At 44.3% G+C, this 54606-nt stretch overlaps 1 protein-coding gene across 1 annotated transcript; it reads left to right on the top strand.

Annotated features, from left to right (window-relative positions):
• The first annotated feature begins 13521 nt into the window (after positions 1 to 13521).
• RBBP6 (RB binding protein 6, ubiquitin ligase) lies at positions 13522 to 45478 on the top strand. Its single transcript, XM_050906004.1, is given in 18 exon segments — positions 13522 to 13857; positions 13860 to 13995; positions 21639 to 21738; positions 24418 to 24454; positions 29280 to 29324; positions 31709 to 31797; positions 31916 to 32012; positions 32854 to 32993; positions 33897 to 34069; positions 34837 to 34940; positions 35389 to 35747; positions 36846 to 36942; positions 37023 to 37101; positions 37192 to 37249; positions 38414 to 38779; positions 39137 to 39238; positions 40677 to 42425; positions 43487 to 45478. Coding segments are annotated over 18 exon segments (5331 nt in total). The 5' UTR covers positions 13522 to 13827; the 3' UTR covers positions 45057 to 45478.
• Positions 45479 to 54606: the final 9128 nt, after the last annotated feature.

Raw genomic sequence — 54606 nt, 5'->3', positions numbered from 1 at the left:
CTCTGATTTAAAATGTATAATGAAGCTAAGAGTTAGGAGGAAAGCTGGGGTTGCTTTGATGTGCGTGGGTGGATGTGGCCAAGAGGCTGCAGAGAGGGCAGAGATTAGGGGAGGCAGGAAAGGTTTGAGGCGAGGACCTGGGAGCAGAAGGGGCTGATGAGCACCGATGGGACAGACCCGTTGGTGCTGCCACTGGAGAGCCCGGGAGGAGCGTGGTGGCACTGGGGAACGGTGCAGAAGCTGCCAAATTCCCGGTCGGTTGTGGCCCGGCAGCGTTTGCTCTCTGTGCAGAGGGCTCTGATGCTGCAGCAAAGCCACGGCTGCTCCGTGCCGACAGGACTCTCACGTTCTCTGCGCTCGCTTGAACGAGGGCACTGGGAAAGGCCACGTGCGTGGGGCTGCGTTGTGCATAAACCGTTATTGATTTTGCTACTAGATGTGATTTTGTGTGTTGCCAAGGGGATGTTCCCTGCCCTTCCTAATGGAAACAACCACCCCTAACAGGCATCAGCACTTTTCTCAGCAGTAATCGCTACGGCGGCAGCTCGCAGGGATGGCCGGTGGCTGCAGGCCCACCGCCCTTGGGCCCCGCGCTTGCTGCCATCAGAGGAGTTCGCTGAAGGACACGGGTCTCCAGCAAACAGAAATCCCCGTGGGTCACCCAGGAGCAAACTCCCACCCGGAGGCTGGGGGCTTCTGCAGCTGGAAACAGCGCTTTGCTGGATCCTGAGCCTCTGAGCCCCTGTGCCCCTGAACCCCTGTGCCCCTGAGCCCCTGCGCCCCTGAGCCCCTGCGCCCCTGAACCCCTGCGCCCCTGAACCCCTGCGCCCCTGAGCCCCTGCGCCCCTGAGCCCCTGTGCCCCTGAGCCCCTGAGCCCCTGAACCCCTGAGCCCCTGAGCCCCTGAACCCCTGAGCCCTGAACCCCTGAGCCCCTGCGGTGGGGACCGGCCCCGCAGGGCACCGGGGCTGCCGCCCGCCGCCGCCGCTGCCGCCGAGCCCCGCCGCCGCCGCCGGTCCCTATCCCGGTGCTGAAATGACCTCTAGTGGCAGGCGGGGACCGGGGCCGGCCCGCGGCGAGCTGGCCCCGGAGAGGGGGAGGCTGGGGCGGGGGCGGCGGGGGAGGAAGGTCCGTTTTATTTAAAAAAAAAAACCAAAACAAAAACCAACCAAAAAAAAAAAAAAAGGCAGCGAAGTGTGAGCCCCCTCTCCGTTGCTTTCCGGGTGCCGTAGAAATTCTCCCGCTGCCCAGGTTTGGGAGCCTACAGAAACACCAGCTCCATGAACCATGGCTCCTCTTCATTTGCCCCAGTGCCATGGTGACTCTGGAGCCTACTGATGGTGCTGTCAGCAGTGGGGCTGGCTCTCGGTTGCTTTGCTGAGGAGCATTTTGGCGTACATTTGTCTGCTCGAGTAGCATCAGCCTGTTCTGGGTAAGACTGCCCGGCTCCCCTCCTGCCAGCCAGGCCTCTGGCAGGCACGGCGGCAGGAGGAGGAGGTGGACAGGCACCATCTCCTCCAGGGCCTGCCTGGCACTCCCCAAACTTGGCTTTGGGCAGCTGCAAAAGTCCTTGCCCAGGACTGCTGCAATGCCAGTGAAAATGAGGTGATGGGAAGAGCTGCCACATGTCCCAGCGCAGGCACGAGAACCACAAGAGCTGGTACTGCCCAGCAGCGTGGTGGGAGGCACGGCTCCGTCCTTCCTCCGGTGCCTTCATCTTCATCCTCAGCTGGGTGCAGAAGTGACCCTGTCCACGCAGGAGGCAGGCAAGAGCCCTGCTCGAGAGTGCAGACTCTGAACTGAGGGGTAACATATAGTTTGCATTACTTCATGATTGCTGTTGAAGTGCCAGCGCCTTTGCCTGTCCCTCTTCCCAGCATCACAGCAGCCTGGAGTCTCAGACCGAAATGGAGAGCTCGGAGTCGCCACCATGGCTACGGGGCTGAACATGGCAGGTCTGGCCAGCACAGGCTGAGGACACTCTGGGTGGCTACCTCCATCTTCTGAACATCGCATTGAATTGGTCCTTCACGGGAGAAGCCCAGGAACCTGTACTCTGGACCTTTCGGCTCCTCCACGCCTCGGAGGGGCCTTCATTAGCACACCGCCTTCCACCCGCTGGGGCTTCCCCCATCAGGGCCATGGCAAAGCTCTGCATGCAGGTGAAGAGGCAGAGGTCCTGCCCCAGGGCACAGAGGACATAGGTAGGCAAAACCCTTAAGTGAGAGGTAAATGCAAAACCCAGCCCATGGAGGGTCCAGAGACATTTCCCCCCCCCTGCTGCTGACAGCGTTTGGAGCAGGGGCAGACCCAAAGTGAAGGTGCTCTCCTCCCGGCCGTGGGCCACCATCCTCTGGGCTCAGCGGGGCTGCAAGCCCCTAGAGCCATTTCGTGCTGCCGCCATTGCTGAAAGGCGTCAGGCTCCTTCTTTCATGAGTTGGCAATGGCGAATTAGTTTTGTCTTTTCTTCCGCTGAGCGGAATAATTAGTGACTCGAGATTCATTAAGCAGCAAGGTCACCCCTGGCGTTCTCCATGCTGAGAGCGGGGATGAGATTCAGAGGTGGTGCTGAGCCGTGTCAGTGACGGCGAGATAACGAGCCGGTGTCTCCCCAGAGCCAGTGGATTCCCCGGAGGAAGGCGAAACGTCCCCGCCAGCAGCGTGGTCCCTCTCTGCACCCGCGATTCCGGGCGCAGCGAGCTGGCGGGAGGGCTGAACTCTGCCGGCCTCAGAAGAAACGCTGGTGTGCTTGCTTTCGGACTGAGTCCTCTGCTCCGCTGCTTGTCTGGTGGTCAGGTCACAGAGGTCTGTGCTGCAACAGCAGACCCGGAGGCAGGCTCATCTCATGGCATCATTTCGGGATAGGAGCAAAGGAAAAACCTCTGCAGAGGAGATCTTGCTTTAAGTTGGGATCGCAACCCAGGGAGAGCACCGTCCCCGAGAGGACAGGCTCCGTTGTGGGGTGCACAGTGCCGGAACTGTGAGTCTTGCACGCTTTCAGGCGTGAGCAGCAGTGGTCCCAGGGCAGGCTTGTTAGGGGAAGCTTACTGATGAAGTTCTTTATATGACTTTTATGACTTCTTGGATAAATTAGCTCTGATTATTACAGAAAAAGTTACTTTTACTCCAGAATACTGTTCACGCAGGGAGGAATTGTTTGTCCTGCTATACCTCCCCTGATTCATTTTGTGATGATGGCAAACCCCCGCCGAGGAATGAGCTCTCATCTTCTTTCTGACTAGTTGATAGGGTCAATTTTCTTCTCCTTAGTACAAAGAGTAATAAATTCAGACATCCATGTAAATTCATGACAAAGGATGCCCAGATTGAAAATTGCTGGCCCTTGCACCAGAGAGACGCACCAGAGAGAAGTTTTACTTCTATCTGTCATGGCTCGCATCTAGGGCTTTTATTGCTTTTATATTCCTGTGAACACACCGGCTTGGTCCCCCCAGGGTTCGCGTGGGCTCAGGCAGGCCTGGCCCAGAACTGGCCGGGTGCTGGGGAGCCGGGCTGCGCTGGTACCCGGGACTGAGCGATGGCATCGTACCACCGCTCCTCCCGGCTGCAGCAGGACTGCCCAGTGTTGAGATCCACTGCAAACTGGGTCAACGCAACTCCACTGGTCTTCTACACGGGTGTGTAGGGTTTGTGGCATGTTGGAGGGTGTAAGCAGAGCTGTGGAGGAAGCAGCTCCCAGGACTGCTTACTCTCTTGGTAATTACAGGCTGGGGTTTTGCCTGTTTCCTTCCTTGTTTGTTTCCCATGACATAAAAGCAGGTTTCTGGATTTGTTTTCTGTATTTTGGCACAACTTTTGCAGTTTCCCTCAACTCTAAGTCCCTCAAGCCTAAGGGCACTGGCAAACATCAGAAACTTGAAGTGGATTGCAAATTGTGAGAGGACTTTGGAAAATGACTGAGAAAACAAAGCGGATGGGCTGTGCCAGCGCTTGCAGACTTGTGCTGAAAGAATTTCCCAGTTCTCCAGGACACTAACACCCAGACGTGCTCTGCCCAAAGGGACGGCTGTCAGCTGTTGTTTCTGTGTTTCCATATATTTCTAGGATTTTTCCTCAAGACACTGGGCCTCCCTTCTTCCCTGCCTGGTTGTGGGAGGGCAATGGGGCTGGCAGTGGGCGGCAGCCTTGGTTTTCTCCCCGAACTTCGGTTATTTGGGGTTCAAACACCTGCGGTGCCGACAGGCAGGAATGATGCATAAACCATGGGCTTTATTAAGTTGCCAAAGTTTTATGAACAGAACTAGGAAAAAAAGGCAGCCTGGCTGCGTGAGCCCTGGGCCGGGTATGGCGGGGCGGCTGGGCTGGGCGATGCCCTCCCTGCTCAGGGGCTGTCGGTGTGTGCTGCTGGCTCGGCACCGCGGCAGGACCTCACTCCATCTTGATCTCACGTTTGGATTGCTGAGAGGCTCCCTGCCTCTTCCGCCTCCTAACCCTCTGGTATTTAGGTGACGTTTTTGCAAGGAGATGTAATACATGCCTGTCTCTGCCACAATGACATGGTCTAATGTTAAATTATTATTATGTGACAAAATACCTTTTTTTTTTTTTTTTAATTAAAAAAAATCAAACCCTTTGCACAGTGCTACCCTGAGAGCACCCTGCGGGGCAGTGAGCTCTGGTCTCGCCTGTGGGCTGGTTGAGGGGGTCTGTGGGAGCCCGGGTCTCAGCTGGCCACGGGGCTCCTGGACCACGGGTGGGAATGTGCCACATGGTGACGGGAGGCTCTCCATGCCCATGAGAAGCTCCTGACTCCATAGAGACCGCCACAGGGTGACGCAGTGCCACCAAGGTGTCCGAGTCCGTCTCCCACCCCCTGGATCTCTTGCAAGCAAGGCAGGGAGAGCCCACGAGCATCTTCAGTCAGGGCAGGACACTAACCACGGTAAAGGACACTATCTTAAGAAAATCCAAAGTACTGTTTTCTGAGCAGGGCACCTGGGAGGGGGCAGCTGTCCCCAAAAGGTTGTGGGAGCAATCGGCTCTGAGGTGTGGGCACACCATCACCGCGATGGTCCCCGGCGGGTGGCCGGGCTGCCCCTCCAGCCAAGGCACCAGCGCTTCCCAGGGCTCGGAGGTTTCCCAGCCACTGGACGGCAACTTGTGCCCAGCTGGGGATGGAGACTGGGCCACTTGCTCACTGAATCCTCCAGCTGAGGAGGCCGAGACAAAAACGTGGGTTTCCTTGCAGCCGGCAAAGCTGCCTGGGTGAAAGGAGCCGGGGCTGGGAAGGGAGAGGCTGCAGAGGCATTTGCTGGGGAAGCCAAGCAGGAGCAGCGGGGGGATGAAAGGTGCCATTTTCTCTGCATCCAGGGGCTGTTTGGCACAGGTATAAAGGACTGGTGCCACGCAGGGTGGCAGGGAATTGCGAGCCCCAATTTACAGGCTGAGGGAGGCACGATCCAGAGCCTGGGAACCCTCTGAAGCTGTCTGGCACTGCCATCTTACAGCTGTGCCTCTCAGCAGGTCTGGAGTTACAGACTTCCCTGCCTTCTACTGTACTTCAAGACTTAATTAATGCTTGAGAAGCAATTTACAGATGAAAAGCACAAACATGTAACAATCCCAATAAACAGGTTGGTCAGGAAGAGGCGTGACCCATAATGATGCTTCGCTAGATGTTTTCTGATGGCACTCGTGCGTTAGAGTACAAGTTGCTGTTGCACTGGGGTCTCGAGCAGGGACAGAGGCTGCCTGCCTGCAGCAGGGACGGGGTCTGCCTGTGCAAACACAGCTGGGCCGAAATGAGTGGCTGCTGCCATCCAGCTCCTGTGTGCCTCTGCGCAGCAGCAGGACAAAACCCACAGGAAATTTCCTTCCCCGCTGCCTGGGACGCCGGATTTCAGCAGAGGCATTGTATTTTTGTTCACGTGCTACATTGCAAAGGAGCTGTAGGGAGAAGTGATCCCAAAACATCTGAGCATTTCTGGTGATCTGCGAGAGCAGTACCAAATCTGTGGGGAGAGTTAAGTCCCTCATTAATCTTGGGAAATCCATGTGGCATTGCCAAAAAGACCAAAGACGGTCCTGTGAAATCAAACTTCTATTCAGTGTCTTAGGATCTTTAGGTCCTTCTCCTTTGCCTGTTAACTATTTCTTCTCTCTTTCACTTCATAAACTGCAGAACAGTTCCTCACAGATATCCGTAATATTTATTAGCATTTAAAATAATAAATAACACCTTACTTGGGCCCCTGGGCCCATTCATCCTGGCCAGTGCCACCCCAGAAGCCATACATCAGCAGAGCAATGGTAGTGTGATGATGTACGATGCCGATACATCATCCAAGCACTGGCACCCTGATGCAGTGCTCCGTGCAGGGCTATCGCTCCGGTTACAGATGGCTGGCTGGTGGTGCAGCCCTGACCGTTACCAACTTGTCAGATGGATCCTCATCTTTAATGGATTGTCCTGGAACTGTAATGGATTTTTTCGTGAAAAAGTAACTGGACAGTTTGTGGGAGGGCAGGCAGATACTGGTGGGTGAGAAGGCTCCAAGAAGCTTTAACAAAACCAGCTTCCACATCTGGGTAACTAGTTTGAACTCAGACAAGTAGATAATGGCCAAGCTGGGCAATCCACTGGGCAGCCGTGGGGTAAAAGGAGCTTGCAGTCTCTCTCCAGTTCCCAGGCGTGGGTACAAATGTCATAGCCAAGCTGCTTCTTCACTCTCCCAGCAGAAAGGCCAATGATTCAACTAGGGATGTTGGCAGGGCACAAAATAAGAGAATTCTACTTCTTCATCCTGTAACTATTCTGTATTATTCTGAGAATAACTGGAGGATTCACAGCTCCCCAGCAGGGCTATCAGGCCAGCACATTTCACGTGTATGTACCAGGCAGTGCCCAAAACACCATTTTTCAGTCTTGAATCAGAACAATGGCACAGGATATTTATTAAAAACAAGAGGATGTGTTCTGATTAGCTTTAGTCTGTTTCTGACAAAGTTTCTTCTAGTTACAGTGGCAGAGATAAGGAAAAGTCTGGATTTCTTTCTCCGCTGATACTATTGTCTTAGGAAAGAAATCTGGAGGGGTGGGTAGCGTTGGGGTGCTCTCACAAGGCGTGCGCCTCCCCTCCTGCATGCTGCACTGGCATTTGGGATTCTCCCTCTGCCCTTGCAAAGGCATTTATCTCTTGGGAAGCTTTGGGAATCGTGAAGCCAGAAGTTAAAAAGCTTCAGCGACTCCTCCTGGAAAATATCTCAGGGGTTAAAAAATGCCCATTGGGAATCCCAGCCTGCTTTCTAAGCCAGGCAGGTGCCCGAATGAAGTGCAAGCAGGTGATCAGGGCTCTGCAGTGCTCAGAGCAAGTGGGGTCTTTACTCGCTCTGCAAATAGATTATCATTCCTCCTGTTCTCATCAGCAGAGTGTGACCCAATGTTAATTGTCCTTTGGTTTTTTATTTGACAAAATCCCCTCCCCTTTCTCCCTTCAGAAAAATAGTTGTTAAAAGTCCTAAACAAAACCAGAAAGATCCGACTCTGTCTGCTTTTACGCTTTGTGGCTGGAAAGGTGTGCTGCACAGGCAGCTGGGGAGTCCCACTGCGTGAGGGAGATCCTGGCTGCATGAGGCCAGCTTAGACCCAGGATGATCAGAGGTTTAAGCTTGAGGGTGAGAGGAAAAATCAACAGAATAGCACAGAAATCAAATCCCACAGCTACAATAGGGAACTGGAACCAGCAAAGGGTGGACCCAGCTCAAGCGAGGACCTCCTCGCAGAAGACCACAACACCGTATCTGTGCGCTAGCTTTGGTTTCAGAAAAGAGTAGCACCAAAACCTTTTGGAGTCTTTGAAGTATCCTCATCATGCCCAAGGGACCAGACTTAGAGGTGGAGGAATAGGGTCAAGATCATGCGTGATTCATCCACTGCTCTGGGTTTTAGTGCAGTATGCAGAGGATTATACTGAATTATGACAATTTGCTGCTTGTTCTTAAAGTCTGTGAGCATTTGAGTGAAGACAGGCAGAGTTCAAGCAGCTGTGGGTGTGCCACACTTGGGGAGTACATTGGTTTATGGCAATAAACATAAATGGTTTGTGGATACAAAGACTAAGATGGAAATTTGGTGCATGCGATGCGTTGCCATCCCTAATGTGCTTACTGGCTGTGTACAGATGTTGGCGTGCTGGTTCCAAGATCTGCTTTCTTCCTTTATTCAGCAATGCAAAAGTGCAGACATTTGCATGATGTTCCTCTTGTCTGATTAGATGCCTTCGTTTACCACCCTCTAGGCTCCAAGTTTTGATCATTGTGCTTAAAATGTAATGATTTATCAATGGTAACAAGTTGGTGTGATGTGGTGGTGAGACACGGTTTGGTGTGCCTGTGGTGTGTGCACACAGAGCGTAGAGGAGCTAAGTACAAGAGAGCAGGAGCAGATAAGAATCAGAGTTCTGGTTTTTGTTTTGGTTTGGTTTTTTAAGTGTATTAATGACATTGTCATTCTTAATTAAAGCTTAGCTTTAACCAGTGCTTGCCCACAGCAGCTGTGCTACCTCAGAAGCCGGACTGAGGACGCCGAGCTGCAGAACTGTGACTTACAGAGCAATGTGGATATTCCAGCAAAACTGGCCACGTGGGCCCTTGGCTCTGCAGGCGATGATCTGGGCTCTGGGATTGCTCAAGCCCCGAGTGCTCGTGGCAATGCAAGGTCCTCTTCTCTTGCACAGAACTCACAGCTAAAGTGAAAAAAAAAAAACAAGTAGAGAGACAAAACAAACTGAAGAAGGAAATGCAAATACATACCTTCCCACTGTGCCAGCCTGCTTATTTGCATGTCCTTTTCCAACAGACTTGCTTGTGCGGCTCGGAAGCTATCAGAAATAATTTGTCCTTCCTGGTTTTGAGGGGGTTTTTTGGTATCGTTCAGTTGTACAACAGGTACTTCGCACACACTCAGGAACAATTCTGTCCCAGCCCTCAGTCCAAGCACTGGTGTATTTCAGATTTAAAGCAGCACGGACAACTGCGCTCAGCAAAAGGTGCTCAGCACAGCGCAGCAGAACTGTGCACAGATAAGCTGCTTCTAAATCAATAAAGTGGTAAATGAGATGAAGTTCCCTACACACCTCCCAATAATCTGTAATGGTAAAACACTGAAACTACCTTTTAAAGTAAATAGCTTCTCTTTCTTGCTCTTTTTTAACTAATGTGTGAGTATGTCCTAAAAATGTGACAACAAAACTTGGGGAACTTACATTTTAGGTTGTTTTGCAGAACTTAGAGAACAATTTACTGCTGAATGCATTTGAAAGCAAAAGAGTTAAAAGTTACAGAACTAACTTAAAGCTACAAAAATAGTCTTGATGCCGACAGGTGCACAGAGAACACAAGCCTTAGTGCTGCTCTCGTTCTTGAATGACTTTCAGAACGTAACCCAGCTCCCTCTGAAAGCCACAGGGTATTTCCTTGCCTCCCTGGGAGGTTCCCAATTTGTTTTTTAAAGTTATAAATGTGGGTAACTGAGAATACTTTCTTACGTGCTGCAACAGCAAGCTAATTGTTAGTTATGACATGAGCATTTCTGTTGAGTGTGGTAAATATCATTTAACAGGCATGTCAAACCTTTTGTGTAAGATGAATTTGTCTAAGTAAAGTGTCCTGCTTTTGGCTGGGATAGAGTTAATTTTCTTCTTAGTAGCTGGTACAGCGCTATGTTTTGGATTTAGTGTGAGACTAATGTTGATAACACACTGATGTTTTAGTTGTTGCTAAGTAGCGCTTATCTTAAGCCAAGGACTTTTCAGTTTCCCATGCTCTGCCAGCAAGCAGGTGTGCAAGGAGCCGGGAGGGAGCACGGCCGGGGCAGCTGACCCCAACTAGCCAAAGGGGTATTCCATACCATGGAATGTCATGCCCAGTATATAAACGGGGGGGATTTGGCCAGGAGGGGGAATCGCTGCTGCGGCATCGGTCAGCGGGTGGGGAGCAACTGCATTGTGCATCACTTGTCTTTTCTTGGGTCTTATTTCTCTCTTTGTTACATTCCTTTTCATTACAATTATTATTATATTTATTATTATTATATTATATTATATTTTAGTTATTAAACCATTCTTATCTCAACCCACGAGTTTTACTTTTTTCCCCCCGATCCTCCTCCCCATCCCACTGGGAGCGGGGAGGAGTGAGCGAGCGGCTGCGTGGTGCTCAGTTGCTGGCTGGGGTTAAACCACGACAGTAAAGATACGGCAGCATTCCAGGCAGTCAGGATCTGGTCACACATCCTCCTCTGGGTGCAGCTGGGTGGCTGCTGCCTGGATTGCCATCTTTAACTGCTCTCACCACCCTCCTGCCAGAGGTTACTGCTCCGATCTCACAGCTCGGACGCTCGTGGGAGCATCCCTTATCCTGCTTCGGTCCAAATGAGCAGCGTTAGCTCCAACGGCCCGAGCTGCAGATCATCACCAGAGCTGCAGATCATCACCAGGTCAGGCCGTTTTGGCTGAAATGCTTGAGGGAGCAGCCAAGCAGGTTCTGCTGGACTCTGGAGGGGGATTAACCTTGGGCAGGGCAGGGCTGGGCAGCGCTGTGGAGAGCTGGGAGGTGTAAAGCCCATCATGTGAGCCGACCCTAAGGCCAGGCTTCACCAGCCATTGCATTCATTTTAGGACACCTAACACCAGATCAAAAGGGCTGGGACTACACGATGCAATGTGCTGACCTGGCACAAACTCTGCTGATACAGATTTGTTCTGAAGTTTATTGAAGAGGTAAGTAAGTTTGCGCCAGCAGACCTTATCCAGATCAGGTACCATCTGCCATCCAGGTGCCGGCAAAAGCCAAAGGGCAGCATAAACGCAGTGTGGTGTGTGCTGTCTGAATCAACACGGTATGGCTGTGTCCCCATCTGATTCGGAACAAACTGATGCGGCAGGTGATCCACAGTACACAGATCCGGTACTTAGGTGGAAGCTGGTTTAAAAAACGGTAATCTGGGTACGCTGACATTCTCTAATTATTGAAAACTAAACCAAAGACAATCTACTCTCTAATGGAGACAAATTGTTTTACACAGACCCTATGTAATTTGGAGACCCTATATACGTGACAGTCCCCTTGTTCATGCAGATCCTTTTTCCCCTGGAGTGGATGAAATCCCTAAACGTTACCTGTAGGGTTCAGGTATCAGAAGTCTCCTAGACTAAAATTTCAGATGAGAAGTGTTTTTTCCAAGCCTTCACTATTTTTAATTTAAAAATGTACTTGTCTTCGGATTGACTTGTTTGAGATAGCGCTGCGCCAGCTGATGTTCAAAGGGTTTTCTCTGTAAAGACTGGCGGCCAGAGGATTAGAAAGTAAGTATTTTTAAAGTGAAAGACTGTACTTTGTAAGTTTGAATAAGTGGGTTGGACGTGCAACCAGTACATAACTTTAAACAGTTGGGGCATTAATAAAAATATGAAATCCACAAGAAGGTGACTAATACTAATTGTATAATTTAATTTTCTGCAGTATATTAGTGGGCAAATAACTGGTAAAGGAAAAATGAGGATTCATACAGAAACGTGCACGGTATAAATCACTTGATCTTGTAAAAAGCTTAGATGCCTGGAAAGAAAGTAAAGTGTGCATCATAGATTTGTGGAAATAACAAATAGTTCCTTTACTAAAAAGCAATAATCTGCATAATAAAACATTAATAGATATTTTAAGTTGCAGTCATTGCCTGCATGATGAAAACTATAAGACGATAATGATTTTTCTGTCCTCATGCAGCTTATTTTGCTGTTTACAAACAGCATTTAATTTCCTTATTCTTGCTCCTCAAGTTCTGTTCCTTGTTCTAATTAATTTCTTTCTCATTTCTAGTCCAGACTAACCACTCTTCCCTTTGAAAAAGAGAACATATCTAGTCCGTTTGAAATCTGCTCTTACTTGTTTTATCAATCACCCCGTCAGACACCTCTTTGATATCGGGGTGATGCTCGGCTGCGTGTCAGTAGCATAACCGCTTTGTAAATTCAGTCGTTTATGTTTTCATGGGACATTTTGAGACGCAGACACAAAGAGGTAATGGCATTATTTTCTTCTGGCATATTTGCCGTCTGTGCCCCGTTCACACATGCCAACACACTCCCAAGATCTGCCCTGCGCCGCTGGGTCCTTCTCCCGCCCCGGGTGCTGTTAGCTCTGCGGGACGGCGGCGTGTGCGGCGCGGGGGGGTCACCGCTCCGCTCGGGTGGCTGGCATGGGGGGCTGTTACCAAACCGCTGCTTTGGTGTGGCCCCTTCTCAGCAGAAACGGAAACCTAATGACCTCCTGTGTCATTTGTTCGCTTCGTGTAGGAAACAAGGGAAACGCTGTTGTTGTTTGCCACCGAGAAGGCGGGAGGTCGAAGCCCCCCGAGGCTCGTGCGGTGCCAGGAGGGATGTCCCCTCCCTTCGCTGGCCCTGTGGCGCGGGCAGCCGCCATGCGATAAAGCCCGCCGCATCTCCCCCAGGCTGACTTGCCCTGGCTGGCTGCTGAGAGGAGGGGACAGCGGGTGGTGACAGCCCGGGGGGTGACAGGAGGGGACGGCGGGTGGTGACAGCCTGGGGGGTGACAGGAGGGGACGGCGGGTGGTGACAGCCTGGGGGGTGACGTGAGGGACAGCGGCTGGTGACAGCCTGGGGGATGACAGGACATCGGGCGGTGATGGGCCCAGGGCTGTTGGGAGAGCCACCACAGGCCCAGGGGCTGACGGGAGGTGACGCTGGGTGGTGAAGGGCAGTGGGGTGACAGGAGGGACAGCACAGGCCCGGGGGGTGGCACGGCACCGGGCAGTGACAGGAGGGACAGCACAGGCCCGGGGGGTGACAGGAGGGACAGCACAGGCCCGGGGGTGGCAGGGCACCGGGCGGTGACAGGAGGGACAGCACAGGCCCGGGGGGTGGCAGGACACCAGGCGGTGACAGGCCCAGGAGGTGACAAGGCACCGGGCAGTGACAGGAGGGACAGCACAGCCCTGGGGGGTGGCAGGGCACCGGGCGGTGACAGGCCCGGGGGGTGACAGGAGGGACAGCACAGGCTTGGGAGGTGACAGGAGGGACAGCACAGGCCCGGGGGTGGCAGAGCACCGGGCGGTGACAGCCCGGGGGGACAGCAGGGACGCCAGCGGCCCCGGGCGGTGACGCCGCCCGGTAACGGCTTTCCCCTAGGGGGCGCTCGGCGTTAGGGCGGAGAGGGCGGGGCCGCCGCGCCCACGTGACGCGGGCCTTTTGTCATAATGCGCTGGGTCACGTGGGGCGCGCGGGGGGTGGGGTGGGTGGGTGCGGTGTGCCGTTGCGCCTGCGCGGTGACGCGCTCGCGGCGGCCCGTGCGGTTGGCGGCCGGGAAACCCCTCGGCGGAACGCTGAGGCAGGGGCGCCCGAGTCGCCATAGCCAGCGGTCGGGCCTGGGCGCGCTGCCTGCGGGAGAAGGCGCGGAGGCCGAGCCGGGGCCGCGGGGGCCTCTCCCCGTCGTCCGCCCGGGCTGCGAGGAGGTAGCCGGGCGGCCGCCGCCGCCGCGGCCCAGTTCGATCGCTGAGGGCCGCGGGTCGGAGTCGTTGCGGGGGCGGGGGCCGGGGCCTCGCAGCGCCGCCGCGATGGAGTCCTGAGGCCTCCGCCAGCCCAGTCTGCCCGAGGCCGCGGGGCCTGGCGATGGCGGAGCGCCGCGGCCTCTGAGCGCCGCCGGCCCGCCCGAGCTCAACCCGCGCTGCTTGCCCCGGCCCCCTCGGTGGGCCCTTCCCCGCGCCGCCGCGGGCCCTAACCCGGCGCGGAGGCCGCGACGCCGTCTGCCGCGGTAGGCGCCGTCGCGGAGCAGGCACCGCCTGGCCCCGACCATGTCGTGCGTCCACTACAAGTTCTCCTCGGCAAGCTGAACTATGATACGGTCACCTTCGACGGCCTCCACATCTCCCTGTGCGACCTCAAGCGCCAGATCATGGGCCGCGAGAAGCTGAAGGCGGCCGACTGCGACCTGCAGATCACCAACGCCCAGACCAAAGAAGGTGCGTGGGGGTGGTGGGCGCGGGGACCGCCCGGCTGCCGGCGGCGCAGACCGCCCCGCCGCGGCCTGCTCTTTGTGGCTCGTCCCCACGTAGCGTGAGTCAGCCTGGGGCCCATCCCGCCGGCCTGCGGGGGGGGGGACCGGGAGGGCAAGCGGCGCCGGGGGTTAAGCGGGGTGGGAAGCCATAATGCGATTCGGCCGCGATCGGTAGCTGTGAGTTGTGCCGGGGGCCTCATAGAGCTGTTCTTTTGTAGCTGCTGTTCTGACAACTGCCTTCGGATCTGTGTTTTAGACGCGGAGCTAGGCGTAGAAGAAAACGTGGTTGATGTGCGACACGTAGTGCTTGCAAAAGTTTTGGTTTCCTGGAGTTCTTCTAGGTAAAATGATAAGGAAATGTGGGAGCATATCTTACAACAACAAAATTGCCAGATTTCTTTGAAATCTGGTGGAGAAGGCTGAAAGTGATGGAAGTAGAACAGATGGCTAATTTGAAGAAAAAAAGTGGGTTTGGTAATTTAATTTTGTCTTCAGCTTCTTTTACCCCACTTCATTGGAAAACTGGTTTTGGGCCCGTTGCAGAAACTGCTCACTAGCAACATTTTGCATCAAGAGTGTATCTGTGAGTTATGATTTATGCAGACCCTTTAAAGCCATCTTGCACATGAGTGTTCTCTGTATCTAAATTATACTTCGGAATTTCTTGTTAATACAACTTCTTTTCTACACCAAAAACATTGTCATTCAGATGCTATTGAGTGTCACTTCATCATTCATTTCTAACCTTTTTTTTTTTTCCCCTGGTACTACGTGTTAACTGTATCAGGGCAGTACTGAAGTTTTATGGCAGAACATTTATGGTGAATATACGTCAGAAATGTTCTTAGAGAAGTCATAAATTCTTCCAAATCTCATAAATGGTGCTTGATTCTCAGAGGTGATAATGTTTTCGTATTACTCAGTACGATATTTCAATTTGGTAATCTGCCATCTTGATAAGTTTGAATGCGATTAAAGACTTTGGGATGTGGCTTTTTGGAAATAAAAAGAATTGTAAAGTGTTTTCATTCTTTAAACATTAAGTTTGTCTTTTTTTTCCTGTGGTTCTGGTACACTCTTACAACAGTCTTTTCTTTAAAATGTGTGCTAGTGTGTGTTTTCTCGTTTCATGTATTAAAACTTAAACAGAATGATATGTATGCTGTGGTAAGTTACTTCAGCCCTAGCCTTTAAAGTGGTTGGACCCAAAGCTCGCTGTTTATCTACAGGTATTTAAAGTGTTTTTAGGAGGATGTCTGTGAAGAGGCTGAACAGCACAAGGTTAGGTAGGGGTCTTAGGAATGCCATTGGATTGCATGAGAAACATAGGTGGAGATACATTTCAGAAGTCTTGAATTTTTCTAGTAGTATTGAATAAAATTGTCAAAAGCTTTTGAAAAATGTATAATTTGTTTTAAGGGCTTTGCTGCAGAAGAGTGTCTCAATTTTGTCTTCAGTTGCTAGTGTACTTTCAGCTTCACAAATGCTAGCAGGCCGAATGGCCAGCTGGCTGACGTCACTCCTGTAATAGTTGGGTCTGTGTAAAACAGAGCCTTAAAATCAGAATGTTGGAGGGTAATAAACTGTGATGGAGCCCAGTTATTATCACCAGAAGAAAAAATGCTTTGAATAGGCCAAACACGTGGATTCTGTTATAGCAGGTGAGGAACAGAAAGCAAAGTTTCAGGAAAAAAAAAAATCTACGCTCAGAAATAAGTTACCCCATCAAGTGTTACTCTAATAGACATAATACCAGTTTTATGAAGTGTGTTGCTTTGTTTTCATACATAATCAGAATCCAGTGACAAAAAAGTATCTGCTTCACTAGGTTCTGTTAAATGTGCAGTTGCCTAAAGGTGAAGTTAAAGAAGCAATATCTTTCATACTTTAAAGAGCATCACTCTTGTTTAATGGAGACAAGGTCCTCCTCTGGGTAGGTTGTGTTGCACTTTGACCTTTGTAAAACGAGTATAAAACTTTAAATTGTGTATTAGTGACACAGATGCTTACTGAAGTTTTTGTAAGGTGGTTTTCCATGTGAAAACGCAAAAATCCCCCAGTGGTTTTCAGAGCAAAGCTGGAGAGTACATTTCGTGCAATATATACGCCTAATTTTTGGTTTATATGCATAACCGTGAATTTCAGTTTTTATTAATCTGATGTAGATGCTTAAACTCACCTTCAGAAGATAAAGGAAGAAACTAGACCAGGATATTCTGCCTAAATGGGATGTTTGGAATTCTTACATGTGGACATAAAGTATTGGTTTTTTCTAACTTTGTCTGTGCAGGAGTCCTGACTAAATGTTGAAATGGTCTTGGAAAGAACGAAGTGAACCTTGAGTGAAGATGGCCTACTTGTTCAGCTTTTTCTGAGTACTCTAACCTTTCACAGCTCAGTAACTTATTTTTCATAATGGAAATCTAGTAATAGAAGCAATGCTAATATAAGCTAAAAGTAAACAGGATTTTAAATATCAGTGGGGAAAAAATTATATGGTGGACTCTTTTCAAGATGCTGGGAAGGCAAAATTGATGGTTGGGACCTGTTTTAAAAAAGGGGGGGGGGGGGGGGTGTCCTTTCCACGCTTACTGTAGAGGCATGTTCTATAAAGGCAGAATTCCTGTCAAAAAGCCTATACTCAAGAATGATGCATTTAAACTTGCCTCCTTATAATTTGATCTGAATTTCTTGACCTGTCTTTTAGAATAGATGTTCTCACAATATTGTGGAAGAACTGCAAACTCCAGAACTTGGGTTTCTTGAGTACTCTTTCCTGCCCAGTAACATTCTGACTCAAAACACTTGCAGAACGTGCTATTCTGCTTATCAGGCAAAATACAAAACCAAAAATGTGGCTCTGACCTGGTCTTAGATTAATAGTTTTAAGGAAGAATATTGCTCTTATAAGACTGTCTCTTGAACTCAGAACTTGCTTGAGTTCAGTGTTGCAGCATGTACTTGACAGTTCTAGTAATGTCACGATGCGATGCCTTCAAAACAAACTCATGCTAACTCTGAATGAAGTCATTTGGCCTCACAGCTGATGTCTGTCTACTGGAATGTCTTCAGCACTGTGCAAACGTAGCATTTTAGAGAAGACATTTAAGCAACTTTTAAACCTTGCCCTTCACTGTGCCATTTTGTGTTGCAGTGCTAGTATGGGGAATTACTTTGGTTACACCTTGGAGTGCAATTAATTCTTGGGCTGCCATGCAGTATTATTATGTAGAGCTTTCAGAAAGGATATGAAGTTCCCTGTTTCCCTGGTTGAGTAGAGGGTAAGTCATGTACCCATTCAAAACCCGTGATGTTACAGTGGAGCTCGTGCACTGCCTGTCTGGGAGTCAGCTGCTCTGACTCTGTCACCAGCGGGTTTGGGACCTCTCGGGGGTGTGCTCTCAGCTAGGTTAATGTCCCTTGGCCAGGTGCTCAGGGCAGGCTCAGTTTGGTTCATTACCACGTTATCTCCAGCATTGCTTTTGCTTTCCCAGTCACACGCTGAAACGGCGAGCAGTGCCAATGAGACATTAAGGCATCGGGCGGTCTGTATAATCAGATTAATGATTGAAAGCGTGTTAGATTTTATTGACTCGTCCTTTCAAAGCAATATAGGTGCTCTTTTGGAGCACAGTACTGTATAATAATAATGCAGATGAAAGTTCCATGAACTGTTTGGCCTACTGAACTAGCTAATTCAAGAAGTGATGGTATACCAGTTGTAGATGAGATCATTGATACCTATTTTGGTGGAAGCTGAAAATCCAGAAATAGTAGTCCAGTCTGTTAATGAGGATCTTTTGAGGCAGTGCTTTCAGTGCCAGCTACATAGATGATTTGTTTGTTGCAAAGTGTGCAAGTGAAGTTGATTAGAACAGAGTGAAAAATCACATAATGAGAAAGCATATTTTTAAGCGCTAGGGAGAAATTGTGTTCTTTGGAGTTACCTTGTTTTCTGGGAGAGACAGTCTGGCATGTTAGTAGTCGTTTTCATCTCTTACTCTGCAAATCCTTCCCCCAGTAGCATAATAGCTGGCTAGCAAGGCATCTAAGCCTACTAAAGGCTTTCCTTTGTAGTTTCACATATAGGCTTGCCTTCTGATGACTTCTGTTTTGATGAGCTTCTGTACTTTTATCTGGGTGAAAATACTTCTCCAGATAGTGCTCAGAGAGATGCTTTTGCAATGCTGTCAGACTCAAAATGGTGGATTAAAGCAGGCCATAAAATAAAGTAGGAACTGTTTTCAGTAACTTGATTATCGCATACATATGACACAAATTATTAAAACTAGCAGATTTTCAGAATTACAGATGAATTTAAAAGTGGGATTTTTAAATTGTGCATTAAATGTAAAGCAGGATAAACTTCAGAGCATAACCTGAGCTGTTTGTACTTTTTTGCAGGAAGAAGGTTGCGAATGCTAATGCAATTGTGGATTTAAGATTTCTAAGTCAGTATGAGGCAGCAGTCAAAGTAGCTATTGTTTAACTTCTGTGCGTCCATTCGTTCCTTGAAATACTTCTTTCCCATGACTCTTTCAAGCATACTATTTTCTTGTAGAATAGATAGCAAGTTTTAGACTGCTCTTGACTTTAATATAACATCCAAATCTTCCTTTGCTTTTGCAAACTTTCTGAGTTAATTGAATCCTTATTTTTAATCACTTTGACAGAAGCCCAGTAGCCACTTACTGGCCATCACTGGCAGTAAAACAAGTTTTGTGCTGTAAGGGAGTAGGAATGAACAATGTTGTTACCTTCAGCTTTGTTGAACACTTCTATTGGAGCTCTGCTGGGACAAGTGTGAAAAGTAGCCTTGTTGAGCATGATGTCACTGCTCGCTTCGCAGATGTGGAGTCATGTGGTGAGGCCGAGCGACACTGCTTTGCAGGTCCTAGCAGTTGCCAAGTCTCTGCTAGGGGACGTTGCTGCCCGCGGGGAACAAGTTCCTGCTGAGAGATGCCAGTTTAGTCTGAGAGCTGTTAGACTAAGTTGGCATCTGTTAAATTCAAATCGAGTAAACAAGAATTTCCGGGGACTTCAGGAATAGCGCTCCAGCTTTAGTCCCTTCCTATTTTAAAAAAAAAGTTAACTTTTTAGTCTACATTGTTTGACTTCACCTTTAATAAAATTTCATCACCAAGATGAATTCAATTAATTGAGGCAAAGGAAAAATAAATGTATTAAAGCCAACGGGTATCAGGTCCCTTCTCAGAACTATCTTGGCAGTGTCCTCTGCTGTATGTAAACACTCTTCCACAGATTCTCTGACACGATGACCAAGCTAGTGGGATAGTTCAAGTCCCAAATACAAATATGTGATAAGTGTCCTATACAAATAAAGGCTGTACTTCACCAAGCTATTGTCACTCTTCAGTTGATCCATTTAAATATGTACTGATTGACTTTTAAGGTGAATTAATTTTTATATCAGTCTGTTGCTCAAAGGCTGGAGCTCTCTTCACTATGCACTTAACAAGTGGACTGAAAACAATTGTATATCTATATACGTATACATGCAAGGAGAGGCTATTCAGAAGGCGGATGTCAATGCTTCTCTTCTAATGGTCAATGAATTGTCACAAAATACTAAAAGAGGACTTATTCCTCTTTTTGCATCATGCACCTGTTGTGCATGTTCAAATTGACTTCTGCAGGCTTGCATAATTTGTGAATAAATGTGTTGGTTGCTGTCCTCATAGATACAGTCTATGTCTAGGAGAGGTGCTGCCACTTGTAATCTTCTGCAGAACTACCGCAATCCTCAGTTTGGCACAGGCGTAGCAAACTCCTGCTTTTTTGTGGAGCTGCTGTTGCTTATCCCGTATCTCTGAAATCTTAATCCAGTGGTTTGTGATTTGGACCAGAGAGAGTACTCTGTATGACTCCATTCAGCAGGTAGAAACAGCTGCTTTGGCTTCTAGAACTGCAGCTGGCATGATCTGCCAGTTGTTTGGGTCTCGGTGCTGTTTGAGCTGCTTCTCCATCAAAAAGTCTCCGTGCAGGCCTTTCTTGCCAGGTAGCTGTGTAATGGTTAGGTTTTCCTTTTGAGAAGAGCTCTAGGGGTTGGTTTCAGGACATATGACTTCTGTAAAATGTTCTGTTTTCATCATTAGTAGTCCTTTCTCCTACAGTTTTAAACTACTGTGAAGTCCAGAGGAAGCTTGCTGTTCAGTTCCCTAGGGGAAGATCAGGAATTGGTTTCAGCTAAATGATTTCTCAGTTTCTGAAGAAGCATTCTGTCATTTGGAAATAGAAGTAAAATTCTCAGTTCATTGTTGAAATAATGTCTTCTGGAAGGTATGTTTTGGTCTAAGAGAGGTTCCTGCCCATAGGAGTAATATACTGAAAAATGGAGCATAAATTGTGAAATACTTGTATTTTGTGTGTGATCACTGGGCAAAACCACCCTGACAGAGCTTGGCTAGATATACAGCATCTTTGGTTTTCAGACCATCGTTCTGATTTGGTCTGCAAGGGTAAGGGCTTTTAACGTTTAAAACTGTAGGCAGATTACAGGGAATGGCTGCTGATAGTGCTTTAAAATACTTAGTAATATCCAGCTTGTTCAAATACAATATAAAAACCATTCTCATGGAGAGATCTTCACATTTTAAGCTTACTCAGTCAAGCGTCTCAGGTAGTTGTTTTTTTGGGGGGGGCCTTATGTAAAAGGTCAGAAGGCTTTCCTCCTCTTCAAAAGACTAACATGGTGTAAGCCAAGGCAAAGCATGGATAGCTTCAGGCACACGCTGTTTTCGAAAGGCTTTTCAAGACTGTTTTCATAAGTAATTTTGTTTGAGTCTCTCTGCTCTGCAAAAAGTGAATCAAAAGAATTCACGTCCCTTTGGTTAATTCAAACTAGATGATTAGCTTAAGAGGGGAGATACCACTTTAGTTGGAGCCAATTCTGCCCTACTTGTGAAAGCAAGCTCAAAAAACCCCCAGAATTTCTGTGATCCAAATTCTAGCACTGCCAGTTTCATTTCCATTTAAATGTAAAGCACTGCGCAGCTGAGAAGTGTGGTTGTTGAGAGATTAACCTCCAAGAAATAGACAGAGATGGCAGGCTCTGTTCTCCTGTCAGTCTTGAGCAGTAGCAGCATAGGTGAAGCGGTTTTAGTTAACAGGTATGAAAGCAATGGCGCAGAGTTGTCATGCTTTACCCAAGTGTCTGTTTTGTTGCAGGGCAAGCTTGTCAGACTTCAGAATCTGGTTTATGCAGGTGATGCTTTGCTGTGGTTTGTTTTTCTCCAAAGATCTATTGGTTTTGTAGCCTAACAGAAGCAAAAGCAACTTAAGCTAGATCAGGAAAGAACCTCGTGCCTTAGCAGACTCTCCTTCACCGACCTTTGAGACCCTTTTGCTGTTGGCATTCAAACTATTTAAAAAAAATGAAAAAGATTTTGCTGCTTGTGTTTGATTATCAAACCTGAAGTTTTCTTGAAATGTACTGTTAGTGTGTTGAGACAATATAAGCGCCATGTTAGATATAAAATTTTGCATTTAGATCCGTAAAGGGATTCTCTGAAGTGCTATGTAATTACATACTAATATACGTTCTTACGAATTGGCTAATGTTTTTTTCTGTATTTATGTTGTTTTCAGAATACACCGATGATAATGCCCTGATTCCTAAGAACTCATCAGTAATTGTTAGAAGAATCCCTATTGGAGGAGTTAAAGCTACCAGCAAAACATATGTTATGTAAGTATCCATAAAGCATTGTATTCTTTGTGAGGGGTTTCAGTGTGTTAACTTTTTTAATTGATATTAGTTTACAGAGGCATTCAGATTGTATCTTTCTTGTTTAAGCTGCTGTTAAGTTTTGTTGTAATGGGGTAGATTTTAATGTACCTGTCCCAAAGTAGACTTACATTTTTATGCCTGCTGGGACATGGGCTTCAAACTCCAGCAATGGTAACTTTTAAGATGATTCTGTTGAGTTTGTTCTTGGGATTGATTTTTCTGAGATTCAAGTTGTAGATCCTGTTTCTTCTCCATGGAGAGGTTCCTTATTATATGCGTTTGCTTTTTTTGCTTTTATAGTACAGACAGATATGCATTGTAGTGTATATCTATAATTTGTTCCCATCTCAGAAGAGTCTGATTCTCAGTGTTTGACTATTTCTTGCACGGGGGGTGGGGGTGGGGTGGGTTTGGCAGGTATTCTTACGCCCCAAATCTGGGTTTTTTTGCATACTAGCTACAGAGGAAAGACCAAGGGTTGCCAGTTGGCGAACCATGCAAACAAGAAGTTCCATTCATAAGTGATTCCTATTAGTTTCCTAAAGACAATGTCCGTTTCAGGCAAGAGAAAAAGAACAATATCCTGAAGTGTATTGCCTTTTGTGTGAGTACAATGAAGGAATAGTTAATCCTTTCGAAACTTGAAACTTAGTAAGCAGTTTGGCACGTTACCAAATGTTACGAGCTATCTTTCTAAGTGTTTTTACCCTAAGGTGATATCTGTGCTCCAGTTATTAATTCTGTATTCCTAAGATTTATGGAGGACAGAGAATCGGATGTATTGATTAAAATTACAGATATTCAAATGCAATCCTGACTACAGGATTATTGCTGTCATTTATGTATTCATACAGTCCAGTTCTATATCAGCTACATTAGCATTGTTTGAATGGTCATGTTTTCCAGCCCTCTTAAAGATATGCCTCTCCAGCACAATTAGTATATATTATTAGCTTGTGGTTTTGTCGTGTCTTTCTCATGTTGGTTCTCAATAAATAAAAGTATACTGATGAGTTAGTGTGTCTCGAACAAACAGTACAGCAGCATCCTGGTACCCATGAAGCATTTGCAAGCAAAAAACCCTGAATTTATGTGGCTCTGCATATAAACTTTGGGCATATCACTGCTGTAGTTGTTGCAGTGCTTTCAGGCACTACCTAGTAATTCTGGACACCACAGTGTTGTGCTTATAAACATGGCCTTGTTTTGGGGCTTAATTTAAATATGTCTGCTTAGTGCAGTCTTGTGAATGCATCCTCCGTTTCTGGTTGGATGGCACCCTCTCCTGGTATTGTAATGCTGCCCTAAAATGAGAGGATAGATGCTGCTAGCATCAAAGATCAAATAAATACCTGTATGTGGGGATAAGGAAAGAATGGCACTGCTGTTCTAATGTTGAAAATTAACCAGGCAGATTAGCTTTGTATTCCTTCAGTGGGTAGCATTGAAGAAACAACTGGTAGAGTGGTTAAAGTTTGGGAATGATGAATGTACGCTGTAATGGTGGAGAGGCCTTCAAAAATGTGTTACTCGCCTTGTAGTATGTTCTTCAAGGTAAATGGACGAAGAAACCATTGTGTGGTAATCTAAAGTATTTCCTTGTACTCCTTGTCTTCAGGAGTTACGTGGCTGTACTCGTGAGCCTGGTGGTGTTCTAGCAGTGGCAGGAAGCTTGAGCCTTTTTATTTGCACATAAATTCCACAGCAGCCTTTGAATTGCCTCTGCTCATGGGACACTTGGGATGATGTATGAATTGTTTGTTAACTAGATCAATGGTTGCATGTCCGATTCACGATGAGTAGCATGCAGATACAGATCAATGAGTATGTGGAATCTCAGCAAGTTTTCAAATGTAATAAATATTTCCTAAAATATTGTAGCATTTTCAAGTTTATCTTAAAGCAAATTCTGGCAATTAAGACCTTTTTTTTTGTCACAGGACTCCTAAATCGCACAAAATCCTAGAAACTGCTTTCAGGTGACATTTCTACTACTATTTTTAGTCAATATAGCATATGTAACACGTTTAGTATTTTGGCACTTTCATGGCTAATTATAGTAGATATCTGAACACAGTGCTTGGGCTTCCACAAAGAAACACTGTTCTAAAGACGATGCTGCTGACATTTTTATGTTATTCCTTTGTCAGATGACTGATTTTTTTCACTCAAGTAAACTTTCACTTCGAAGTGCTAGACTATCGCTGTTCTTTCTTAGAAATTAAAGTACTGTATCTGGTACCTATTTGTAATACCAGGGATATACAGATGGGCTAAAGCTACCTTCATATTTTGGTGGTTGATTATTTAAGAACACAAAACTGTAGTACAGACTTCATATTTTTGATACTTACGTAGCAGAGACAAAAAGTCCGAGGACTTCCTCTTGCACTGTTGTGTTCTATATCTGTAAGTCTTAGAGTAATTTGTGACAAAGTAGAAATGTGGTTTTTGGGGTTTTTTTCAGTTGCACTGAATATACCAAGAGAGAACACTTTATACAAATAAATTTCCACATTCACTAGACTATCGGAACATAATGTTTTGATGTTCAGGTTTTATAATCTGTTTTCACTGCTTTATGTTGGGTACAAGTGCTTTATTTTAAATTCTGATCACCTTTATTTCTTCTTTTAGAAGTCGAACTGAGCCAGTGAGTGGAACATCAAAAGCAGTATGTAAAAACACAATCTCACACTTTTTTCTACACACTGCACTTAATTCTAAACAATGTAGCCTTTTATTAATTTTCCAAACATTAACTTAATATATTTTCCAGTAAAACATAGTATATGTTGTAAATATAATGTATTTGATTCAGCATAGTAAAAACTGAGTAATGCCATCGTTTGCACAGTTCTAATGTGAATATTGGTATTTGTGCCTAGTAATGCATTGTATTTCATATTGAATATGCTAGAATATTTCCTGTATGACTTTGTGTTGTACAGATAATGTATGGTCGTTTTAGATCATGTAGGTTCAAGGTTTGCACAGTTGAACATGGTGCCATGTTCTACATCTGTCTGTCTATAGCTAGTAATATGTATGTTTGTATAGGTTGTTGTGTGCTTTTTGTTTCTTGCAATAAAAATTGTTTGGAGTGTATTTTTTGCCATTTTCACATTGTATCACTTAGCTTTTGTTTTTAAATACTTTTTTTTGCCTAATGGTTTTTGAAAATGTTATCAAAAACCACTGAGAAACCATTATTGTTAAACTTGGTACTGTTTCTTACTTCTGACTTGGGGGTTCAAACAAATACCAAAACCAACATATCCCATACGTTTTGAGGACAGTTCTGTCAGCTAAATGATTCCTTTTCGTGTCCTTAAATACTTGGGTATTTGTTCCTACAACTGTATAATTGAAGTGATATTGTTTGGGCCCCTCTGAGTACATAAATGTCTTTAATAGATTGCCGTGAATTTAAATAGCGTTGCTACACAAAGTGGTATTCTAAAGTTCTGCATTTGATCTTTCCACTTTATCTGATGAAGCAGTTTAGTTTAATAGTTTGTCTGCAAATAAAAATATCTAATACAAATTTTGGCACAAGGTTAGAGCCTGGTGCAGGTAAAATCCCTGTTATTTTTCTTAACTTTTGCCTGTAGTACGTTTTTGGATCTGGGTGACTTCAGGGTTGGATGTTGCTTTAATTTCTCAAAGGTTAAGCCTTTCTTTAGTATACCACCACTTTGAATTTACATTTGGAAAAGGGGCAGCATTTTTCTTCAGGTTTGAAAACACTGTCATTCTGCTGCTAAAATATAAAATAAGTAACACACGGAAGTACTTGACTGGTAATGGTCTAGATCTTGATTGCCACTTGGGTCAAATACTATGTGTAACTACGCATTTCAAAATAGTCCTTATAGTATAAAAATTACTATGTGGTGTTTTTTATTTTTCATCTTTATTTTAAGTATAACTGCTTTTTCTTCACTAGAATGGTGTGAGGCATTACACTAACCCTGGATCATTGGATCTGATCACTTGATAAGCTGTGAGGGTAACTTAATCTAGAAATTAATGAACTCTGGGTCTGTGTTCTGTGAAGAATGCAGCCTCTGATTCTTGTGGAACGGTATACAATCAACTTAAAATTGAAAACTTTTTGTGTGTAGGTCTAAAAACACTAAGTCTAAATCTGCATCCGTAATTCTGTTGCTGATTGATTCAAATTCCTTTTTGGACATGAATGCGTCTCATTGTGAGTTAGTTTAACTGGCCCAGTGACCCTAGTAGTTAATGTAATGCATTTATGTAAACCACGTTTATAGTATTTGATCTAATTCAGATGGGTTTTTATTTCTTGAAAAGTTATTTTTCTTTTTGTTTACTAGCATGTGTATAAACACAAATCACATGTTCATAAATAAAGTTAACATTCTTTTAGCCTCGTGTGTTCCCTGGCATGTCTGTATTACGTTTCTAAGTAGCATCTTACCATAAGCTAACATAGATGTCTCAAAAAAGGAAAAAAAGAACAAAAAAAAAAAAAGGAAAAATCCTGGAGTGGGAGGGAAGACTTAGTGTTAGTTAGAACTAATGAAAGTAAATGAAAGGCAAAGCAAAAAGATTCCCTTCTTGTTTGCTCTGACTGTACCTGATTTGGGTTGTGGGTAGCCATAGGGAGGGTGGAAGCCTTGCATCTCGTTACAAGTTCTCTCTCACTGTAAAAGCACTGCAGCCTCAGGTGCTTCTAGTGTTGGAGACAATTAGCTTCATTCTTAAAGCTAACTCAGGTCTTGGTCTAAAGTGTGGGGGTTTTGTTTGTTGTTGTTTTTTTTTTTTTAAATACACGTATTTCTGTATGTATTTCAAAGCAGAACCTGGATCTTAGTGTAGTAGCACTAAATCGCTGGAAAGTTTGCCAATTATTGTTGAACAGTGAAGCAGCAAAATTAGTTAAGATTTTTTTAAAAAGGGTGCACAAAAGGTTATACTTTGAATATTTCTTCATTGTCTTGCTCTTACAGTAGCTGTCATTCTACACTTGCATATTTGTGCTGCTGTTACTACAGCCAAAGCAAGAAAGTGGATCCTGTTTGTTTTAGTGTTACTATTTCAGTAACTGCAAGGATCTCTAGTTGGCATTGTCCTTACAGGCTGCAGAAATGCAGAGAGTCATGCCCATTGTTTTAGTGCCATCAAACACGACAGCAATCCTTCCTGGCTGAATTTTTGGTTTAGCCAGGCTATCGGGTTTTAGGAAACCACTGTAATTTAAATGTAGCACTCCAGCAGTGAGAATAGCCTTTTTCTCCTATTTTCTGTCCCCTTTCCCACTTGCTTTATGTTAGTTTCTGTTTAGTCTTCTGCATGAAATGGGAGTTAATACATTGACTGTTGATTCTGTTTTTTGGTTTTTTTTGTTTTGGTGGGTTTTTTGAACTCTTCTGCAGTATTTATTATCTTAGGGTTGTATACAAGTTTCATGGAGGTGTTGTTTCTACTTGACTGATTTGAGGAACTGGCAGAAAATACTTCAGTAGAAATTTAAAGGAAAAAAAAACCCACAAGAATGTAGGATCATTGGAAGATGGCCGCTGGGCAAACGTACTAAATAGTACATTAATTATCTATTTGCTTTTAATAACTGTTTAGTACAAAGGAGTGCTATCACTTCCTTTAAGAAATTAGACTGTTGCCTGCAGGCCATGTAACAACTGCTTCCTAAAAAAATACAAGAGCTAATTAATAGTTTATTAACTGTTATGTTTCAGTTACTGGTCAATACTAGACTGTTTAATGCTAGACTCCAATAGAGAGCTTTCCTAATTTCTTGTTTGCTTCTGAAAAACCACAAAATGATAGGGGTTGTGCCTGCCATGAGAGAACATAGGCCTGTTTTTCCACATGTGAAAGAGTGGCATATGGAGCATGAAGCTTCAAAATACTTGATCAGACTTCCTTTTTAACAGAATTAGGTACAAAATGTTCTGAAAAGAAGGAAAGTTGAATCTTCTGGTAAGACTTGCAGTGGAAAGAAGGTTTCTTTTTCCAGATCTGGGTTTCTTTTTCCAGATCCTCTCCAAAGACACATTTTCAAGAACTTTTTAGTTAATAATACAGTAATGTTGTATGTGCTTTCCTAAACATATAGAGAAGGAACGATTAACTGGAGTGAGGAATCATCTTCTGCATGTAGATATTTTTTCCCCAGAGTCTGCTAAAACTACTCCCTTGAATTCTTCCACTGCATTAGGTAATAAAGGACAAGAGCTTTTTCCAAGGAAGGGTTTGAATCTCTCTTCTGATCAATTTTGTGAGCTCTTGAGGAGAGCTGTTCTGTTTACATTGTGAAATTTTATTCTACATTTTTGAGCAACTTACAAGTTAATAAGCAGTGATTCGAGTGTCTTTCTGATAATGTTTTGCTAGTGTAAGCTTCACTGCTGCTTGTGGTATAACATAATTCAATATACTGGAAAAGGCACAAGATAAGAGTTACCCTTTTTACTTGTGGAAAAACTGCGCTTCAGTATTAGTTCTCAGTAAATGCTGCAGTCCATTACTAACTAGTGGCCTGAGGACTTCATTCCTGCAAGCTGTTCCAGTAGGCAGCTGGGAGGGAGGAATGTGGTTGCAATGGAGAAAAAAATGACAAGATAGTGCTCTGAATCCATGTTTTCATCATCAAGAGTATTCTTTACACTTTCTTTCTTTTGTTTATTTAGTAGTGGGCTGCTATTAAAAATTGACTTTGGTCTGATAGCAAGGAAAATACTAAATTCTCACACTTCCCAAACTAATTTGGATAGTATGGCCTGTGGTCTAATAAAATACAAGAAATCAGTTTTCTCAGTTTTTATAGGCTACTCTGTCATGATAAACACCTTTATTTAATTTAAGCAGTTGGGTTTTTTCTAGACAAAATGGTGGGTTACTTTTATGGCTGATGTTTTAGATTGGTGTTTTTATTTGGGTTTTGTGGGGTATGGTGAGTTTGGCATTTTTAAACTTACTGATGGGAGGGGCAGAGTTTGTTTCAGGGCTGATATGCCTGTGCTTTATTCTGACAGGCAGCTACTGTGTTCATAAAAGCATAACCGTGTGCATTTATAAATGATGAGACATTAACTGATTAATTTACAAATTACACTGAAAATAAGTTTCCTGTAGCGATCCTTCCTTCTCAAATAAATGTGTTTTTAAAATTCTTTTTAGCTGAAAATTGACAGCTTCCTTAGCCCTTCAACTTTTAAGCAGTTGTGAGCATTTGACAAGGGTCCCTCTCTGAGATATTCTGGAGCAATAAGTTGATCTCGAGCGGGTTTGGTTATTTTAGTTTCTTCTCATTAACCACATAGGCACTCTTAAGCTGTCATAGGTTTGGACTTTGTTTTGAGTAAATACAAGTTACACTAGGTTGGAAATGCCTCTTTCAGTGACACTCAGAGGGTATAATGCAGACTTTCAGACTACAGTAGAGGTTAACTATTGCTATGTTTTGATTGTAGAACTTGAATATGTGTTTAATTTTTTGTGAACAGATTGATGACTCTTCTGCATCTATTTCTCTGGCCCAGCTTACTAAGGTATATATATATTCTTGTCAAATACTTAAAAAAAAGTGTTTGCTTCCTATTTTTAAATTTATACTGTGATCTATAGCTGGATAACTGTTGTAATTTGAACAAAACTTTAATTTAATTTTTAATAATTTAAAGTATTTATTTTAACTTTGAAATGTGTGTATATTTTGATACTATCCTGTAAAGAGTAGTTCCCAGTTTGGGAAGATAGAAGGGGAGTACCTTATCAGCCTCAACATAATGTTGCAGTATTACTCATCTTCAAGACACAAAGAAGAAGCACTTCAGAAGCTGTTTACCGTTTTTCATACGTTTCGTTAATTTTGCGTTGGAAACTAACACAATTTTTACAGAAGAATTTAATTGGCTGTAAGTTATGGACATTCCAGGGGGGTTTGCAACAGCCAAAATAGAAGCGTTTCTGTAACATGGACAATTGCATGGCTATTTTTGAATTTCTAGTCATTATAGTTACAGATCCATTCTTTGAATGCTGCACAATTTCATAAATTGTAGTGGGCAACACAATCTAATTTGTTTGAACGCAGACTGTGTAAATTGTGTAAATGTACCTAATTGTTTATAGGAATATACCAATGTGTATGTGTGGCATATTAGCAGATGTGACCTTTTGAAACTGTTGTAATGCCATGTTTTGCTATGGAACTGCTTGCATTTTTTGCTCAACAATGTGTAACTTTGTCTGGGAAAGCACTAGTGATTGCACTTTGTGAAAAGGTGTAGTGCTAGCCAATTAAATTACCAGTCTTTAAAGTTACAATGATTAGAGGAGGCAGGGCCTAATGCAGAGTAGCTAGTTCTTTCTTCTGAAAATGAAGGCTGGAGTTCATTTCCAAGAAAGAGAAATCTCTTCCCGCTGGTAATTTCTTCCCTCTCTCACTGCAGAAATTAAATTGTGTACATTTGGCAAAAAAAAAAAAAAAATACATTTTGGAAGGTAGCCACCAAAAGAAATTGGTCTCCATTAGTGCTGTCCCTAAACGTGTCCTTGGTTCTGTAAACTCATGTGGTTTTACTCTAAAATGTGAAAAACTGTCCGAGTGGTGTACACATTTAAGCTTTCGAGAAAATTTAAGTATTTCAGAAAAATACAGGAACATAACATAAAGCAGCTCAAAACTGTTACTTACTCTAACCTCTTTAGTGCAGACTGGCTTAGCGTGGAGGCAATGTGTTAACAGTTTTCTGTTTTATTATTACTATGTATTAAATGCCATATTTGAATTTTGGTCTATTCCTACTAATGTTTTGTGGGTTTTGGATGTGTTTTGTAAACCGTTTGGGTTCAAACAAATTAGTCAAGTATCTGTAAAGTTTTCTGTAAATGTTAATGGAAATGATTTCATAGCTGTCGATCTGGATTATGTTACTGTTGAGAAAAAACTGTGTATATGAAATGACCATTTAATAAAATGTTGAAACTAGTTGGTTGCTTTTGTGAATGAATGCATATAAAAACAAAAACATGAGTGGTTGATCTGAGTGATAGGTGCTTGAAGGTCCAAATCATTTACAGTCACTCCCTTAGACCCTGCTTGTATCTGGACTAGTGTGTAATAAAAATATTTTAACAAATACTACTTTAAAAAATCAGCTGGCTTCAATAATTTGAAGATCTAGTTCTGCATAAGGTTTATATTACAATTTGTGTGTTAAAAGGACACAGTCAACTGGAAAAAAAACTGCAGGTTTTGCTTACTGTAGTTAAATCACTTAATATGAAGAAGTTACTGGGGGGGGAACATGCAGTTTGGACTGCCTGCAGCACACGATGGTCAAATTTCTACTGAAAAGAATCTTTTGTCTTGCTGAGGGATTATAAAAAGCTTGATTCCTTTTAATGCTGCTGTGTCTGAAGCTGAATTTCAGCAAGCAAAAACAACTTCCCTGACTCTTAAGTTGTGTGTCCTTTTAATGCTGCAAAATGTAAATAATGATACTTGCATACATATTTGTCAATTAAATGTACAGTGGATATCTTCTCCTTCAAATAGTCTGGAGCTTAAAAATCAGTTTAAATGTACTGGATAGTGTATTTTTTTTTCTACACATAGCTTCAGTCCGCTTTGAAGAAAATTTGATGGGTTACACAAGTCTTTATGTAAGGTACAAACAGAGCCTAAGGTTTTGAGTGCCCAAGAATGCTCTTTTCAAGTAGGTTAACAGGCACATAAACATCATGTAATGGCGTAAGGACTCCCCAGAACATCTTCAGGACAAATATATTTTATATAAGCAGCTGTTTTCATGCAACCTCAGCTAGCATTGTGCTGCTCTTTACAGGATTGGATGAGTGGTGTTGTCTTTGGCTGTGTGGGCTTAAATGTGTTTCTAATGTGTGTGTCAAATAATTACCTGTTAAACAGACTGCCAATCTGGCTGAAGCCAATGCTTCCGAAGAAGATAAAATAAAAGCTATGATGACACAGTCTGGCCATGAATATGATCCAATCAAGTAAGTGTTGATAATGTCAAATCTGTTCTTTGAAGATTATGAAAAAATTGTAGAGATGTTTGTTTTAACAAGAGACACACATGCATACCTTTTTCTTTTTTTCCCAAAAAACTTTTAGTTATATGAAGAAACCCTTGGGTCCACCTCCACCATCGTATACTTGCTTTCGTTGTGGAAAACCTGGCCACTATATAAAGAACTGCCCAACAAATGGGGTAAGATTGTGGGGAACTTGTGGTGTTGCTTAGTTTTTAATTTTTTTACGTGGGCAGTTACTTAACAAATACATGAATATTCGTATTAAGAATTGTTTCTCTTGGGGTGAAATACCGAGGTTGTATGGCAGTGTTGCAAACCCCTTCAAATTCAAGGGAAACCTGGAACTATAAATGGAAAATTTTCTTTTTTCTAGATCATAGGTATTAAATATGTCTGTAGATCTTTCTCTGTGAACTTTCATGTATATTTTGATATATTTCAGTATTATGGGAAACTTTTCTCTGTTTTTTACTTTTTTTTATGACAGTTCACAATTTTTAGTGTTTCGTATAAAAAGATGATGTTTGTGTTGACCCCATCTACTGAATATTTGCATGTTTTAATTACACAAGTCTCTGGTTGAGTATTTATGCTATTTAACATTAGTCACTGAATGTATATGCATGAGGTATGAATTCAGTTTTCATATATAGATGGTGAATATAAGCTTGTCCAGTGACTGACTCAGAACCCTGAATTGAGCTCTCGCTCTGAATTGCACTTTGGAGGAGGAGCGGGTTTGTGCCTCTTCTCTCAGTGGATGGTGAGCCAAGGGATATTTCACCCTTAAGGAACCTGAAGTTAAGCCAAAGAATGTCGATTGAGTTCAAAACATTGCTCAAGCCTTTGGAACATCCTGGCTCTATTCATTCAGGAAAATAAGTATTTTAGTCGAGCAACCCTTATGCTAGGTAAAAGGAGGGGATTAAAGGCTTTTGCTGCTTAAAATAATCATTGAAATGTCATTTTAAGTGTGGGTCTTCATATGAGATATAGCTGCATTTCTTTTCTTAACAGGACAAAAATTTTGAGTCTGTTCCCAGAATTAAAAAGAGCACAGGAATTCCAAGGAGTTTCATGATGGAGGTGAAAGATCCCAATACAAAGGGTGCTATGCTGACAAACACTGGAAAATATGCAATACCAACTATTGATGCGTAAGTATGTAATTAATCAGACTGACCAAAAAGCGAATAAGAGAAAACATGCGTAAATGCCTGAGTGGCAGCGCAACCAAGTTGGCCAGCATCTGTAATTACAGGAGAGGAATCATTGTCGTTGTATCTCAACCTTAAAATCTGTGATGCTTTCTAATATGAAAATAGGGTGGTCCTATTGTTCATACCCCTGTCAGTTGGTTAAGCGTGTGGTATGCTATTTCTGCAAAACATTTCAGTACTGTTTACAGTGGAGTTGTTCTCTTTGAAAGCTCGTTTTGCTTCTGGTTTATGTTTCAAAGGCGTCTTGCAAAATTTAACAAATAGCTGTTGGACTGAGATTTCCTCCCCCTCTGACTTCTATCAAATCCCATGTGTGAAACAGACTGGAGTTTTCCTGTTGCTATAAACTAAGAAAATACTACTGTGTGCTGAGAACAGTGGTGGTTTTGAAATGCACTTGGTAGCACTTCTGGTTTTCTGTCATGGATATCCTTTTGTAGAAGCTGTAACATAGACTTATTACATTTTTAAAATGTAATTACTCAGAGAGACTGGCTTTATCCTGAGCCTGCAATTTACATTTACCCTCTGGCAAAGGAGAGATGGGATTCATTTCATCTGATTTCTAGCTGTTAAAAAAATATTTTTCTAATCTGAGCTAATTTCTTAGTTGATCCAATGAATGGGAGAGTTCTGCAGAAGGAAAGTTGTTCCCCCCTCCCTCTTCTAGTGTTGTGGCTACAGGAAAGTAGTTTAAACTAAATGTCTGTGTTTTAGAAGGCTAATGTGGAGTGAGAAGAATTCTGTCTATTTTCTTCCTTTGATAAAATCCAAAGCTTGGAAAAGTTTCCCTTTACCCATCTTTAACTTTTTTCTTTTTCTTTCCCCACCCCCTTCCAGGGAAGCTTACGCTATAGGAAAGAAGGAGAAGCCTCCCTTTTTACCAGAGGAGCCGTCCTCCTCCTCGGAAGAAGATGATCCTATTCCAGATGAGTTGTTATGTCTCATTTGTAAAGATATAATGACTGATGCAGTTGTTATTCCCTGCTGTGGAAACAGTTATTGTGACGAATGTAAGTGCTACTCCCATGTTTGTTAATTCAAACCATCAAATCTGATCTTTTGAAAGCAGAAATAGGAGATAATGAAATTACTTTGTTACCAGTTCTATTTAATACTTTAGTCCTTTCCTATTCAGGGTATACTTTTCGGGGGGGGGGGGGGGGGGGGGGGGGGGGGGGGGGGGGCGGAAAGCTTTTTTCCCCTTCTTAAATATCTAGTTAAATCCCCTTTGCATATGGAAGGATGAGTATGAGAAGAGTGAATAATTGTGCAGGTGATTACAGTATTAGATATTGAATGCGTTTAGTTTGTCCACAGCCCTTTCTCTCATACAAAATTACATATCCAACACTGGTGACTTACTGTGGTCTGCAACAAACTGATAGTTAGGCATTTAATCCACATTCTTCTTCACAGGAGAGTTGGTTAAAACCTTCAGAACTCAAACCTGCTTATGGTTTTTTGAAATGTGTTTTATTCATTAACCTTGAGGTTGTTGACTTCTCACTGTACTAGATAGTGGAAAAAAGACTAGTCGAAACATCAAGACACAGCCTACTCTACATCTTCAAATGTTACAATAGTGAAATATCAAAACTGTGTAGTTATTTGCTGCATACTAGAAATTTTTTACACTATTGAACGTTCGTAGCTTCATGCTCTCAATTCAAGACCATATTCACCCATTAATCATATACATGTTTTTATAATTGATTAGAACCCCCAAAATTTCCTTAGTTTGGCTAAAAACTATTTTGATGATTCTACTTATTCACAGGTATTAGAACAGCATTACTGGAATCCGAGGAACATACATGCCCAACGTGTCATCAGACGGATGTTTCTCCTGATGCTTTAATTGCCAACAAGTTCCTACGCCAGGTAATACGATTACTTTTATGTAAACTGTTTGTAAGAAAAGTCTATTTGTAAAAAGCTGAAAGGGAAGAAAATACTAATTTACGTCTCCTTAAGCAAAGCTAAATTGAATAAGACTAAATTTACTTTTCAAATACATTATCTGTTGTTACAGAAGCTTACAACTCTTTAGAGACAATCTGGCAAATTCAGGTCACACTTTTGTTTAAAGTGATTGCCTCACTTTCAGATTCAGTGGTAACACCAAAGTACTTTAAATACAGATACTCTTGAGTTAGCAATCATTAATATCAGTGTTTAATGTGATGTGTTCATATATCTGTATGTTGATTTGTTTTAGGATTAATAGCATTTACAGGAATACACAAGTAATTTTTCTCTGTGGAGGCTTTTGTTCGTATATCTACTGAAGTTTCATAGTACCTTTTTGTAAATGTTTTTCTGCCTCTAGGCTGTGAACAACTTCAAAAATGAAACTGGCTACACAAAAAGGCTCCGTAAGCAGATTCAGCAGCAACAACAGCAGCAGCCGCCGCCGCCACCACCACCTCCACCACCCCTAATGAGACAAACAATAACACGCAACCTGCAGCCTCTACTCCGGCCAACAATTTCCAGACAGCAGGATCCACTAATGATTCCGTTAGCTTCTCTGGCTTCTCGTTCTGCTGCTGCTTTGTCATCGTTGGCCCCTGGTCAGTCATCTGTGGCAGCTGGGCTGCCAGTAAATCCATCTTCTGTTGTTGTCTCTGATCTCCCTCCAGCAGTGTCCCTATCTCTCCGTGGTGAAAAGCCAGATGGACCTTTTCGGTAAGTAAATCTGTAGATCATCATGAATATAAAAGACACCAAAATGCTTACATTAGATTCTTCTTCTTGAGCTTCTCAGCTAGCGATTTATGTATCGTTAGTGACAGTTCCAGATAATTGTGGAAGTTCTGGTTTTTGTTTTTACTTTGAACGAGGACACTTTGATAAGTTGGAAGTGTACCTCATGCAAGAATTTTCTCAGAAGTATTTCTTGTTTGGTTCCCTTATCAGTCATTCAGTACAGGTTTACCCTGAAAGAGGAACTTTTTTCCCCCAGGAGCCCTTTGATTTTAAGTGGCTAGCAATTCCTAGAGTAACCGTTTAGTTACATCAAACCTTCTTGAGTGCGTTAATTTCTCATTAGTACTGAGGAAATATTTTCATGAAAAGCATAAAAGCACGATTATAGTTAAAATTGACCAGGTGTTTTCACATTACTTTTTTCTACAGTATTTCTGTCATCAACATTATGATAAGTCAGAGTCATCCTCAGTAATACACAGTGTAGTCAGTGATGCGTAATAAACATTGAAACACTGTAAATTTGAAGTATTTACAAACATGAAAGTCTAAGTTTGCAACCCAGTGAAGTCATATGAAAATACATTAAAAAGCTGTACTCTTGCTTAGGGCTTATATCCTTTCAACTTTATGCCTTGAATGCAAATAGCCACTTGGTCCAGAAGACTGTCGGGCTCAGCTGTACCATTGAATACAAAGGATCACAATTCAGAAGAACCTCTAAGGCAGCCTCTGAACTAGCATATAAACATTTCCTAATAGAATTTCAGTTCTTGCGTCTTCCAAAACTGAGATTCAGTGTGTGGGTTATACGTGCTCTAATCCTTTCATGTGCAGCTAGCTTAATAAAATATTTTTCCAGTGAGCTTCCTCTTTAAATGCCAGTAGTCCAAATTGACTTCTGTTCAGCGCTTCATTTGGAATCGGCCAACTTCACATTTGTAAATCTGGTGAAGATTACTTTTTAATTTTTTTTTTCCATTTACAGTAGTCAGCCTTTTCTCACCTTGGACTTTATATTTCAACTAGCACTTCAAAACAATGTTAGAATAATAAAAAATTGGTTTTTTGTTGTAGCGATGCCGATACTGTTATACCTCCTGCTGCTCTGGTGACGGCTGCTGAACTTTCTAAATCTTCCCCTCTGTCAATCAGCAGTTTGTTGGAAGAGAAGGTAAATTTTATTTCAACATATGGAGTGATTCTTGTATTTTTGTAGAGCTTGTTTTCTAACTGTTTGCATTTATTCACAAGGGCTATCAGGTTCCTGTACTAAGACAACCAGCATTACCAAGTCTTCTGGGCCCTCAAGGACAATCAATACCCACAACTGGTAAGTAATTATAACTTTAGAATCTCTTCTAAAAAATTATCTTCAGATAAACTGAATGTTTTTTTCTTTTTCCTCTCCCCACTCCAAAAGGTCATCCCATGAGAGCCAGTACAATTCGCTCAGCAGGTGGCAGACCAGGCTGGGAACTGTAAGTATTCTACAGAAATTCAATATATTACTACTTGTAACCTGTTAAATTAGGCCGTAACACGTAACTTATACAACAGCTGATTTATAATGAAATAAGTATGCACAGATAGTTGTGGAGAATACAAGTGGTAATTAATTTTTAAATGGCTTAATTTGAATTAGCTTTAACAAAGGGGATCTATGCTTGCAGTAAGATTATTTAAAATAAAACTGCAGTACATAATTGAAAAGAGGACTCTGAAAAATGAACACTTTTTGAGGAAACCATAATTACATATAAAAATTAAATATAATTAAAAGATCAGACAGAAAGCTACCCTTTTGATTACTGGCTGAATAGGGCTGAAGAAATTGATTTCCCAATAGAAATCAGCCTCCAACATTCTTTCTTTAACAACTTAGTTGATACTGATTGAGCAGATTATTGGAAAAGTCAATGCTGTTATTTTATGACAGTTTTTAATTTCTTCAATTTACTCATCTCAAACAGCCAAGCTGCTTTCTCTCAGTTGGAGAGAGGGGAGTCCGTTTTATCTATTATTGCAGTGTCAAGTTAGTCCTTCCTTTCGGTATATATTTGTTACAGGTAGATGGTAAGGGTTCATTGTGTTTATAAAATCTTAAAGATAAATCAAAACAAAAACCAGGATCCGTCCCACAAATTGTCTAAAATCTCAAATTCAATAAGCAAGAAAATAACAACTCAGGGACAAGAACAGGCCAAATACGTCATCATGAGGCAACAACATAGGAAGCATATGTGGGAGGAGTTAAAAGAAGTTCGAGAGAAGATTAGTTAATATCTGTGCAGTACTTTGAAGATCAGAAGTGTGAAGTAGTAAGTGTATCAAGGAGTGGCAGAGGAGCAGTGGGCACTTTGCACATGGGAGATGGGAGTCTCATTTAAGGATGGGCAGCCTCCATCCACAGTCGCAAAGCTGAGTATAAGACAAGAAGACTGAGGGAACTGTTGGGGGTGAGGATGTGGAAGGCGAGTATGAGGATCAAGAAATGAGTGGTCTCAAATGAACAGAAAGCAGGGAGAAAAATGCTTAAGTTGAGATCAAGAAGTGCTTGCCACCATGCTCCCGCTTCATTCGCTTTCCACTTTAAAATCAGGGCAGAGTGTAACGAAGTGACACATGTTTTTGGGTTTCTTTAGAAGTTCAAATCGAGGACGCCCGCACAGTGAACGTACCCAAAGGACTCAGGCCCCAACACTACCAGCATCGACACCAGTCTTTGTGCCTGTGCCTCCACCTCCCTTGTATCCTCCACCGCCCCATGCACTGCCTCTTCCACCCGGGGTACCACCACCACAGTTTCCTCCTCAGTTTCCACCTGGTCAGCCTCCATCTGCTGGGTACACTGTCCCCCCTCCAGGATATCCCCCAGCTCCTGCAAACATGTCATCAGCTTGGGTACCAACAGCAGTACCAACGGCTCATTCAAATGCCATCCCAACGACACAAGCACCCCCTTTATCTAGGGAGGAGTTTTACAGAGAGCAACGGAGACTTAAAGAGGAGTAAGTATTTGGCTCAATGAAGTTGCATTGTTTTTCATTTTTGTATTTCGATAGCATATCGGACTGCAGTTACACTAAAGTGCATCTGACATAAGCAAAAATGACGTAGTGTTTCTTCCAGTATACTTTTTCGTTGCAGATGGTAAACATGCAAAACTAAAACAAGACAAATGTAATTCTAAAACTTTCCCTAAAACTTGTAGGAATTCTAAACTGTTTTTGCTTAAATAGGATGTTCACCTTTTGCATTTGCATGCAGTATACATTTTCTCATATTGGCCATGTTTTGTTTCTTGATGTCTTTTTGTAATAAAGGTCAAACTATAATTGTAATAAAGGTCAAACTTATTTTAACAGGGAAAAGAAAAAGTCCAAACTTGATGAGTTTACAAATGATTTTGCTAAGGAATTGATGGAATATAAAAAGATTCAAAAGGAGCGTAGGCGTTCGTTTTCCAGGTAACTGCTTTACATGTCCGTAATGGAGAAGCAGATTGTCTAGAAGAATCAGGAGGAGTTCCACTCCACCTCTCTATCATTAGATGGATTGGATGATTCAAGGGATTTGCAGTGATAGGAGTTTCATATGTAGGTTACTAGCTTAAATATGGCAGAGATTACAGTTGACTGTTAGTTATAATTGGGCAGCAGTTGTTAAGGAGCAGGTGTCTCTTTTACTAAAGCTTCTCTGCAATGACTTCCTTCACCTCCCGACAGCCGTGAGGAGGCTAGAGTCTGAGCAGGTGTAGTTGCTGGATTTTCTGTGTCTCCCTATTCTGATTGTAACCATTACCTCAAAGCACTTTGGAGGAGATCTGTGAGAGAAATTGTCTTCAGTTCCTCTTTTGTTTATCTCATGTGGATACATGGAGAGATTTTAACCTGGACTGCAAACTGGTGGCTTTCGCTAGTATCTTGTTGACATTGTTAAATTTTTCTTAGGAATTAAAAGATCAGACTTGTTTTTAAGGAAATCTTAAATTGGTGAAGGACTTCGAGAGGAGGAATGATGCTAATGAACATATGCAGAATAATGTGACATGGTTCTTTAAAAAATAGAAAAGAAAAACTTGTGAAGAAAAAACTCAGGGTAGCTGATGTTTTCTATCGCCAAAAATCACATGGGCAGGAGTCTGAATAGCTCTCTATTACTAATGCTGTCAGTATCTTTCCTAGAGTAATGGCATTGAGTCATATTACTAGAGGCTGAGTTTAGAAGTTTTTAGATACGATTTTTCTTGAAATGCGGTCACTAGCCTTGGTTAGAGCTAGAGGTATGTGCAAAATTTTGCTAGGACATCTGGCTAGAAGTGTTGATTAAATAGTCCTGTATGTAAGATTGCAGTACAAGTATTGTGTATCCTATACAAATTACCAAATAAGTAGTGAAGTTAAATAGACTAAGCTGGCATTTTAAAATTGAGCTTTACTGTCGTGAGGCTAAATTGTGTTTTCTTGATGTTTGATACTGCACTGTAGCCATTAAGACGTGCTCTTTTACTGCAACAAAAATGATTTTGCACTGCATGTAGTTGCCGAGTAGTGAAAAATGTGTGTGTTCATGTACCAGTAGAGGCCAGTATACACCACCTTAAATCAATCAATAGTTATGGTAGTTCATGTGATAGAAGTGAGTGGAAATAGACTTACCCTTCCTGTATGTTTTTACACTAACAAAGCAGCAGCTGTTCTGTCTTGTAAGCAGAAACTTTTACATGTTATCAAGTTCTTCAATTTGCAGTAGCATTATGTCAGCAGCTGAAAGAAGCTTTGACATAAGCATATGGAGAGGAAAAAAAAAACCAAACCAAATTTGGGAGGAAAAAAATTGGGGAGAGTGACTGTTTTGAATTAACTTCATTTATTTTTTTTTGTGTTGTGTTTTTTTTTTTTTAAGGTCCAAGTCTCCCTATAGTGCTTCATCTTACTCTAGAAGTTCGTATACCTACTCCAAGTCAAGATCAGGTTCTTCCCGCTCTCGCTCCTACTCTCGATCATTTAGTCGTTCCCATTCTCGTTCCTACTCGCGATCGCCGCCATATCCAAGAAGAGGCAAAGGGAAGAGTCGTAACTATCGTTCTAGGTCAAGGTCACATGGCTATCACCGGTCAAGGTCAAGGTCACCCCCATACAGAAGATACCATTCACGGTCAAGGTCTCCAGTATTTAGAGGCCAGTCTCCCACTAAACGGACTGTACCTCAAGGGGAAGGAGAAAGGGAGTATTTTAACAGATACAGAGAAGTTCCACCATATGATATGAAAGCTTACTATGGCAGATCTGTTGACTTTAGAGATCCGTTTGAAAAGGAAAGATACAGAGAATGGGAAAGGAACTATAGAGAATGGTATGAAAAGTTTTACAAGGGCTATGCTGTTGGCGCGCAACCTCGACCTCCAGTAAACAGAGAGAACTTTTCTCCAGATAGGTTTGGTCCACCTGGGACCAGACGAGAGAATTCGCCATATGCTCGGGGACGTAGGGAGGATTATCCTGGTGGGCAGAGCCATCGAAATCGTAATATAGCTGGAAATTACCCTGAAAAACCTTCTGGGAGAGAGAGCCATGGCATCAAAGATCCTACAAAATCAAAAGAGAAGGAGGTGGAAAATCCACTGGGAGATAGCAAAGGAAATAAACATAAAAAACACCGGAAGAGAAGAAAAGGGGATGAGAACGAAGGGTTTCCCAATGCTGAGTTGTTAGAAGGTGCGAGAAAACCAAGAGAGCCAGTTACAGCAGAAGACGTTAAAACGGAGTCTCTGTTCATGCTCCCCAGCAGAGATGATGCCACCCCTGTGAGAGATGAGCCTATGGAAGCAGATTCTATTGCTTTCAAACCGGTGTCTGAAAAGGAGAAAAAAGAGAAGGATAAGCCAAAAGCAAAAATTGACAAGACAAAGCGGAAAGTGGAAGTGGCTGTTCCTCCTAAGAAAGACAATACAATAAAACCAGCTAAAGCTTCCCAAGAAAAGGTGGACACCGATCGTGAAAAATCTCCTCGGACGGAACCTCCTGTGAAAAAAGTGAAGGAGGAGTTGCCAAAGACAGACAGTGTTAAAACATCTTCCTCTCAAAAGGATGAGAAGGCTCTTGGTACCCCGCGGAAGGTTCACCCCAAAGTGACAAAAGATCACCCAGAAACCAGACCAGCCAAGGAGGAAAAGGCAAAGAAAGACCATCCAAAAGAAACCAAGTCGGAAAAGCCCTCCAACAAAGAGGACAAGTCAAAAAAACCTGCTGAAAAAAGCAAACCGCCTGATGCAAAACCTGAAAAAAGAAAAAGAAAAGCAGATGAAAAGGTTGATAAAGAACACGAAGCCGCTTCCATAAAGGCCTCTAAACCAGAAACTGCTGAATCGAAAGCATCGCCGAAGGGGAAGACTGAGCCTGATGGTGAAAAAGGAGAGCGAACTCCAGAAAAGGATAAATCTGCTTTTCTTAACAACCCTGCAAAAAAGATTAAACTTAACCGAGAAACTGGCAAAAAGATTGTGAGTGGAGAAAATGTACCACCTGCAAAAGAACCTGTTGAGAAACCTGAGCCAAGCAGCAGCAAAGTTAAACAAGAAAAAGCGAAGGGAAAAGTGAGGAGAAAAGTAACAGCAGCTGATGGATCTAGTTCAACTCTTGTAGATTACACCAGGTACCTCATCATTTCTTTTCATATTTTTTCTTTCCTCCCCTCCCCCCCAAAAAATGTAAAATTCTTTATGGTGACTAATGAAAGGAACAGCTAAATCTGTGCTAGATGAGTGGATAATCTGTGATCTCTCCTGTTAAACTGTACTTGGGTCAAAATCAAATTTTGTTAAACAAGCAGTCTGTACTGCACATAAAGCTAATAAGGTTAATTCAGTGGTGACGTGTTTGACCCTTACTTCTGGGACTTTTTTCCCCCCTTTTCTTATTCGTTATATGTTGACTCTCTGAGGTGTCCCCTCTATGTCTTCCTTCAAATCCAGCTTACTGCTAAAGGCAAGGATAACAGACATGTCTATACCATGCAATATTTTGCATTTTAAAAATTGCAAGGTAATGTAATGATCTACTTTTGTCAGTATGACATGAAATTATACCTTGCAGAAATAGCAGCTTGGTTGCCCATGTATTGTACTGATTTTAGATTTCAGCACAGTGCCGTGTTGACACAGCTACACTGCCAACTTTTTTTGGCACTTACCTTGGAGATCTCTCGTCTGTATTCCATTGTGTGACGTCTTGGGGGGGGGGGGAGTGATGTAGTGTGGAGCTGTTACTGCTTACATTTCAGCGTCTAAAGAAGCAGGACTGAGCAAACTCAAAACATTTAAGACGTTACAACTCTGGGACATGAGGATAAAACTTTGGTTGTATATACCTCTTCATAATTGCTTGCTTACATGTTGAGACAAGAATGTGTATCTAATTTATCTGCCATTGGTAGAAATAGGACATGAAGGAATTACCAGATCAGACAGTCCCCAATCGGATAATCTTGTGTCTTTGTTAATTAAATGTGTACGACTAGCAAGATACTAAATTAATGGATTGCTCATAATCTGAGCTAGTAGACTCATCCTTTCTCTTGTCTGTTCCCTTAATTGAACATCTTTTGAAAAAATGCTGAAGATTTAGAATTGAGACAAAAGCTATTTTATGAAATGTTACAAAAGATGGCGATGCGTGTATCTCACCTGTTATTAATGTACGCTTTTTTCCTGTTAGCACTAGTTCTACTGGAGGAAGCCCTGTTAGAAAGACTGAAGAAAAGCCAGATACAAAACGAACTGTCATTAAGACCATGGAGGAGTATAATAATGATATAACAGCCCCTGCTGAAGATGTCATTATTATGATCCAGGTCCCTCAGTCAAAGTGGGATAAAGATGACTTTGAGTCTGAAGAGGAAGACATTAAATCTACCCAGGTGCCTGCAAACGTAGGAAAACCTGCGAGTGTTATAAAAAATGTGAGTGCTAAGCCACCAAATCCCGTAAAACACAATGAAAAAGAGACGGAGCCTTTGGAGAAGATACAGAAAACTACAAAAGAGGCGAGTTATGAAAGCTCCCAGCATGATGCAAAAAGTTCAAAAAGTTCTATGTCAAATGAAAAAGGAAAAACCAAAGACCGGGATCATTCTTTGTCAGACAAGGACACTTCTGAGAAGAGAAAGAGCAGTGTTCAGCCAGAAAAAGACCACTCGGAACGTGCAACTGAACAAGGAAATGGGAAAAATACTTCTCAATCTTCCAAAGACAGCAGATCTGCAGAGAAACATGATACTGGCCGTGGACCCACTGCTAAAGACTTTACTCCAAACCGAGACAAAAAATCTGACCATGATGGCAACAGAGATCATTCTAGTTCCAAGCGTAGAGACGAAAAAAGTGAATTAGCAAGGAGAAAAGACTCCCCTTCTCGAAACAGAGAATCTACATCAGTACAGAAAAGTAAGCCGAGAGACGAACGAGCAGAGCCGTCCAAAAAGGGCGCTGGAGATGCCAAAAGGAGCAGCTACAGTCCTCCGCGTGAGAGGAAGCAGTCTGATCACAAAGCTGCTCACGATTCCAAGCGTACATCGGAGGAACACAAACCTCTAGATAAAAATGCAGGAAAAGAGAAAGAGAAGCATGTACCAGAAGTAAAGAGCAATAAAGAGAAAGAGCCAGGTGGTAATAAACCACCTTTGAGACAAGAATCACCAGATGTAAAAAATGAGAAAGAGAACGTGACTGGACAAAACGATAAAAGTGTTGTCAAGCCCAAGCCTCAGGTAAGCAGCTCCTCACGGCTCTCCTCTGATCTAACTCGAGAGACTGATGAGGCTGCATTTGTACCAGACTACAATGAAAGTGACAGTGAGAGTAATGTGTCTGCAAAAGATGAGGAAGCTGCAGGAAAAAATCCGAAAGAACCGAAAGAAAAGGCTGTTGATAAGGCGAAAGAGGATACGGCAGCACCTGCCGCAGCTGACCAGCCTGAAGCGAGCAGAAGTCAAAGTCAAAGCAGTCCCAGCGTCAGCCGCAGCCGTAGTCAAAGCCCTTCTGAGAGTCAGACTCGAAGCCACAGCAGCAGTGCCAGCTCAGGAGAGAGTCAAGACAGCAAGAAAAAGAAAAAGAAAAAAGAGAAGAAGAAGCACAAGAAGCATAAGAAACACAAGAAGCATAAGAAACACATTGGAAACGAAACGGAATTGGAAAAGAGCCAAAAACACAAACACAAGAAGAAAAAATCAAAGAAGAGCAAAGATAAAGAGAAGGATGACCAAAAAGTGAAATCTGTCAGTACATAGAATGACAGATAATAAAAAAATGACTTAATTCCTAAGTCATCTGTATTAAATTTTGTTAAAATGTAAACGAATTCAAGCGTTGTAAATAATGACATGAAAGACCCTGTGCTGCACTTAAAATATTGCTGCTTGATTATTTGATTTTTACATCAGAGCTTTATAAAAGTGAACATTTTGTACAGAATTGTGAGTTGTGACCATGTAACATGAAAGGTTTTGCTGGGGCATCTTATTTTTAACCACCGTTAATTAGTTTGGGTGGAGTTTACTGTACTGTGAAAATTTTCACCTTTGAATTTTTTTTAATTGCCTGGCAGAAGAAGCTGGTATCAGTTATAAAATATCAGCAGAATGATTTGCAGAATACATTACAGCCCTGTTATGTCACTTTTTGATTACAATAAAAAGTTTTCAGTAAACTATCCAATGTGATGAGATTTCCAGTGATAGCTGAACATTAGCAGAGAAAAGAGTAGTGACAGAAAAAAGCTACCCTGAAAGCTTGCGGGTAGCTGACATCTATGAAGAATAACATACTCGGGTTTAATTTGGAAAAGACTGGTAGGACTTTAAATCTTTTGAACTGATGCGATGTGGGGAGGTACTGCCAAGAGGTGCGCTTTTTTTCACGTGCCAAGTGGACTTGTTTTTATATTGTAAAAGGTAGCGTGTGGCCCCAAAATACAGCCCCTATTAACAGCTGGTGCTGACTGTTTTACAGTGATGTTACGTAGTAAGCTGTCACACTTCAACATTGTTCCAGTTTGTTTAGAAAGCTGTTGTCATTTGCCAGCAAACATTTACACATGTACTTTAAGATGCCCTGTAATCTGTATTTTCTCTCAACGATGCTGATCACCAAGATGTTTGTGTTTTTTAAATAGAAGCTTTATTATTAGTATTTTCTTACGGTGTTGCCACACAGTACAGAACTAACCCTTCCATTCAGCGTGGGGTTCAGCAAATGAGTTTGGCAGAAGAAGAAAGCCCACTAGAAAGGCAGGCTTCTGCTTTGAGCAATGACAGGAAATCTAGAAAATGTGAATTTAATTAGCTTGATAATTTTAAGACAGACGTAATTTAAGGAAAAAAAAGTGGCAGTGGTGGGTGTTGCTCAACTGTCAGAAAGCCAGCATGGTGAGAAATACTTCTCGTCGTGCATTAAGGGCATAACATCCTGCTAACAACTGAACTCGGTAGTGAAAGCCCTCGACTGTTTGGCTGTGGGATTTACCCCAAAAGAGTTCTGTTTGAAAGTACTATAAATTAAAGCAGCATTTCAGGGCTTCCTGCCTGCAGAGACTATTTTGTTCAAAAAGTGTCATTGTTTATAGGTGCTGTTACCGGGGTATTTAGCGGCACAAAAATAGTAAAATAATTATTCATCTTGCTTTTCCATGGGGTGACTCGTCACATTTTAAATACTGGGTTAGAGACTGAGCATCCCTTACTTCTGATGGTTAAAACAAGAACGAACCAGAATTGGTACTGGATTTCGCTTCCAGTAGGTTGCACCTTTTCACGCCAAGGCATTCTTGGTGGATTTCGGGTGTTTTCTGCACAAGGTAACACAGGCTTTCCAGTTAAGCTGCTCCAATTTTTCCTTCCCAGAATCAAAAAGCAGAGGTCCGTAACAGTCGTTAAATGTGCTCGTGCGGCGTTTCCTACGTGTGGTCCGGGGAACTCGTGTCGCCAAAGTGAACTCCGGGTCTGTGGGGACGTTGGGCAGCCTCGGGCTCTGCCTTGGCGCAGTCTCTGCTCGGCACGGGGAGGCCATGGGAAGCAGAAGATGTATTGTGCACCGTTCTCTGCGAGCGTACTTTGGCCTGGTGAAATACAGAAAATTTAGGACTCGGTGAAATGGGATTCTTACTTGAGTTGGAATGTGTTAAGTACGCTTTATTGTCAAGGTTCAGAATAATTAGTAAACTTGCATGGAAGTAAAATTTTGGAAGTTTCTTTATGGAATAGCTCTATAAAAACAGGGAAAATTGTGTATTTGTATACCGTCTTGTGCTGAAAAAGCTGTAGTCAGTGCCTGTCTTAATGCTCAGTTAAACTCTCCTCTGTTTTCAGAGCGCCATAGCAGCATTACTGATGATTTTTCAGTCTCCTGTGAGTTCAGTTTGCACATGGAGTTTCTTATGATTACTTTTTCCCAAGTTTTTTTGAGCTGAAGACACCTGGAATGCAGTTCTGCTCAGGCCTGAATAGGTGATTTTTTTACTTAGTCATGTTCAGAAGTCTTCAGAGTGAATTTCTGAAGTTTTTATGCAGTGCCTCCAGTAGTGTGAAGGGCTGTGTCCGAACCGGGCGCGCTGGGTGCGGGTAAATGCTGCTGCAACAACGCGTTTGACATCAGGTGGTGAAATACAGTGGAGATGGTTTTAAGCGCAGGGAAGGAAAGCATGCTTACAGAGCAAGGCACGTCCTGACTGTTGTTCAGCCGTAAGAAAGATGTTGACTCGGTGACTGAGCTTAGTGTGTTCCTTCTGGAACGATCCTGCCTGGTCATCTGCGAAAGGTAGGTGTGGCCCATTCCACGGAAACGATCGCAGATCCCCGTGTCTGTGCTCAGAGAACCCGTGGGCCAACGTGCCTCATCTCAGGTGAGGCTGAACGTGTCTGACTGGTTTGAACATACTGGGAGGCAGCAGCTCTTGAGCTGGAAAAGCTCAGGCTGGAAAAGCTCAGGCAGGAAAGGCGGCGGTTTGAAAATCTGAGTGGAAATGACCGAACAGAAAAGTACCCCAAAGTGGGCGACACTCGTAGGTTGTCATCCACATCTCTGAAACCAAGGAGCTGTCTGAAAAAGAAGACGAGGGCATAAGGCGCAGGATAATGTCATGCATGGGTAGAGAGAAAATTAAGAAACCTAGGACACAAAATGAATTTTAGTTAGAACCCCTAATAATGGTTTTGCATTTTAGAAGTAAAGGCCAGGAAGGAAAAGCTTATATCCGTTGTTCAGTGAGAGAGAAGAAACAGTGGTTGAAACAGTAGTGGCAAATACGCTTTTGCTTAGTCTTCACCAGAAAACATTGATTGTAACCAGCTTTAGGGAAATCTAGTTTAGTAAAATACAAGGATCATGGGCTGAAGAAAAGAGTATGTTAAACAATGTTCAGATGAAACTTCTGCTTGAATAGTAAGGGTACTAGCTAAAGCACTTCTTTTAAACTGAGGGATGGCGTTACCTCTCAGACGACCGAAGAACAGGCCTTGTACCTGCCTTCAAAGGGGAAAAGAATGGGAATGCATTTACGTATTTGTTGTAATATCAATCCAACTTTGGCTGATTGTTCTATAGTGTATAAACCCACAGGAGGTAATAGGATGAAGAACAGTCACGATCAAACTGAAGAACAAGAGTTGGACCCAGCCCTGTCTCCGCAAACTCTGGTGGTGAGAGCACGGGGTGGAAGTCCGAGCTCTGCCGCAGATGAGGACAGCCGGCTGCGGGGCCGCGTGCGAACGCTCCGGCACGCTTACACGCGCACGGGCTCCTTGCGAAACGGCGGTGCAGCTGCTGTATGTTGAAATGCGTCTGTGAAGGTGGTGATGGTGCCCGTGGTTTATGCAATGCCTCGCAATGGTTGGGCTTGCCCAGGCAGTTGGAGGTCCAGGGTTCGTGCCCTCAGCCTGAAGCGTCACAGCCGTGTCGCTCCCCTACGCCTCGAGGAACGAGAGAGACTTGCAGAGCTCAGAGAGCGCACGTGGGACTGCCTCGTGTTACCCGAGCGGCTGGGACGCTCCGTGGGGCGGGGATGAATCCTGGGCTTTGACGTGGAAGTAGTGAGCTCGAGGTGCAGGAAAAGGGAAGCTTAGGGTAGACGTCAATACCGATGTCGGGGAAGGATGGTAATGGGCTGGGCTGGGTTCCGCCGGCGGCTGCAGACCCTCCTGCGCTGAGCGGAAGGCAGGCGTACGCCGGGAGGTCTGGGACTCGACCTGGCACGGGGAGAGGGGGGTTGTGTGAGCTCAGTTCTTCACAGCTTCTGCCTACTGCTTTTTCTGATTCAGAGTGGGGTTTGTAGGTGTGATTGTGAAGAGGGTGGTGGCAATTTTGTCAGTTGTTCGCGTGGGTTGCATTGTCTGTTGGGAAGTGACAGAAGAAGTAAACAGTGGGTTAGGGGAGACGCTGGAGGGAGCATAAGGGTTCCTTCCTTACAGGTGATGGAGACAAACGTGTTGGGCATCTGATCTGCCCCAGAACAAAGGATGAAACAGGTAATTTTAATCTGACTGATAATATCACTAAAAAAAGAAATGGTAGTGTGCAAAATGCCAAATCGCCACGGTTAGCAAGGAGAACTAACGGAGAGGCTCTGCAGTACTGGCACTGCAGTTTCAATAACTGACGGACGAGAAGAACGCTGTTCTTGGCTGTCGGTCCTTGGTTCCGTGTAAGCTGCAAAGGCAGACCCTGACACTGAGAACAGGTTACAAAGAGGGTCTGAGTCCACAAAATCTTGACGTTTACTCTGGGTGAGAGGCGTCTGGCCATCGAGGGTTTGCTGCACCTCACAGTCCCCTGTGGCACGTCACCACGCGGGTGGGTCACCATAGTTAAAGGCACTATTGTGTACTCTTCAGTATCTTTTAGGCTTTCTTAAATAGCAAAAGCAGCACGTACCTGTCCTGTCTGTGCAATGATCTCCACCCGAAAGGGGTCAGACAGGCAGCTAACCCCGCTCGTCATCTTCGATCAAATATTGGTTTTTGTGGAAGGAGGGAAATGGAGATTCATTTCTGTATGCAGCCTGCTATCTTCCAAGACTTTAGTGTTTGTTACTGAACTTTTTTTTAAGTTCCTGACTGAACCTAAATGCCAGGCAGAAAGCACAGCTTTTCAAGAAATGCTTGCCAAATTCTTTCTTGTATTCTTGCCTAGCAAGCTGAAGGGCTCGTTTTTTAGAGCCTGGGTTTTATATTGAAATGGGATCAACTGAGATTTGCTTTTTGCGTCGTTTCCTATGGAACCCAGTTCCAGGGCAGAATTTTAATATAAAGTAATCATATTGTGAGCTTAGCCGACCACTCGGCACGGATCCTGCATGAATATAGCGGTCGTCAAGCCATTCTATCTGCAAACCTGGCTGGAGCCGGACGCAGGGCTGGCAGTGGGGCAGCTCTGGGGTACAGTGGCTCGTCAGCAGGTCGGCTGGGCACAGCCGGCCGGGGAGCGGGGCCAGGTCCGGGCAGCGATCGCAACCCGGGGTGGCTGGTGAGGAGGGGACCTGGCAGGGAAGGGTCACCTCCTCGTGGGCACCAGCCCGTGGCAGGGGGAGGCAGCTGCTGCCCCCCAGGTTCAGTTAACAGGTCAGGAAAAGAAAGCAAAGGCAGCCCAAGGTTGAAGGAGGCAACACCTCTGAATGAGACTAATTAAAAGGAAGAGCTAATCAAGGCCTGGAGCTTTCAGGAGTCCCGCTGGGCTGGGGGATGCTGGGTGAGCTGGTGGGGGAGTGCACCTTTCGGGGGAAGGAGGCTCCCTAATTAAAAAGGGAGAGCAGCGCTCGGCGGTGGGGGCTGGTGGAAGCTATTAGGGCTCTGCCGGCTTTGGGAGCATCGCTCTCGCAGAGCGTGATGGCAGCGAGGGTCCCGCCGGGGCAGGGGAGTGTAGCTGGACTCCTGCCCGGGGCTGATGAGTAATTAACTCGTTCAACAAACACGCAGTAAAGCTCATGACTCGTTGGAGGACAGATTCACCTGCTCTCCAGCTCCAAGATGATGAATCCAGGGCTTGCACAGGGCGGCTGGGCTCCAGCTGGGAGGGTGGCCAGGGGTGCTGTGGGGTTCCAGGGTACCAGCCCCCGGAGGTCCGGCTGGGCTGGCAGCAAGGGATAGAGCTGGCAAATGGAGAAGGGTGGTTCTGGGGCAAAGCTCTCATCCCAGCCCCACAGGGAGGGCTGGTGGGGACGTGGCAGCCCTGACCCCCCACCCTGGCTTGTTTCTGGGGCCCACTGCCCTGGGGATGAGGCTGGGCTGCAAAAGCCACAGGGCTGCCTTGTCACGTTGCTCAGCTGCTAACTATGGTCTGTGGTCTGAGGTGACCCACCAGGCATGGTCCCCATTTCTGGCTGGGGAAGCAGCCCCCCACCCATGGCCGGCGGGGGTCCCTCTGCTCCCTCTGCATGGCCGGGTGCACGCCCCAGCCCCGAGTTCCTCCGCTCCCGGTGCGGGCGGTTCCTGCCTGAACGAAAACCAACTTGCGATCGCGCGATGTGGCGGGTTTTGCAAACAGAAAGCGTTGGTTTGCCAACTCGAACGCTGACCTCGCCCATCCAGCCAGAGGCCGGACGCAGCCTTCTGCCACCCTGCCGGTCAGCAGCTCTGCCCACGCTCACAAATGAAATATTCTGCTGAAATTACCTGCAATTGGTCTCTGGAGCTGGGAAAATTCACTGGAAGATGTCAGTGATTTTGAACCGAAGTTAAAAACTGCAAACGGTTCGATGTTTGGGAAATTTAGGGCTTTTTCCATTTGCTGTTTAATTTCTAAAGTTATTTAGCCCATTTAGAGCCGTGTAATTGCATTGTGTGAGAGAATTCATGGGTTTGCAGAATTCCTCTGTGGAGGTAACAACAGAAAATCTCCGCAGCTTTGTGAATGCTGCTCTAATCTGCCTGGGCAGAGTCAGCCCCTGAAATGCTTATGCCTATAGAGTGAGTGTGTAAGATCCTTATTTTCTTGTGAGTCTTGCTTTGCAAATGATTAAGTTAGGATTTTTGTTGCAATTTACATTTCAATTGGAATCTAAGCCAGTACTTTAAATTGTTTTTATGGACCTGGACAAATATTGCTGAGCTTAGGTTTTAATTTTTTTTGGTAATACAATTTTCGGCAACAACATCGATTAAATCTTTTGTGATAATGTCAGAGAATCAAGTACATTGAAAACAGGAGAAACAGCTCAGACTTTCCCATTCCCACACTGCCCTGAGAGGGGCAAGTATTGAATGCCTGTAGCCTGTAACTTCAGAAAGGACGCGGTCTTTACTTCCAGTTATGAATGTCACATCTCATTTTCTGTTTCACATATCTGTTTCTATTGTCCAGACCATCCTCCCTCACAAACCCCCATCGGTGTGTCAAATTATTTGTAAATTTAAATCTGATAGGAAATATTTTATGAAGATAACACCTCTTCCTTATCGCTGTTTATTTTCTACTGCAGCTGTGGTCCTTGCAGACGGGCTGCAGGCTCTACGATGTGCTCTTACACCTGAAATGTGCATTTATCTTTATCTGTTCCTCTAGCTGAAAAATGCATTACACGTGAGGGCAGAATAAAATCATCATAGAATCATAGAATTGTTTGGGTTGGAAGGGACCTTTGAAGGCCATCTAGTCCAACCCGCCTGCCAGGAGCAGGGACACCTTCAACTCGATCAGGTTGCTCAGAGCCCGTCCAACCTGGCCTTGAACGTTTCCAGGGACGGGGCATCTCCCACCTCTCTGGGCAACCTGTGCAGTGTCTCACCACCCTCAGCGTAAAACATTTCTTCCTTAGATCTAGTCTGAATCTCCCCTCTTTTAGTTTAAAACCATCACCCCATGTCCTATCGCTGCAGGCCCTGCTAAAAAGTCTGTCCCCATCTTTCTTGTAAGCCCCCTTTAAGTATTGAAAGGCCGCAAATCAGGTCTGCCCAGAGCCTTCTCTTCTCCAGGCTGAACAACCCCAACTCTCTCAGCCTTTCCTCCTCCGTAGGAGAGGTGTTCCACCCCTCTGATCATACTTTGTGACCTCCTCTGGACCCGCTCCAATGGGTCCATGTCTTTCCTGTGCTGAGGCTCCAGAGCTGGACACAGTGCTGCAGGGGGGGTCTCACCAGAGCGGAGTCGAGGGGCAGAATCCCCTCCCTCGACCTGCTGGCCACGCTGCTTTGGATGCAGCCCAGGATGGGGTTGGCCTTCTGGGCTCGAGCGCACGTTGCCGGCTCATGTCCAGCTTTTCACCCGCCAGTACCAGCCCAAGTCCTTCCTCGGCCAGGGCTGCTCTCCATCCCTTCACCCCCAGCCTGTACTTGATACCGGGGGGTTGCCCCAGCCGGGTGCAGGACCCTGCACTTGGCCTTGTTGAACCTCATGAGGTTCACGTGGGCCCACTTCTCGAGCTCATCCAGGTCCCTCTGGATGGCATCCCGTCCCTCGGGCGCGTCACCCCCACCACTCAGCTTGGTGTCATCTGCAAACTTGCTGAGGGTGCGCTCGATCCCACTGGCTATGCCATTGATGAAGATATTAAACAGTACTGGTCCCAGTATGGACCCCTGAGGGACACCGCTTGTCACCGATCTCCATCTGGACGTTGAGCCATTGACCGCTACCCTCTGGATGCAACCATCCAACCAATTCCACAGTCCACCCATCAAATCCCTCTCTCTCCAATTTAGAGAGAAGGATGTTGTGGGGGGACCGTGTCAAAGGCCTTACAGCAGTCCAGACAGACGACATCCGTAGCTCGTCCCTTGTCCACTGATGCAGTCACTCCATCACAGAAGGCCACCAGGTCGGTCAGGCAGGACTTGCCCTTGGTGAAGCCATGCTGGCTGCCTCGAATCCCCTCCCTGTCCTCCATGTGCCTCAGCAGAGCTTCTAGGAGGATCTGTTCCATGATCTTCCCAGGCACAGAGGTGAGGCTGGCAGGTCGGTAGTTCCCAGGACCCCCCTTTCTGCCCTTCTTAAAAATGGGTGCAATGTGTCCCTTTTCCCAGTCACCAGGGACTTCACCTGACTGCCGTGACTTTTCAAATAACATGGAGAGTGGCTTGGCAACTACATCAGCCAGTTCCCTCAGGACTCTGGGATGCATCTCGTCAGGTCCCACAGACTTACGTCTGTTCAGGTTCCTCAGGTGGTCACGAACCTGATCTTCTCTTACAGTGGGAGGGACTTTGCCCCCCCGTCCCCGTCTTGCGGTCTGTCCACTCGAGAGGTGTGGGAGGAGAGGTTGCCAGTGAAGACTGAGGCAAAAAAAAGTTGTGGAGTACCTCAGCCTTCTCCTCGTCCGTTGTTACCAGTGTGCCAGTCTTGCTCATCGGGGGGTACGCTTTCTTTGACCTTCCTTTTCTGGCTGACATACCTGTGGAAGCCCTTCTTGTTATTCTTGGCGTCCCTTACCAGTTCAGCTCCAGCTGCGCCCTCGGCGTTCCTGACCCCATCCCTACACAAACCGGGCAGCGTCCCGACAACTCTTCCCAGGATACCTGTCCCTGCTGCCACTGCCTAGTGCGTTTCCTTCTTGCCCTTTAGTTTGACCCGCAGGTCTCGGCTCAGCCATGCCGCTCTCTTGCCTTCCTTGCCTCATTTCTTACCCCTGGGGATCGAGAGCTCTTTGTGCTCCGTGGAAAGGTCCTTAAAGATCTGCCAGCTCTGTTCTGCTCCCTTGTCCCTGTGGGCCAGTTTCCCAGGGGGTCCGACTGGACTAATCTCCTGAAACAAGCTGGAAATTGCTTCCTAAATTCAAGTCCTGACTTTACTCTTCGCCTGACCCATATCCCTCAGGACTGCCAGCGTCCACCAGCGCCTGATCACTGCAGCCCAGGC

This window comes from Gymnogyps californianus, chromosome 15 (genome assembly GCF_018139145.2).
Source record: "Gymnogyps californianus isolate 813 chromosome 15, ASM1813914v2, whole genome shotgun sequence".
Classification (NCBI taxonomy): Eukaryota; Metazoa; Chordata; class Aves; order Accipitriformes; family Cathartidae; genus Gymnogyps; species Gymnogyps californianus.
Note: the sequence above shows the minus strand (reverse complement) of the source record. Positions and strands in the feature narration are given on the sequence as shown.